Source organism: Acinonyx jubatus, chromosome B3, assembly GCF_027475565.1.
Source record: "Acinonyx jubatus isolate Ajub_Pintada_27869175 chromosome B3, VMU_Ajub_asm_v1.0, whole genome shotgun sequence".
NCBI lineage: Eukaryota > Metazoa > Chordata > Mammalia > Carnivora > Felidae > Acinonyx > Acinonyx jubatus.
Window position 1 is genome coordinate 105039076 of NC_069386.1, and position 72089 is coordinate 105111164.

Sequence of the window (72089 nt, forward strand, 5' to 3'; positions counted from 1 at the left end):
ATAAAGAAATTGTGGTTTATATACACAATGGAGTACTATGTGGCAATGAGAAAGAATGAAATATGGCCCTTTGTAGCAACGTGGATGGAACTGGAGAGTATGATGCTAAGTGAAATAAGCCATACAGAGAAAGACAGATACCATATGGTTTCACTCTTATGTGGATCCTGAGAAACTTAACAGAAACCCATGGGGGAGGGGAAGGAAAAAAAAAAAAGAGGTTAGAGTGGGAGAGAGCCAAAGCATAAGAGACTCTTAAAAACTGAGAACAAACTGAGGGTTGATGGGGGGTGGGAGGGAGGGGAGGGTGGGTGATGGGTATTGAGGAGGGCACCTTTTGGGATGAGCACTGGGTGTTGTATGGAAACCAATTTGACAATAAATTTCATATATTGAAAAAAAAGAAAAAATATAAATAAATATCAAAACCTTTAAAAAAATAAATGTACCACTGACCTATTATCATACTTTAAACAAATAAATAAATAAATAAAATTTAAAAACACACAGTCCAAAGTTTTCTTAAATTCTTTCTGTCATTAGCTAAATCATTTCTCTGACTTCTAAAAGTCTTTGGGAAAGCTTAATTTCATACAATTGTCATGTGTTGTGGACACCCTCAAGAAACAAGAAAGACTCTCACTCCAAATATGCTTTGTATATTGAGACTGATGATATCACACACACCCCAGTAGGGTATGAAAAGGTTTATTACTCACATAATGACGTTTTCTGGAGAAAGCAGGCCAGGCCTATCTAGTTCTCTGAAAATGGCTTCAGAGATCAGAGACATCAGAGAGATCAGACACTGACTGTGGGTTTTTAAGGTGGTGTGGGATGGGGCCAAAACAAGAGTTCCTATACATGGTTTGAACTTCCCACTAGTGCCAAAGGTGGGAACCTGGGCTTTCTTACCAGATTGATCAGATATGGGGCAGAAGGGGAAGAAAGTGCGGTGAAGCTTAAAGCTTGTGAGCATTCACACACCAAAATATGGAGTCAGACTTTTTATTACTCAATAACTCTATATAACTAATTTACAAAATACAAAGACATTGAACGTTATGCTTATATAATTTCATCAAATTTTAAATATCTTCATTTATCTATATAATTGACAAGCAAATACTGCATATAAAACATAAAGGTGAGTTTTTTTGTTAGAGACAGAAAACAAAATTTTAAATGTTTTTCAAAAAAGTTTAAGCAAAAAATATAACAGTATCATCATTAATACAACAATCTAATTCTCAGAAATTACTCTAGCCCTTCACATTAATTTCTTTCCATTGAAGATATTAGAATAACTGATAAAATTAGAATTTTATTATTTGTTGTATTCAAAAAAATAACAGATTTAATTCACTATCAATAAAATAAATTATGTGAGATTATCACTGATGTACCACACTTTTTTTTGAAGTACCACCACTCTTTATAGTGAAGCACAGTAATTTTAAGAGCATTTTTTAGTAGCTAAGGTACAAAGTATACCTCAGCATTAATTCTGCATAGTTACTGCCATCTTCTGATGGCCTGAAGTTTTCATTCCTATCAAAGCACCTAAATTACTACAAGAATGAAACTTAGGTTCTGGGGAGAAGCAGGTTTAATATTTATAGTAAATATTAATGGAAAAGTATCAAATTCTATTAATTCTGCCTAAATATGGCTTGCAAAATCAAAACTAAAATAATGATAGCAAATGCTGCAAATAAAATAAAATTAGATGACATAGGCTTAATTTCCATCAATATTTAAATATATAATCAAATAATGTAACTATGCTAACCTATTATTGCTTTAACCAACAAAATAAAGTAGTCTTCATTTTTAAAGTAATAATGTAAATTTATGCCCTAGATGGTTACAGAGCAGTTAAATAATTCAAGAAATTAGTAATTAGTTCAAAAAAAGGTAAATTGCGTTGTATTTTGTGAGGAAGATGAAAAACCTTTTACAGAAGAAGGTGTTGAGTTTTGATCCTGTTCAAATGAAAATGGAAAACTAAAATCATCTTTTCCAGTTCCAAATGTATGAGTTGAAGAGTCTGATGAAAAAGAAAATGTAAAGGCATCTTCTCCTTCTGGTTTCCCAAATAAGTTTCCTGAGGAAGGTAAATATTATAATATCATGCTATTCATGCTACATAATTTGCATAACCTACTAAGTTACAGTATGCTGCAAACAATGCGTAGGGTAACATCTTATTGCTTATTAAGCAGATACTTAACTACATTCCTCCTATGGGCAAAGAATTGTCCTTTGTACTATGAAAAAACAAATAGATTCAAACTTAAACCCCATTTTCGAGTAATTGGAACACAAGTATAAAAAGGGCCAGTATATATGGTAGAAAAAAGGGTAAAGCACCTCAAATGGAGAGAATACCACAGAGGCACAGAAACAGGCATGCATAAGAAGTATAAGGATAACAGAAATCAATTCAGCTCATCAGGAGAACTAAGAAATAATAGTCATTAAAAGGGTATTAATGAAGATGAGCTTGGAAAGACTGCTGAATGTCCAACTACAGAATCTGGACTTCATTTGATATGTAAGAGGAAGCCATTAAAAGTTTTCAAGTGGAGCTATGACAGGATTTGAACTGCTTTATAAGGATTACTAAGGAAAGAATGTGTAGAAAGGTTGAAATAGTAGAGCATTTAGAAGTCAGAATAACAGGAAAGGGATGACGAAAGCTTGGTCTTACAGTCATAGCAAAGGGAATGGAGAAAGAAATGCTGGGTCTGAGAGATAACTGCAGAAGTCAAATTTACTCAACTATTATTGATGAGTTACTACAATGTATTGTTTGTAGTACCGAAGGAAATGGACAGAACAGTGAAATGGACAGAACAGTGAAAAAGCTTCTATAGTTTCAAAAGGAATTTTTGTATATGTGCTGCCGAAGCAAGCACTTCAAAAGGAATTTTTGAAATCAACTTTACATAAATAATTTTAACGACTCTAAGAATTGCCCCTAAGGAAAAATATTGTTTCTCATTCATTATATTATGTAAGACTATAAAAATAAAAATATTTTAAATATCTTAATTAGAATTCTTAATTATTACTAAACAACATAAAATGCACAGTAATCTAAAACCTTATTTGAAGCAAGTCTTTTAAAGCACCTGTATTTCTTCCATAGAGAAACAATTCAATTAGTACATTAAGCAAAATAATTTATTTTGTGGCACTTTGAAGTTTCATATATCTTTAAACATCTCAATTATTTCATTCTAAATAAAGGTGAATCAACCAGAAGTAGAAGAGATAGATGGAGGGATGGTTAGATAGACAGATGGACTGACTGATTACCATATACTTGAGTTCTTCCTCTCTCCATTTTTCCACTGACTTCAGTGTACATCCATAATACTAAAATAAAGGAAAGTAGCTCTAATATAGCTATAGATTCAGAAAGAACTAAAAGCTTAAATCTGCCTTTGAATAAATGAATTTGATGTTTACATTTAATTTCAGAAGAAAAGAAGTTCATATGAAGTCTTCATAAAACTTCCATGTTCATTATAAATAAAATAGTAGATTACTGTGCAAGGTGCTGTGGACAATTCAAAGGTGAGTAAAACAGAACCCCTGTCCTCAAAGACCTGTGATTAGGAGAGATTTTATATATATTCATAAATAATAACAGAGAGTAGAATATTCAAAAAGTAAATAAAAAAGAAACATTCAGAAAAGTGAAGGAGACATTTTTTTGGAATGAAAGGCTGAAGACAAAAGGATTTATGGAACTTGGTTTTTAACAGTTAGAAAGAATTAGAAATTGAGGATTTCAGGAAGAAAAAAATGGGTAAGAAAGTACAGGCATATTTGGGATGCAGTGAATTCTTTAGTTTGGCCAAAAGCATACATTATTCTTATAAGAGAAAAGGCTTAAAAGGTATGTTGGAGCAAGGTTAGAAAAACAGGAGCATAATTTGATACTCCACGGGGAGCCACTAAAGATATTAACTAGGGAAAATAATGTGATTTTATATGTAGAAAATCCTAGAGACTCTACCAAAAAAACTGTTAGATCTAATCAATGAATTCAGCAAAGTTGCAGGATACAAAATTAATACACAAAAATCAGTAACATTTCTATACGCTAACAATAATCTGAAAAAGAAATTTTAAAAAATAATCCTCTTTACAATAGAGTAATATTGCAAATATTGTACAGAATAAAATATTTAGGAATAAACTTAACCAAGAATGGTGAAAGATCTCTACTCTGAAAACTACAAGACACTGATGAAAGAAATTATAGAAGATACAAATATACGGAAAAGTACCCTGTGTTCATAGATTGGAAGAATTAATATTGTTAAAATATCAATATGAAAGCCACTGAAAGCCATCTATAGATTCAATGCAATCCCTACCAAGATTCCAATGGCATTTTTTATAGAATTAGAAAAAACCCTCCCCAAATTTATACACAACCACAAAAAACTCCCAAAAGCCAAACAATCCTGCAAAAGAAGAACAAAATGGGAGGCATTATACTTCCTGGTTTCAATTAAACTACAAAGCTAATATTAATCAAAACAATATGGCACTGGCACAAAAACAAGCAGATCAACAGAACAGGGCTTGCATATACAGTCAACTAATATTTGACAAGGGAGTTAAGGACAGAGAAAAGACAGTCTCTTCAATAAATAGTGCTGAGAAAATTGGGATACTAACATGTAAAAAGGATGAAACTAGATCCCTATACCACTCACAAAAATTAACGTGAAATGGATTAAAGACTTAAATGTAAGACCTAAAACCATGAATGTCCTAAAAGAAAACATAGGAACAAAGCTCCTTGCCACTGTCTTGACTTTTTGGGTATGATATCTACAGCATAACCAATAAAATAAAAAACAGACAAGTGTAACTACATCAAATTAAAAAGCTTCTGCACAGCAAAAGAAACAACAAAGTGAAAGTTAAAAGACAACCTATGGAATAGGAAAAATATTTGCAAATCATGTATGTGATAAGGGGGATTAATATCCAAAATACATAATGATCCCATACAAATCAGTAGCAAAAAAACAAAAAATCCAATTAAAAATAGGCAAATGACCTGGATAGACATTTTTCCAAAAGGCCAACAGGTATTATGGTGGCCAACAGGCATATGAAAGGATGCTCAACATCACTAGTCATTAGTGAAATGCAAATCAAAACCACAATGAGAATTCATCTCATACCTGTTAGAATGCTCATCATCAAAAAGACAAGAGATAACAAATGCTGGCAAGGATGTACAGAAAAGGGAACACTTGTACACCATTGGTAGGATTGTAAACTGATATAGCCACTACGGAAAACAGTATGGAGGATTCTTAAAAAGTTAAAAATAGAACAACCATATGACCCAGCAATTCTACTCTGGGAATATATCCAAAGGAAATGAAAACATTGACTCAGAAAGGTTAGTGTACCTCCATGTTCATAGTAGCATAATTTATAATAGCTAAGACATAGAAACAACTTAAGTGTCCATCAGCTAATGAATGGATAAAACAGTTGTGAGGTGTATATCTATCTATGTATAGATAGATAGATAGATAGATAGACAGATACACACACACACACACACACACACACACACACACACACACAATGGAATATTAAGCCATAAAAAAACAAGGACATCTTGCCATTTAAAACAACACTGATGGACCTTAAGGGCATTATACTAATTGAAGTAAGTCAGACAGAGAAAGACAAATGATGTATGATTTCACTTACATGTGGAACTGAAGGAAAGGGAAGGGAAACCCATAGAAAAAAAATTCAGATTTGTGATTACCAGAGGTGGGAGGAGGGGGAGGGGAATTTGGAGGAAGGTGGTCAAAAGATACAAACTTCCAGTTCTAAGATAAATAAGTACTATGGAAGTAACTAAAACATGATGACTATAGTTAACACTGCTGTATGATATATAGGAAAGATATTAAGAGAGTAAATCTTAAGAGTTCTCATCACAAAGAAAAAATTTTTTTGCTTTTTCTTTTTATTATATCTATATGGGATGCTGGATACTCACTAAACTTATTACAGTAATAATTTTAAAATGTCTGTAAGTCAAACCATTATGCAGTACATCTTAAATTTGTACAGTGATGTATGTCAATTATATTAACAAACTGGGGGAAAAAAAGACTAAAAACATAAGGTCCTAAAGTTTAGGAGAAGTCAGGGAGGGAACATAGGAATTTGGTCATCACCTGTATTATAATATTTGAAAGTGCTGAAGTGAATGAGTGTCAAATGAATAAGAATGTCAAAGGAGAGAATATTAACATTCTAATTTTATTAAATAAGGTTTAATTAAAAGAATGTCTACAATTGGTATATTCATTCTGGTCTCATAGCATTAAATGTCATTTATGACAATTTCAAAATTTATGTCTTCACCTTGCTGAATTCCAAATTCATATATACAATTTCTTACTTTACTTTTACTTAGCTATCTAACAGAGGCTTTTCAGTTGATAACACTTCCAAAACTAAACTCCCAGCTCCTGTTGGTCTCTAACATATGGCCTTCCATATTTCAATAAGTGGCAGTTCCATTCTTGATGTCATCAAAATCTTCTTTGTATCATCCTTATTTCTATCTCTTAATCCTTACGTCCTGTCCATTAGCAAATCCTTACAACTCTACCTTCAGAAAGCTTAATGACCAAATCCAACCTCTTCTCACCACTTCCACTACCACTATCCTTGCCACCATTAATTTTCACCTGTAGTATTTTAATTACTTCCTAATAAATCTCCCTGGTTTCACCCTTGTTTCCATATAGTCCATTCTCCATACAGTAGCCAAATAATGCTCTTAAAACCTATTAAATCATTTCAGTCCTTTGCTCAAAACTTTCCAATAAACTGCTCATCTCATTAGGAAAAAAACCCAAAGTCCTTAATTGTCTTAGGGCCCCATATGGTTTGCTCTCCCTCCAACCTCTCTAATTTCCTACCAGTTTCTCACGCCTTATTTGATTCCAATCATACCAATTTACCCACTATTCAACACACATGCTGAGTATGCTCTCATCTCAAGACCTTTGCACCCTCTGCCTAGAACACTTAACCACATAGCTTGTACCTGGCACCTCCTTCAGGTTTTTGCTCAATGGCTGCCTTTTAGTGATGCCTTCCCTGACTCCCTTGTAACAGAGTAACCAACCGCCCAATCCAAATACTCCCTATTTCCCTTATTCCGTTTACTTTTCTTCATAATGCTGATCATCCACAGTAAGTAAAAAGCAAACATCAAGCCTGCATTGATCCAAGCCCACCTGGAAGAATGACCTTGAAGTTGGAATTCTCATAGGTCTATTTTCTTAAAAAATATGGAATTAAAGTAAATGCTGTGTCTTCCTTGTTTAGTGTGAGACTGCACCTGAATTAGGTGAGCTGTGAGTTAGGATGCAGTCCTTGGACCTTATGATTAGAATGATATTAAAAGACTGGTGGGAAACTGAGGTTGCAGATTTTCTGTTATGCACCATGCCTTTTGTCCATAGTAGCTTTACATGTCTTGTGTGAGTGATGTGGCAAATGAAACCTTATTATTTGGGTAGCTGGTGGGCCTCTCAATGAGATAAAGACACTGTACATGCTGTTATTTCCTATCTTGTATCTTTCTATAAAGCTAAGTAAATCTAAGATTAAAAGTTGTAACGTGTGAGTCTACCAATATCTACTGTTGTTTAGTGCACTACCTGACATATAATCGTTTGTCAACTTTCAGTTTCTCCCACTAGAACAAAAACCCTATGAGAACTTTGCATTCTTGTCCACTATCCTATCATCAGAGCCAAAGCAGTACTGCATATGAAATATACTATATGTATACACATATATGTTTATATTTATATGTTGAATGAATCCATTAATCATAGGATAAAAGAAGAAAGAAGATCCAATAAAAAGTAAGCACCAGAGAGAGAGGATGAAACCCAAAAACTTCAGAAGGATGAGGAGAGTCAACTATATCACATGCTGCAAAGATACTGAGTATGATAATAAATACAAAATACCCATAATGTTTGATAATTGTTAACTCACCAGTAATATTAGAGAATTTGGTAGAGTAGTGACAGAAGATGCTAAATTACTACAAAAAATGATTAGTGAGTGATGCAGAAGTAATAGAATTTTAAAAGAATAAGCTGAGAAAAATCAGAGACAAACTAAATACAAAGTGGAGAAAGTAACATGTTTTTATATGTAGCAAACTTCAAATCACTTACCAATTTCTTGTTGTGATGAAAGAGGATTTAAATTTCCCGCAGAATAATGTTCATTAAACTGAAAAATAATTTCCATTCAATATTACTCATGAAGTCAGTAGAACAGCAAATATGACATTTGTATTTGAATATAAACCCCAATTTTTCTAATAAGCATAATTAGAGTAGACAAAAATGGCAACATTCTTTTTTTTTAATGGCAACATTCTATATAGCGTACTACTGTACTTTATTTTTTTTGTTTTTTTTTTAATTTTTTTAACGTTTATTTATTTTTGAGACAGAGACAGAGCATGAACGGGGGAGGGGCAGATAGAGAGGGAGACACAGAATCGGAAGCAGGCTCCAGGCTCTGAGACATCAGCCCAGAGCCCGACGCGGGGCTCGAACTCACGGACCGGAGATCATGACCTGAGCTGAAGTCGGACGCTTAACCGACTGAGCCACCCAGGTGCCCCGATACTACTGTACTTTAAAAAAGAAATCTATCTTTAAAACCTATCATTTAGCCTAAAAGAAGGCTTATTAATTTCATTCTGGCAATGGATAAAATCTTAAAAGGTGTATATATTGTGCTAAAAATAGTTCCTACTTTGGAATTTTAATATAACCTAAAATTTTTTTAATGTTTATTTTTTTTTTTTTGAGAGAGAGAGACAGAGTGTGAGTGGGGGAGGGACAGAGAGAGGGAGACACAGAATCTGAAGCAGGCTCCAGGCTCTGAGCTGTCAGCACAGAGCCCAATGTGGGGGGTCAAACCCATGAACTGTGAGATCATGACCTCAGCTGAAGTCAGATGTTTAACCAACTGAGCCACCCAGGCGCCCTTATATAACCTAAAATTCTAATTAATTTTTGCTTTACTCTGAAGGCCTTTTACAAATCAGGTTCTTGGTATTGTTTTCTTGCCTATAAAAGTAATAGGACATATGAGGAAATAGGAAATAGGAAATATGAGGATAATAGGAAATATCAAGTTTTGCTGCCAAAAGAGTCTGTTTTCTCTGTGAAAGTTTTTTTTTTTAATGGGATCATGACATAGATATGACAACATAGTTTTCTGACCCATTTTTTTCTCTTAATGTTGCATTATGAGCATTTTCCCATGTCATTCTTCTTCCAAAACCAGATTCTTTTCATGGCATTTTAATATTCTTCTATATGGACATACCATACAGTTTTTTTTAAGTTTTTACTTAAATTCTAGTTAGTTAACATACAGTATAATATAAATTTCAGGTGTACAATTTAGTGATTCAACACTTACATACAACACCTGGTGCTCATCACCCTGCATAATCCCCATCACCTATTTGACTCATCCCCCCATCCATCTCTCCTGTGGTAACTAACAGTTTGTTCTCTATAGTTAAGCGACTGTTTCTTGGTTTGCAATCATTCTTTCAATTTAGACATTAAGGTTACCTCTGTTTTTTTTTTCTAATACAAATTACACTTGAATAAATACTGTTATGCATAGATTTATATTTTTTGACAATAAGGAAAACTGTTTTTCCTGGAGATTTTATAAGTCACTTGAATTATTTTTCCATGATTTATTCACCTAAAGAACTTGTATATATCTTATTAATCTCTATAAGCTCTTCATATATTAAAGATATTAATCTCTTCTACTATTATTGCAAATATTGCATATCACATTATCATTTTGCCTTAAAAATTTTTTTTTAACAGGGGCACATGGGTGGCTCAGTTGGTTGAGTATCCGACTCCTGATTTCAACTCAGCTCATGATCCCAGGATTGGGGGATCAAGCCCCACATTGGGCTCAGCACTGAGTGTGGAGCCTCCTTAAGCTTCTCTCTCTCTCTCTCTCTCTCTCCGTCCCTCGCCCCCATGCTTCCTCTCTCTTAAAAATAAAAATAAATTAAAATATAACAATTTTATATGGAACCAAACCCTTCTATTTTATTTTGGCTCATCTTCCACTGTTTTAATGCTCAGAGAATCCTTCCTCTTCTTAAGATCTGATGAATATTTAAAGTTCCAAGACTTTTAGCCCATACCACTGATCAATTTATCAATCCTTGTACCATTACCACACTTTGCTTGCTCTAGGTTTCCCTTCACCAGACTTATTTTCCACAATATTATCTTATTATTAATGTCTGTAAATCTATAATACTATTTCATTCACAAAATGTATAAATTGTCTTATCTTTTTATCAGTCTAATGATGACTTTATAAACTCTCAATTTTTTTTCAAGGAACCAACCAATTGGCTTTGTCAATTTTCTCTATTGCTTGTTTTCTATTTCATTAATGTCTCTTATCCCCCTTATTTTGCCATTCTATTTACTTTGGGCTTATTTTGTTCTTCCTTTTCTAGATTTTCAAGGTGAAAACTTACATCACTGATTTTAGACCTTTCTTCTTTTCCATTAATTGAATTATTTAAATATAAACTAAATTAGTTAAAGCTATGGTTTTGTTCTGGTTTGGGCAACATCCTACAATTTTGATACACTGAATTTTTCATAATCATTTCAAAATCTTTTCTAATTTCTCTCATGATTTCTTCTTTGGCCTACGACCTAATTATTCAGGTTTTTCCTTCTACCTTATTATTGATTTCTAATTTAATTATATTGTGAGCAGACAATGTACTCTGTATGATTTCAATCCTTTTAAATTATTAAGACTCATTTTATGGTTCAGAACATGGTCTTGGTGAATGTACCATTAGCACTTGAAAAGAATATAGAGGCACACCTCAGAAATATTATGAGTTTAGTTCCAGACCATCACAAAAATGTATCACAATAAAGCAAGCTGAAAGAATTTTTTGGTTTCCCAATGCATATAAAAGTTGTGTTTACACTATACTGTAATCTAGTAAGTGTGCAATAACATTATGTCTAAAAAATGCACATAAATTTTAAAATACCATACTTTATTGCTCAAAAAATGCTAACCTTCATCTGAGCTTTCAGTGAGTTGTAATTACTGATCATAGACCACCATAACAAATAGTAATGAAAAAGTTTGAAATATTGTCAGAATTACCAAAATGTGACACAGAGAAAAAAGTGAGCAAATGCTGTTGGAAAAATGATGCTAGCAGACCTGCCTGACACAGGGTTACCACAAACCTTTACAGGAAAGCAGTATCTGCAAAGTACAATAAAACAAGGTATGCCTGCATAAGCTGCAGTTGCTGGATGTGTTGTTCTATAAATGTCAGGTCAAGAGGGTTGATGGTGTTGTTCAGATTTTATAGATCTTTATTGATTATGTTGTCTAATTCAATCAATTGCTTAGAGGGGGTTTTTTATTAAAAATCTCCAACTAAGTTTGTGTTTTTTTCTATTTCTCCATTTAATTAAGTCAATTTTGTTTCTTAATATTTTTTATAGTTAATATACAATGTTATATTAGTTTTGGGTGTACAACTTAGTGAATTGACAAGTTTATACATTATGCTATGTTCATCACATGTACAGCTATCATCTGTCCCATGACATTGCTATTACAGTAACATTGACTTCCTTATGCTCTGCTTTTGTTTCTGTATTTTGAAGTTGTCATTAGGCACATACACATTTGTCATTGTTGTATCTTCCTAGAGAACTGGCCCTTTTGTCCTTAAGAAATGCCCTTCATGATCTCTAGCAATATTCTCTGTCTTGAAGATTATCTAAAATGATGTAAGTATAGCCGTTGTGACCTTCTCTCACTTAGTTTTTATGATATATCTTTTTCCATTCATTTACTTTCAGCCAGTTTTTATCTTTATATTTAAAGTATATTTCCATTACCCATTTATCTCTAATTAAGAGTCTATTTTCTGGTTTCCCTCTCTTTTTTTCCTCTATGTTCATCTGTGGTTTTTTTTTTTTAACGTTTATTTGTTTTTGAGAGAGCGTGAGCATGGGAGGACCAGAGAGAGAGAGGAAGACAGAATCCGAAGCAGCCTCCAGGCTCTGAGCTGTCAGCACAGAGCCCGACGCAGGGCTCGAACCCACGGACCAGACTGCAAGATCATGACCTGAACCGAAGTTGGACACCCAACAGACTAAGCCACCCAGGCTCCTCTGTTCATTTGTTTTGTTTCTTAAATTCCACATATGAGTGAAATCATATGGTATTTGTGTTTCTCTGACTGACTTATTTCACTTAGTATGATATGCTCTAGCTCCATTCAGTCATTACAAATGGCAAGATTTTATTCTTTCTGATGACTAATACTCCTGTGTGTGTGTGTGTGTGTGTGTGTGTGTGTGTGTGTACACACACCACATCCTCTTTACCCATTCATCAATCGATGGACATTTGGGGTTCCTTCCATAATTTGGCTATTTTGTTTTATTTTTTTTAGTTTTCAAAAAATGTTTATTTTAAGAGAGAGAGAGAGAGAGAGAGAGAGGGCACACTCACACACAAGCAAGGGAGGTGCACAGAAAGAGGGAGAAAGAATCCCAAGCAGGTTCTACACTGCCAACACAGAGCCCATTGTGGGGCTTTGTCCCACAAACCGATAGATCACAACCTAAGCTGAAATCAAGAGTCAGATGCTTAACCAACTGAGCCACCCAGGCACCCCAATTTGGCTATTGTTGATAATGCTGCTATAACATCAGGGTGCATGTATCCCTTCAAATCAGAATTAAAAGTCATGGAATTTTAAATATTCATTAGATCTTAACAAGAGGAAGGATTCTCTGAGCATTAAAACAGTAGAAGATGAGCCAAAATAAAATAGGAAAATTCCTGGATGTAGGGCAGTTCTATTTTTTAAAAAAGAGAGAGCAAGCAGGGGAGGGAAAGACAGAGGGAGACAGAGGATCCAAAGCAAGCTCCATGCTGACAGCAGACAGCCTGATGCGGGGCTCGAACTCACGAACCGTGAGATCATGACCTAAGCCGAAGTCAGACACTTAACTGACTTAACTACTCAGGCACCCCAGGGCAGTTCTACTTTTAACTTTCTGAGGAAACTTCATACAGTTTTCCACAGTGGAAAATAGTCAACTAGTGTTGCATCAGAGTGTAGTCTTAACCACTACACTGTGCTGTCTCTACTGATCAAATAAAGTACATCTTAATTTTCAGTTTCAATTGCCAAATACAGAAATAAGCACTTTACTATCCTATCACTGAATAGTAGAATCACTATCACTATTAGAAGAAAATTACGTCTTCTAAAAAATTAACTGATGATGTTACTATATGTACACATATGTAGATAAAAATACCAACTAATAACCTGGAGAATTTTTCACACTGAGAATATGTGAAGTTTGGTTAGTAGACACATGAACTATAAAGCCAAATTTATTTTAAAGTGCCTTTAACTGCAATGTAAATCAACCCTATACTGAGATTCTTTTTTTTATAAATAGATATCAACTGAAGGTACCTGAAATTGAAAACAAAAACATAATGGGAAAACTGTGCTATTCTATCAATACTCAGAATCTTCTAAAAAATTGCCTGTGCTTCGTATTCTGCCCCAAGACAGTTTGACAGTAAAGAATTAAAATTACTTGAGGTTATAGTGTACAGTTTTTTATTTTTCTTATTTTCATCTTTTACTGTTTTACTTATTTTTATGAGAGAGAGTGCAAGCAGGGAAGGGCAGAGAGAGAGGGGGACAGAGGATCCGAAGTGGGATCTGTGCTGACAGCAGAGCCTGATGCAGAGCTTAAACTGACGAGCCATGAGATCATAACCTGAGCAAAAGTTGGATGCTTAACCGACTGAGCCACCCCAGTGCAATTTTTCAGAAATAAAACTTTAGCTTCCACCTATTACCTGATCTGATGAGATTTCTGAATCAAATGTAGAATCAAATAGATTCAATCCAGGAGATCTAGAAGTATAATTCATAAGAAAAGAAAATCCAGGGGATTCCTTTTGTGTTTGACCTTCAGGCATTAGATTTCTATTTCTGTTACAGAGAAATAAGAAATAATAAAAATGTTAAAAAATATATTACTAAGTATGCAGACTGGTAAACACCATAAGAAATACCATAGAAGTAAGAATTAGCACAGTAGGGAAAGGGAAGGAATAGTTATTGAGGTGACAAACCTCTTGAGAAAAAGATAGTTTGAAGTGAAAAATGTTAAATAAAGTAGAACAATCAAGTATGGGATGATGATAACAATGAAGTTCAACTGAGAATAAACCCTAAACTGCGTTCAGGGTCTATTCTAGGTATTTCCATTGGCATTAACTTATGTATTCCTCACAGTATCTCTATGAAATAGATATTACCACCTCCATTTTACAGAAGAAAATTTTGAAGCATAGAAAGGTTAAATGACTTTCTCCAAGAAATGTAAATGCCAACTTAAATTCAGCAATCCAGATTCAAAGTCCAAGCTTTTAACTTTGAGGCTATACTGTCCCCAACACATTGAAAGCCAATTACAAGATTTTAGTCTTAATGAGAAGTCAGTCATTACATACTGTTGCATAAGGAAGTTAAACTAGAAAATGATTTGGGAAAAATAATTAGAGAAGACAGTATACAACACAGTGGTCAAATGCATGAATTCTGGAGGCAGAAATGCCTGGGTTTGAATCACAACTCTATCACTAATGAGTTGTATCACCTGTGATTCTGTTTCCTCTTCCTCTAAGTATAATAGTGTATTTACATCTCATAAAGTTTATAAAATGTTTAGACACAGTTAATGCTATTGTTAAATATAATAGATATCTGAAGATACTTCCATAACTGTCTCCATGACCATCAATGAATCATTTAACTTTACAGATTAGTTTTCTCATCCATAAACAGAGGTTTTAGTATATGGCTGCCATTCTTTTTACAGTTCTCAGATTTGATGATGAGTTCTAGTTTGAACATACTGTGAGTCAACAGCATGACTTTCACATATAAAACGTTTATTAACAATTCAAACTACAGAAGTAGAAAATGGGTGAGAGATTCCTGAAGTGAAATTTGTTTGACATATGTTTTTAAAAAATCTTAAGGTAAAAAAAAAAAAAAGAATCTTAAGGTTTGTAGTTTTAAAAGGGATTAAACTACACAAAAAGGTTAAATGCAGCACTATTCTCTTGGCTGCAAGCTACAAATCTGTGGTTTCCAAAGTTAAATAATCATGTTAGAGATATTTCTGCCTACCTAGGTTACTTGACAGATGGCAATTCTTGCTTTAGACAACATAAAGGAAAATTACAGCTGGAACATTATTCAGTGATGTCCACAAGCTATACCGTACGTCACAGTTGCTTTTTAGCTTGACATTTAACATTTTTCCATACAGTTTTTATCCTTTGGAAAAATCTAAAATCTATATACTATTGCACTGGGTAAGTACTCAGAATCTATGCCATCTTCATCTAAGTGTTGTAGGAAAAATGGGGAAGAGGTTCTATGGAACAAGAATGGCAGAATGCTAATAATTATTTGAACAGGATAATAGGTACATGGAGGTTCGTTATGCTAGTCTCTCCTTTATGTATTTGAAATATTCCATATAAAAACCTTTTTAAAGTTATAGGTACTAGACATTTTACTATTCCCATCAATTATTTACATAATATTGGCCCAGTATATAGATTCTTTAATTATAATTATTGATTAAAATCCTACATTTCAAAAGAGGGGGTTTTAGGAAACAATGATTTCTCCAAAGGTTCAGGTGTTTTCACAGCTTCAGGAGTTCTTAAAAATAAAGGAATTTCAGGAGTTCGTGGAAAATTCTCGGTCCTTTCTTCTACTTCATCACTATTATCTTCTATTGGCTTCCCAAAACGTTCTGCGCATATAACCTACAAATTCAAAATAACAGAAAACTATAAAAATGAATGCTATTACATTAACAAACTCACATATATATAAAAGTGTATGAGGTAGAAAACACCATATTAATCTATTATGTTATCATTTCATAGACAAAAGAACTAAAATATTAATTGATGAAAGTGGTATCAAAATATAACTGCAAGATACGGAAAAATAACTATTTTTGATTTTCTAATTTTTATTTTCTTCCCTGATCTACCTCCCCTAACTCTACCTGAAAAAGGAAAAGATAACCAGAACATACTGAAACTGATGAAGAAAAATGGTTAGGAATGACTTTTTTAAATTTCCACATCATGCTCTGACTCAAGAATTGTATATGATAGCTCTTTAAAAGGAAAAAGTAATTTAATTCTAAGCAATCTTACTCTCATCAGTTATGTTCTTTATACTTTTTTGCCCTTATAAATTCATTATACTATTTTCTCTGCAAAGGTTGAGAAATTCAACAGAAATTGACTTTTGTAAGGTAGGAATATGATTTCTCAAATATGTTTGCTATACCAAATATCATTTCAGAAACAATTTGGGTCCCTCTACCAAAAAAATTAAAATGTGCTTTTTATCTGTGTTTCTTTTTTTTTTTATTAAAAAAATTTTTTTTTCAACGTTTATTTATTTTGGGACAGAGAGAGACAGAGCATGAACGGGGGAGGGGCAGAGAGAGAGGGAGACACAGAATCGGAAACAGGCTCCAGGCTCTGAGCCATCAGCCTAGAGCCTGACGCGGGGCTCGAACTCACGGACCACAAGACCGTGACCTGGCTGAAGTTGGACGCTTAACTGACTGCGCCACCCAGGTGCCCCTTTATCTGTGTTTCTTGAGCAGTACTCTACTATGTCATTTGCCTTGTTTTAACCCTTAGTACTTAGTAAAGTCAATATACATTGCCTACATCTATCATTAAAGTTGTCCACTATTAAAATATATTTTGAAGAGATTTTTGTGATAACCACTGGTTTTGATTACCAAATCATTCAATTCTACCAAACAAAATTGTCTTCCTCAGTTGTAATTTAGTTGCAGTGTCAGTATATATATAGTCATGTATTAATGACAACTCTTTTTTGTATATTTTCATGTCATATAAACTTTTTGTGGCTTCGTTTTTTTAATCTAAAGCTCTTCTAAGGGATAGAAGCTTTAACACCACAGCAACTCAATTACTAACCAAATAACATCTAGACATCACATAAATAATCTTCATTAAACATAATCAGAAATTAAAGTGGAAACAATACTTTAAATTGGAATATTTTGCTTAGAAATTAGAAACCAAACATTAGACTTACTTGTGAAGTACATTTTAATTCTCTCAATGGTCTTACCGTCCCTTTATCTTCACACTCAGCATCTATTTGTTATGGGAGAAAAAACTGGGTTTTTTTTACAATTGCAAATAAAACATACAAACAATAAGAAATTTAACTGTTTTTGACCCACAAAAATACCAATTTCATATAGTTCTACCTAACACATAGAAATAAGAGAATAAAACCTACATGAACAGTTTAACAGAGAAAATTATAGAGAATACTCATGTCACCACCACCCAGGTAAAGAAATAGATCATGCATACTCCATAAGGCCCCATATTCCTCATATCCTCCTCCTCACAGATAATCATTCTCCTGCCTTGTGTGATAATTATTTCCTGGATTTGTTTTATATAGTTTTATCACCTGAGTAATATAGTCTATTTTTCCTGTTTTAAAAAGTTATATGATGAAATGGTAATGTATGTGTTGTCTTGCTTTTTTTGTTCCAGCATATGCTTGTGAAATTCATCTGTATTGCTTCTTATAGACATAACTTGCTTACTTGTATTGATGTAAAGGATTTCATTGTATAAGCACAACACAATATATCTACCTATTCTACTAACAAATGGGCATTCAGGGTGTTTCTACTTCAAGACTATTACAAACACCGATGATACATACATTCTTTTGTATATATATACTTGTATGTATGTACTTGTATTTCTCTAAGTATATATGTAGGAGTGGAATTACAAGGTATAGGGTATTTATATCTTCCATTTTACCAAATTTTAAATTTTTCCAAAGTTTAGTTTCCAAACTATTTATCAATATTTTTGTGGCACCTAGCCATCCCAAGTTACCTTAGGAGCCCATTCAGTTTCTAGTTATAATTTAGATATGGTCTCAATACTCATTTATAAATGAGTTTCTCCCAAATAGTTATGAGTTCTTATCATCCTATATTCTCATCAACACTTAGTATTACCAGACTTTCTGAATTTGCTAATCTGTCGGATGTGTAGTATCTCACTGTGGTTTTATTTTTCAGTTTCCTAATTTGCTAAGCATCTTTTCATATGTTTATTTGAGACAAAAGTTTCTCTATTTGAAGTGCCTATTTGCGTATTTCTCACGTATTTCTAATTGGGTTGTCTGTCTTTTTCTTCTTGGTTTGTAGAACTTCTTTACACATTTTTGGAAACCAGTCCTTTGACAGTTTTATGTATTGCAAATATATTCTCTTGTCTTCTTTTTATAACATCTTTTGATGAATGGAAGCTCTTAAGTTTAATATAGCCAAATTTATCAGTCTTTGTTTTATTATTGGGCTTTTTAATTATTTAAGAAATTCTTTCCTACCTCTAATATGTTTTTCTATTTGACCAACTGAAAGCTGTATAGTTTTGCCTTTTGCATTTAACAGTCACAACCATGATTTTCACCACAGATTAATTTCCTCAAAAGACAGGCTGGGAGACTGCTGAAAAGAATCTTTTTTTCCCCTAAGATAACTACGTGCCTTTTCGGGTATGAAGCCTTACCATATACGCTCAGTGGTAGCTAGGAATATGACAGATATGTGCATTTCCCCACATATCTGTATTAGGGGTGCATTGTTCCTAGAGATCAACTATTCCTCCCTGTCTAATGCTCTGTCAGCTTGGTATATATACAGGATTATAAACAGGTGGAACAAATCATATGTGAAGATAAGATAGGATTCTTTCTTCCAGAAGAAAGCAGGAAGAAAATCCATCTGCATGGAATCAGCATATGATGTTGGCTGAACCCTATTTTGAGAGTGGGAGAAACAGATTCACATTATGAGACCATTGTGAATGTGCATATATTTACAGAATTTTTCTACTGCAAAAACGAGCCAGTATTTTTAAGTTTTTATTTGAATTCCAGTTAGTTAACATGCAGTGTAATATTAGTTTAAAGTGTATTTAGTGATTCATCACTTACATACAACACCCGGTGCTCATCACAAGTGCATTCTTTAATCCCCACCTATTTAACCCATCCCTCCACCCCCCTCTCTTCTGGTAACTATCAGTTTGTTATCTACAGTTAAGAGTCTGTTTCTTAGTTTGCCAGTTTGCCTCTTTTTCCCTCTATGATCGTGTGTCAGTTTCTTAAATTCCATATTGGGGTGAAATCATATGGTATTTGTCTTTCTCTGACTTATTTTGCTTAGTAGGATACACTCTAGCTCCATCCACATTGAAAATGGCAAGACTTCATTCTTTTTATGGCTGAGTATATCTATACACCACATCTTCTTTATCCATTCATCAGTTGATGGACACAGGCTGGGCTCTTTCCATAATTTACTTATTGTTGCTAATGTTGCTACAAACATCAAGGGGCATGTATCCCTTTCAGTTAGTATTTTTATATTCTTTGGGTAAATATCTAGTAGTGCAATTGCTGGATTGTAGGGTAGTTCTATTTTTAATTTTATGAGGAAATTCCATACTGTTTTCCAGTGGCTGCACCAGTTTGCATTCCCACTAACAGTGCAGGAGGGTTCCCCTTTTTCCACCTCTTTGCCAACATCTGTTGTTTCCTGTGTTGTTAATTTCAGCCATTCTGACAGGTGTGAGGTGATAGCTCATTGTAGTTTTGATTTGTATTTCCCTGATGATGAGTGATGTTGAGTATCTTTTCATGTTAGACATCTGGATGTCTTCTTTGGAAAAGTGTCTATTCATGCCTTCTGCCCATGGATTATTTGCTTTCTGGGTGTTGAGTTTCTTAGTTCTTTATAGATTTTAGATACTAACACTTTATCAGATATGTCATTTGTAAATATCTTCTCCCATTCCATAGGTTGCCTTTTAGTTTTGTTGTTTCCTTCACTGTGCAGAAGCATTTTATTTTGATGAAGTCTTAACAGTTTATTTTTACTTTTGTCTCCCTTGCCTCAAGTGACATTATCTTGAAAGAAGTTGCTATGACTAATGTCAAAGAGGTTACTGCCTGTGTTCTTCTCTCGGATCTTAATGGCTTCCTGTCTCACATTTAGGTCTTTCATCCATTTTGAATTTACTTTTATGTATGGTGTAAGAAAGTGATCTAGTTTCATTTTTTTGCATGTTGTGTGCAGTTTTCTCGACACCATTTGTTGAAGAGACTTTTTTCCAAATTGGATATTCTTTCCAGCTTTGCCAAAGATTAGGTGACCATATAATTGTGCGTCCATTTCTGGGCTTTCTATTCTGTCTCATTGATCTATGCGTCTGTTTTTGTGCCAATACCATACTGTCTTGACTACTACAGCTTTGTAATATAACTTAAAATCTGGAATTGTGATACTCTGGCTTTGCTTTTCTTTTTCAAGGTTGCTTTGGCTATTCAGGGTCTTTTGTGGTTCCATACAAATTTTAGGATTGTTTGTTCTAGCTCTGTGAAAAATGCTGGTGGTATTTTGATGGGGGTTGCACTTTTATGTGTAGATTGCTTTGGGTAATACAGACATTTTAACAATATTTGTTCAATTCATGAGCATAGAATGTTTTTCCATTTCTTTGTGTCATTGTGTCACCTTTATTTTACTTCATCAGTGTTTTATAGTTTTCAGAGTATAGATCTTTTTACCTCTTTGGTTAGGTTTATTCCTAGGTATCTTACGGTTTTTGGTGCAACTGTAAATGGAACTGATTCCTTGACTTATTTTTCTGTTGCTTCATTTTTGGTGTACAGACATGCAACAGATTTCTGCACACTGATTTTGTATCCTACAACTTTACTGAATTTATGTATCAATTCTAGAATTTTTTTTGGTGGAGTCTTTTGGGTTTTCTATATAGAGTATCATGTCATCTGCATATAATGAGACTGACTTCTTCCTTGCTGATTTGGATGTCTTTTATTTCTTTTTATTGGCTGACTGCTGTGTCTAGGATTTCCAATAATATGCTAAATAACGGTGGTGAGACTGGACATCCCTGTCTTGTTCCTGATCATAGAGGAAAAGCTCTTAGTTTTCCCCCATTAAGAATAATAATAGCTGTGGGGTTTTTGTATATGGACTTCACTATGTTGAGGTATATTCCCTCTAAACCTACTTTGTTGAGAGTTTTTAAATCAAGAATGGATGCTGTACTTTGTCAAATGCTTTTCTGCATCTACTGAAACAATCATATGATTCTTATCCTTTTTTATTAAAGTGGCATATCACATTGATTGATTTGCAAATATTGAACCACCCTTACATCCCAGGATTAAATCCCACTTGATCATGGTGAATGATTCTTTTAATGTATTGTTGGATTCGATTTGCTAGTATCTTGTTGAGAGTTTTTGCATCCATTTCATCAGGGATATTGGCCTGCAGATCTCTTTTTTAGTGGAGTCTTTGGTTTTGGAATCAGGGTAATGCTGGCCTCATAAAATGAGTTTGAAAGTTTTCCTTCCATTTCTATATTTGGGAATAGTTGAAAGAAGAATAGGTATTAACTTTTTAAATGTTTGGTAAAATTCAGGGCAACTGGGTGGCTCAGTTAAGCATCCAGCTCTTGATTTCAGCTCAGGTCATGATCTCACAGTGGGATCAAGCCCCGTGTCAGGCTCTGTGCTGATGATGTGCGCGCGCTCTCTCTCTCTCCCCCCCTTACCCCTCCCCTGCTCTTGTGTGTGCACTTGCACTCTCTCTCTCTCTCTCTCAAAAATAAAATAAATAGACATTAAAAATAAATAAATGTTTGGTAAAATTCTCCTGTGAAGCCATGTGGCCCTCTACTTTAGTTCGTTGATTTTTTTTTTTTACTGATTCAACAGAATGAGCCATTTTTAAAACTTCAAAATAAAAGTCAGTAGCCCACATGCTACAGACAAGAAGAAATGAAAACTTTCATACAGCCTAATGAGTGGAATAATTGTTATCCATACTGGATTACCAAAATATGTATATATGTACACATGAGATAAATTATGTTACGCATTATATTATACTTTATTTATTTATTTATTTATTTATTTATTTATTTATGTGATACCCTTGAAAATTTCCAACAGCTAGTTGATTCTAGGATAATAAACTCATATACATACATATATTTATACACACACACACACATATATATGCATATATATATATATATATATATATATATATATATATATATATATCTTGTGACCTTTCTATGATTTTATTTAAAGAAAATAATCCAAGATAGTAAAAGATTTATGTAAAAGAATATAGTAGCATTATTCATAATAGCAAGAAAACCCAAACTGGAAACAAAAAAAAAATTTTGAGAGAGAGAGAAGGGAGAGTGCATGCACACAAGTGCGCACAAGGGAAGGGCAGAGGGAGAGGAGGAGAGAAAATCTTCAGCAGACTTCACGTCCAGCACAAAGCCTGATATATGGCTCAATCTCACAACCATGAGATCATGATCTGAGCAGAAACCAACAGTAGGACACTTAACCAACTGAGTCTGAGTCACCCAAATGCCCCCTAAAATACTTAATATTTTGAGAGAGAATGGCTAAATAATTAAAATAATTAAATATAAAAATAATTCAACATTTTGAGAGAAAAGCTAAATAAATAATAGCATATCCTTACAATGGTATATGATACAGTCATTAAAAATAAAATCTATTTAATGGCATTAAAAAATACCCTCAACAGTATATCAAGTGGAAAGAAAAGGATACAAAATGATATACACAAGCATGTTTCAAATTTGGGGAAAAAAGTAAAAGAAAAAGACACACACATACATAGGAAAAAAAATAAGACAGAAATATATACCAGTATGGATGGTGTCAGTTATATCTGGGTGATGGTATCTTTGTTTCTTTTGTATTTTTCTCTGTTTTCCAACTCTTTTACAATGAAATGATATGTTTTATATTTAGTGAAAAAGTGTTTTTAAAACTAGGCATGCATGGTCAGTTAACCAGAGATGCAAACAATCCAAATATTAAATAGTATAAAAACCAGATATAATGTTATTCCCACTTCTTAGGAAAAATATAAACAGCAAATACCTGTATCCCCTTTTTCAAACCATTGATTGCAATTTGATTGTTCCTGTGGGGCTAACAATCTAAAATAAAATAAATAAAATTTAGGTATTATTTGCTCAGTTGATAAATTATTTTAGAAATTAAAACATTTTCCTATTTTTAAATATTTTGTTTTTTAAAGTTTATCTATTTTGAGAGACAGAGAGGAAGGGACAGAAAGAGAGAAAGAGAGAGAATCCCAAGCAGGCTCTGCACTGACAGTGCAGAGCCCACGGCGGGGCTCAATCCCATTACCCCAGGATAATGACCTGAGCCAAGATCAAGAGACAGATGCTTAACCAACTGAGTCACCCAGGCGCCCAGCATTTTCCTATTTTTAAAAGTTACCTGAAATGCATCGTATTTTGTGAATTTTTAATAGCCACGGCATTTGAGCATTTTGAATGTTTACTCACAGTAGAGTCATTAAGTACCTGAACAAAAGAAATGAAGCATTAGAATTGGCTACATAAACAACAAAATTTTTTTTCTTGTCATGGCTACTGAAGGCTCTCCAAGAACATTGTCATCCTCTTCCTCATCATCATCAATATGAACAACCACTACAAACATTAAATGAAACCACTATATACAAAATATTAAGTCAAATACTGGGACACAAAGGTTAAAACTCTCAAGGAATTTGATATTTTGGACAAGTATAACAACTATGCTTGGTAGCATTTTGACATTTAAGGTAAACTTAAAATTTTTATCCCATATTTATGATTAATCAAGTCAATCTTACCATTTTCTCAACTGATTTCTGTGTCTATTCTCTGTAACCTCTTAAATTCAACATAAAAAAGCAAAACAGCAGATTAAAGGCTGAAATTTTATTTTTTATATATGTGTGGAAAAGGTAATATTTCATTTTTAACTTTAACTAAATTTAGTATCAATATCTAAGCCACTGCTTTATTTATTTTTGTATTGTCTATTTCAAGTCATTCATTCTCTGTGAGTGACTCATTCTGAAGAGTTTCTGATTTTTATTTGACCCAAAATAAAAATATCTTTAATAGGAAAGTTTATCCCATTTGTTTTTGTTATAACAGCCACTGGTCTTAATTCTGTCATCTTACTGTGCTTTAGATAAGACCTTGCCCTTTAAAGGGCATTTGTCCCTTAAAGAACAAGTGTTGTTACTGCTTTATGTTTTAAACAATATACATGTTTCTATTGGTCTCTTGGTAAAAGTATTTATACAAGTTAAGTAGTTGTTTAGAGTAGATGCTAAGAATTAAAATTGTTGAGTATGTGCATTTTTATGTGTAATAAACACTATGAACCAGTCCTCTGAAGTAATTATACCAAATTACATTCCACTATTGACTTCAGTAGACATTATCAAATGTTGTAGTGTACGCAAATCTGATAGGTGAAACCATATATATCATTGGTTTAATATGCCTTTCCCTTTGCCCCCGAGCTCAAGCACCTCATTATGTCTAGTGACACTTCGTCTTTCTTTTTCTGTAAATTGCTTATCTTTGGCCCATTTAAAAAATTAATTTGTATTAGTATTTCTTTGTATGTTATGCATCCCAATCTCCTGTCCATTCTGTCATTCTCTTCAACTTTGCTGGTGTCTTTTGTCACACATTAAGTTTTTTATTTTCATGTAGTCCATTGACTAGTTTTTCTTATACCACACTGTTGTAATTACCACATTTTGATAATATTTAAAACTGTTCTGGAATGATGAAAATGTTCTGGAATTAAGACAGTGGTGACAGTTACACTACCTTTTGAATACACTAAAAACCACTAAAATGGGCACTTTAAAATGGTGAATTTTATGATAAACTTTTAAGCATCTAATAGTATGAGTCTCCCTTATGTTGTTTAAAAAGATCTTATATTTTAAATCTTTATTTGAACTCATTTATTAATATGTTAATGTAGTGAATCACATTGATAGACTTTTCCAATGCTATTATTGCATTCCTTGGGAAAACCATGTTTTAATCATAATATATTATTCTTTTAATGTTACACTGCCAAATTAGGTTTGCTGATCATTTATTTGGATTTCTACATGTATGTTCATTCTTGAGACTAATGTACAAATTTTTTTCATTCACTATCTCTGTCCTTGCTCCCTAATAAATTAACTATGTATAATTTGTTGCATAGCTTCCAACTTCTATGCTCTGGAATTGCTTAAATAAAAAGATTGCCCTCAACTGGCAATTTTGCCTCTCAGGGAATATCTAACAATGTCTGGAGGTATTTTAAGTTTATTTATTTATTTTGAGAGAGCGAGAGCAGGGGAGGGGCAGAAAGAGAGAGGGAGAGAGAATCCCAAGCAGGCTCTGCACCATCCACGCAGAGTCCCATGTGGGGCTCAATCTCATGAACCATGAGGTCACGACCTGAGCAGAGATCAAGAGTCAGAAGCTTAACCAACCAAGCCATGGAGGCGCCCCTGAAGATATTCTTCACTGTCTTTTCTTAGGGATGAGGTGCTATTGGCCTCTAGATCACAAGGTGACCCTACAACAAAGAATTATCTGGCCCAAAATGTCTATACTGTCATGGTTTAGAAACTCAATTTATTCCTAAAGGTTTGGTAAAATTTACCTGAAAAACTCATTCCCACGTGTTTTGAAAGGTGTGTGTGTGTGTGTGTGTGTGTGTGTGTGTGTGTGTGGCAGAGGGAGAAGGGAGGCACATAAAGAAGAAAAGAAAAAACAGAGAACTGCTTACATTTCAGTTTCACCTACATTTCCATTTCTAGTTAATTGATCTATTCATGCTTTTCTTTTTCAGGCTATTTAATAACTTATATTGTCCTATAAAATTGTCCCCCTCACCTACATTTTCAAATTTACTGATATAAAGTCTTACATAGTATTCTCTTAAGACTTTGAAAAGATTTCTTCCATATATTCAATGATACGTACTCTTCCCTCTCTATTTTATTAAATATAATAAAATTTATTTTATTGATATTTAAAAGTTATTAATTTTTGGCTATACTGATTAACCCAACCTTTTAATTTCATTAATTTCTCTTTTTCTCTTTATTAATTCCTACTTTCTTTGCATTAATTGTTATTTTCCTATTTTGAGTTGAACTTTTCATGCTTGGAATTAAACTTTTCCTACTTAAAGTTCAGCTACTTTTAATCTTTATTTTCTATATTTGTTTTCAAATATAAATTTCTCTCTGAGAAGCAGTTTGGCTATATTCCACAGGTTTTGGTTTATAGTATTCTTTTAAATAATTTTTAAGTTTTCTTTTTATTTCTTCTATAACCCCCAAATAATTTGAAAGTGTAAATTTCCTTTCCCTCTAAGTACTTTTTTTTTTGAGAGGAGGGCTATATTTTTGTTTAACTTATATTTTTTATAGGTAGTGGTAAGTGAAGAGAACAACTTTTTAGAATTGATTGAGGTATTCTTTTGGTTCTAGTAAACAGTTAATTTTGGTGAATACTGCAAATATCAGGAAAAGAAAGTATAAAGGGAGCCTGAGAAATGACACTGTAGAAATGGTCCTATCATCCCTGATTATTGAACCTGAGTCACCTACTTTAGAATTTCACTGCAGGTAAGAGAAAAATGTTTATCTTGTTTAAGATGCTGTTATTTCATTTCATTGGTTTTGTATTGTTAAATGTGTAACCAAACTCAACCCTAAACTCAAGATACTACTTTTTTTGAGAAAGCTATCCTTTTTAAAATTATGGATTAAATACTTTCTTGGAATTCCATTAATTTTTATTTTATTTATTTTGAAAATGTATAATTTGGTTTATCGTGGTTCTTATGACTTGGTGAGTTATTCTTTTTAAAAACATGAAATATATTTTTCCCTATTAATGCTTTTTGTCTTGAACTCTGTTTTTTAATTTTTAAATTTTAGTTAACATACACTCCAATACTGGCTTCAGGAGTAGAATTCAGTGATTCATCACTTACATACAATACCCAGTGCTCATCACAAGTGCCCTCTTTAACATCCATCACCCATCTAGCCCATCCCTCACCCACCTCCCTCCATCAACCTTTAGTTTGTTTTCTATCATTAAGAGTCTTTTGTGGTTTGTTTCCCTATTTTATATGGCACTGTAATAACAATGTTTTTGTCCCATTGTTCTACCTTTACCCTTCATTTGTCAAGTTTTTTCAGCTCTTCTATTTTAAAAGTATGTATATGGCTGTACCACTCTAGAAAACAGTATGGAGTTTCCTTAACAAGTTAAAAATAGAACCAGCCTACAATCCAACAACTGCACTACTGGGTATTTACCCAAAGGATATAAAAATACCAATTCAAAGGGATACATGCACCCTGATGTTAGAGCAGCATTATCAACAATAGCCAAATTATGGAAAGAGCCCAAAAGTCCATCGACTGATGAATGTGTAAAGAAAATGTGATATATATGTATATGTATATTATATACATGTGTGTGTATTATATATATATATGTATATATGTGTGTGTATTATATACACATATATAATGGAATATTACTCAGCCATCAAAAAGATTGAAATCTTGCCATTTGCAATGATGTGGATGGAGCTAGTGAGTATTATTCTAAACAAAATAAATCAGCCAGAGAAAGACAAATCCCATACGATTTCACTCCTAGGTGGAATTTAAGAAAACAGATGAACATAGGGGCAGGAGAGAGGCAAACAAACCATAAAACAGACTCTTAACTACAGAGAACTAACTGAGGGTTGCTGGAAGGGAGGTGGGCAGTGTATGGGCTAGATGGATGATGGGGACTAAGGAGTGCATTTGTCTGATAAGCACTGGGTGTTGTATGGGAGTGAAGAATCACTAAATCCTACACCTGAAACTAATATTACACTGTATGTTAACCATCTGGAATTTAAATAAAACTTGGAAAAAAATAGAAGTATATGTCTGTATTTTGTTTATATATCCCATAGAAGCATCTCTGTCACATTTCTGAATACTGATTTGTTCAGAACTATTTATGGCATCTTATTTTCTATTTATAATGTATTCTAGTTATTTTATCTACTCTTCCATCCCTGCCTTTTGTTGGACTGATTAAGTTGTTCCATCATTTTTCTTCTACTGTTTTAAAACTAGTGCATGTCATTTCTCTTATTTTGGTTACTCTTACATGTTCAACATACACGCATAAATTCACATTTTCCCAACAATATATAAGTGAATCAGTATTTGTATCTTCTCTCTACTTCCATTCCCGCCCCCAAGAAAAGAACTTGGGTAAACTTTTGTTTCCCTTATTTATCTTCCTACCTTCATCCCATATTGATCTCATCTGAAATTTTAGTACCAGATTTAAACATTTTTGTAATTAATACATATTTACGATAAGTTTCACTAATTAATTTGGTTACCACTACACCTCTATCTGTATGTATTAATTACAAATTAATGAAAGGCAATTATATTTTCCATTGAGAATTCCCCCCTGGACTATTTTCAGGAAGAATGGGGGAAGACAGAGATGTGCCACACCAGAAGCTAGCTTTCAGGGTGGTATGCTCCTTATTTTTCTTAAGCATCAAGAACCCCCTAGAAGGGCGACTGGGTGACTAAGTTTGTTAAGCATCTGACTCTTGACTTTGTCTCAGGTCATGATCTCATGGTTTCTGAATTCAAATCTGTGTTGGGCTCCGTGTTGATGGTGCAGAGCCTGCTTGGAATTCTCTCCCTCCCTCTCTCTCTCTCTCCACCCCTCCTCTGCATGTGCTCTCTCTCAAAATAAACAAATAAACTTAAGAAAAGAAGAACTCCCTAGAGTTACCATCTATCTCTCTAACCGAAGCTCCTATACTTACTGCTTCCACCTACAGACAGTGATCCATTGCTGATGCCTAGCCAAAGGCAGAGTAGATATGAGTTGAACAGGTGTTAATTAATTAACTCCCACTGAAGTAACCCAACCAATTACCCTATTCATTGTCCCCAGACCTATACCTTCTATAATAGTGTTCTATGCAAGTCCTGGGTCACAATTTCCCCCTTCAATCTAATCCTGTTTTCTTCCTTCAGAAATATCTGGGTTTGACTAGGTACAGGGCTTGGCATTTTTAAATATCTTTTCTATGTTTTAAGAGTAAGTGAGAAGGCTACAGTATATGTTCAGGCTGCCATATTGAAATTCTTTTAAGATTTTTAGACACTGAGGTTGTAGTAATGGCTGATTTAATATATTTATAACACACACACACACACACACACACACACACACACACCCATGTTCTAAATGCAATACATTCATTATCTCATTTAATGCAAGCAAATATTTAATTTATACTATTAAAAAGGAAATACCTACCTGCATGTTGTTTCCTTTCTGCCTAAAGTCAATATTGGCAAGCTTTGACTGTTTCACAGAACTTTCTTCTTTTTTATCTAGGTTATTAAATTGTACAACTTCAAATGAATTTCAGAGATAGAATCAAATATTATGCCCAAAATTCAACATAAACTTGTAATTAAAAAAATCAAGTTACATGAAGATTTAATTTAAATTATAGAAGTGTGTGGAATTCCTGCAAACCTTTTAATTCCTCACTATATAAACTATCATAACAAGCATGAGTGTAAAATGAAAACCAGCTTACAAAACTACATCTTTATAATGAGGAACCAAATAAGACTGAGGGAAAAAGAACAGCTAGTGCAGTTAATCTAATACAATGTAGTTAATCTAATCTGCAGATCCACTGAATGAAACACGATTCAAATATCTCAGTGACTAGGTCACAAATATCATTAATACAAGTCAGCTACCCACTTTAATTACATACACTAATAACACAACTCCTCAAATGAAAAATTATTATTCATCCTCCTCTGGCAGCTGTGTGACCCAACCAGAACACTTGTTTTAATATTATGCGGATGATTTCTCTCTCAAAGAGAAAAAAGTTAGGGATAGAAGGCATATTGTTCACTCTCAGAAAGAATCAAAGTGATACTTTCTGGGTCTATTGGTCTCTAGTATTGTTTGTTCTTGCTTATACCAAATGATAACAAAATTTGCTTCTGCCTTTTCTTCTATGTGTTTACAAAGAAAACTAAGTTTTTAAATAATTAACAGATACTGTACCTACAACTCTTGCCTCTGAAGAATGCATTTTCATTGGTCTGACTTTCTCAGATTCATATGGAAGAAATAATCGACTGTTTTGAGGGGCTTTATTCAATATAAGTACATGTTGTTCATCTTTTTCAAAAATTCTGAAGGGTAAATTACATTAAATATTTAGTAAGTAAAAAATTAACATATTTTAAATCTAGAAGAGACTTATATACTATATAAATTCATTTTGCAGATAGTAAAACTGAGTTTCAGAACATTTAAAATATCTGCCCAATAAAATTATTTACTGGTGTCACAGCTAAAACACACTTTTCCAGATTAAGTCCAGTGCTCTTCTCAGTATACCACACTCTCATTTTAAAACATAATCAATTTACTCAAGGGATACAGGAGTGCTGATGCATAGGGGCACTTGTACCCCAATGTTTATAGCAGCACTTTCAACAATAGCCAAATTATGGAAAGAGCCTAAATGTCCATCAACTGATGAATGGATAAAGAAATTGTAGTTTATATACACAATGGAATACTACTTGGCAATGAGAAAGAATGAAATATGGCCTTTTGTAGCAACGTGGATGGAACTGGAGAGTGTTATGCTAAGTGAAATAAGTCATACAGACAAAGACAGATACCATATGTTTTCACTCTTATGTGGATCATGAGAAACTTAACAGAAGACCATGGGGGAGGAGAAGGAAAAAAAAAAAAGTTAGAGGGAGAGAGCCAAACCATAAGAGACTCTTAAAAACTGAGAATAAACTGAGGGTTGATGGGGGGTGGGAGGGAGGGGAAAGTGGGTGATGGGTATTGAGGAGGGCACCTTTTGGGATGAGCACTGGGTGTTGTATGGAAACCAATTTGACAATAAATTTCATATTAAAAAAATAAAATATAATAATTTTAGGAGAATTTCTAAACATGTTAAAAAATTTCTAAACAAAACTTTATCCACAAATAACATGCTACAGATTTCAGAGTACTTCAAACTTTAAAAATAATTATTCAGAAACAATTCAGCTACATGAATCCAGAAACCACTAAAGCAATAACACAAATCATAAATGGGTCTTTTTAGTTTTTTTACTTAAAATTTTACTTAAGTTTTTTACTCATTGAATTTTTCCTAAAGAAATAATTTTAATTAGTTTTAGTTAAATAATTTAAATGATGTTATTTATAATAACTATGAAATAGATATTGAGTAAAAATGACTAAACAGTTACATAAATTCCTCTCAATATAGAGGATTTTTACAGTACTAAAAAGTCATGAAGTGAAATTCTATACAGGTACTTATTTCCTACTCAATTTCTTTGGAGAATTAAAGACAACATTATTATGTTTGTAAGAAGTGGGAGGGGGGAATCAAGAAAATTAACAGATCCAAAGAAGTGGGATCAGAGAAATTAACTTTGGAGAGGAAATGTGTTGAAACATCAGGACAAGAGTAATGGAGCCTACTAAGGAGATGAATTTAAAAAGAATAAAAAAGCATTTGGGCAAAAAGAGAAAAGGTAGAAATTTTATCAGACACAGCAACAGTAATACATCTATTTTTCTGTCACACAGTAACAGGTAAAATCTAACTCTTTTTTTTAATGCCTCCATCACTGATGTCTGCTTTATCACCATAAGGATGAAAAGCAAGGAAACATGATGCCACAGATTCAGTAGCATTTTGATTCATCTTCACTCTCTGTGGCAAAAGAACGGTCAAGCTGGTGACAGAGTGAAAAAAAGGTAAATACAGGGGTGCCTGGGTGGCTCAGTTGGTTGGGCATCCAGCTCTTGTTTTCAGCTCAGGTCATGATCTCATGGTTCTAGGGACAGAGTCCCATGTTGGGCTCTGCACTGATAACACACAGCCTGCTTGGGATTCTCTCTGTCCTCTCGCCGCCCCTCCCCCACTGGCTCACGCATCCTCAGTTCTCTCTCAGAATAATAAATAAATAACCATTTTTTATGGTTAATAAATAAAAAGTTTTAAATTGTTGTTATGGGGGGGGAGAGGGAGGGAGAGAGAGAGAGAGCACACAAAAAGAGAGAGGCAGAGAGAGAGGGGGAGACCCAGAATCCAAAGCAGGCTCTAGGCTCTGAGTTGTCAGCACAGAGCCCCACATGGGGCTCGAACTCACACGAACTGGGAGATCATAACCTGAGCTAAAGTCAGACGCTTAACTGAATGAGCCACCAGGCTCCCCTGTAAATAAATAAACATTTTTTCAAAAGTTAAATATAATGCTGCTCCCACTATTATTCCTTTGTTTTACTCCTACTGGTGACCCATCATGGAAAACTGGATGAAAGGTAGCTTATAAAACAGCAAATGTGCTGCTGCTACCTTATTTCTCTCTATACATTATCCTTGGCCTTACTAAATAACAAGCATATTTTAATGTTAGTCTACAATATTTAAGGGTATAAATTAATATTTTTCATAATAAATAAGCAGAAAATAGCCTGCACAAAAATGTATATAGATACTGTGTGAATATTAGTGGCTTGGGATAGAATATGGAATCAAATGTTTAGATGCAGAATAACCATTCACATAAAATCCCATTTTAAGGATTACCTATACCTTTCTTTCAATTCCTTTCTCTTTTCCTTATTTTTATTTTTTTCTTCCAGAGTTTCTGCAAGATTCTTAGTTTCATGAAGTCTTGCAATCTGCTAAAAAGAAAAATGACAAAGCAGAACAAAGTAAGTACCAAGGAACACATGCTTTATCTTAATAAATATGATTTTTTCTATATAATTACAGGATTTATGTTTTTGTAGTATTAGCTATATTTAGTAAAAGTTGCTAAAACCAGGTCAAAATTAACAATAAATCATACTCCTTTAATTTTTCCTTACAATTTCATTAGCCAACCTAGATTCAATGAACTTCCATCTTCTTTTTTAAAGACTATGATCAGAAGCAAAGCAGACATCAATTCCCCGTAAATAGACCTAGTTATCATACATTTTAAAGGAAGTAGCATCTACTTTGTTCTTACTACTAAAATGACTTTACTGTTATTTGGAACCTAATACCTATGAATGGTAAATGTATCTTCTTTAACACAATTTTCAAAAAATTCAGAAAATTAGCTATTCTATTTTTTTCTCAGAATCTGGAAGTAACTTTGATGGGTTCTCAGTCGATGAAAGCCATTTCAATAGATGACATTAAAAATGTATTCAAGAAATTATGCACCATCAATCTTTAAGTCTAAACTAGTTCTAGCCTAGCTCTATAAAGATTATAGTCATAAATTTTCAAGATTAAGTTCTTAAAACCATTTATTGTCTTGTTTTCTTTGTTGACAACACTGTTGTAGTGAGTGCCTTTAAATTCCTGTTATTAAGCTACATCTTGCTCTTTACTCATCTTTTTTCAGCTGCCAAAGAAAATTAAACCATTCCCTAAAACTTAAAATTAAATATACTTACTACCTAAAACATATTTTTGGATCCAAAGATAATCTGAGGCAAATAAATTATCATAAGCCATTCTCCATATTTAGGCTTTTTGGAAATAGCTCTTCTAAGACTAAATATACCATTATACATATACCTTAAATATATTAGAAATGTATTACAAAATATATACCTGGTTTAAATAATTAATTTCTATTTCCACTTCATCTACTTCTTTCTTCAATTCAGATGAACTTTTGGAAAAACTTCTGGCATGTTGAAGAATATTTTGTGTTTTACATCTCACATTAACCCTTTTATATTAAGGAATGATGTTATGCAAGTAAAATTGACATTTATAACATATGTACCATATCAGAAATAGTTAACATTATGTCACATTATTTATAAAATGTTCCATATAAGCAGTAAGCAATATTAATAACAGTGCCTGAAAACAGGTAATGCTAACATGAACATTTGGCAAACTGACAAAGATAACTTGTTGCTTACCTATATTATATAATGAACTTAAAAACATTTCACCTAAAATATGTTAGAATTTTTTTTCACTTAAATATTTCACATGGGGTTTTTTTGCTTTTGTTTTTTTACCTAAGTTCATCAAGTTATTTGGTATAACTAAAAATATGTAATCAATTCAGGTCCAAATTTAACTTCTTTTGTTTCCATTATTTATTTGTTCCAAAATCAATATTTTAAAATCTACCCAATCAATTTCCCTTTTCTTGTTCTGTAAGGTTCATCAGTGCAGCCTGCAGGACTCAGAAAACAGCAAGATCTTCCATCTGGACTTTCTGCTTGAACTGAAGTTACACCAATTTCAAGTAGAGAATTTCTCAGCTGTTAACAGACATCCTGCACAGTTATTAATCACTACAACTTCCTAAGTTACTCTATAATCCATTTAGGGGAATTTAAAAATAAAATAGTGATAGTGAACAAGAACTCCAGAGAAAATCTATTTAAGATGGAATATCTCCTACTCTGCCCTAAAATATATAATTTATATGCTGGAATATAAAATTTCACATGAATATTATTTATGCTATACTGTTATAAAAAGTATCAATTAAATTTTAAATATAGACATTTAAATCCTAATCTTCAATTCTCCCTACCTTCATCACCTGTTCTTGTTTCTCATATAATCTTGTAACTCATCCCTTCCTACATCCAACCCCCTAATCCCCGCTATACCTCATGCATCAATGAACCTCTGCCTCTTCCAGTTGAGAAGTTACAATACAGGCAGCAAATGAACAACTATGCTGTTTACAGTTGTTTATAAGCTAAAACCTAAACATGAAGACAGCAAGCAGCAAAGGAGTTAAAAGATGATTTAGGATGAAGCAGAATGAAGCAAGGTAGAATGCAGGGATAAAGAAGACTTAGTACAAACAGTGGAGTTATAATCTAATAGGAAAGCATATGAAGGATTGCAGAGGTTGGAAGAGGATTAAAGTTCTAAGTTCATCATCAGGGAAGATCACCTTGACAAACAGATGAGACTTAGACCAATTAAGAATTACTTAATCATCTAATACAATGCCACTGTATTAGAATTATTTGTTTACATGTCTGTCTCCCTTACTAAACTGTGAGCTCCCTGCAAGAAAGCTCTGTATCTTCTTGAGGATTGCCTAGCACAAGGTAGTCCCCAATGAATTTCTATAGATGAGTAAATAATTGTGATTACCACCTTCCATTCTAACAAGTAATAACCAATTGATTTAATTGGAATTCTTTCTTTGGTAAGACAGAGCAAGAAGACTTCTTCATTGGTTTGGTTGCTAAGATACACCACTTAAAGCAGTCATCACTTTATTCTCATTAAAACTGCTTGCTTCTGATCACATGTATATAAATATGAAAACTAACCCCAGCTGACCTGTAAAGTAACTTCTCTATTTTTTTAATTAAACAAGCAAAAAACTCCAAATCCATGTGATACTTACCAAGGAATCACAATGACAAAATACAGAAAAAAACACTTATCTACAAAAATTCTAGGTAGAAGTACTTTTGTGGATACATATGTAATGTCCATTTAGTAAGTGATGGAAAAGGAGCAGGTACTGAAAAACAAAATCATATTTTAGTATAATTCATTATTCATTACAAAGATACAATTATTAAACAATATATTAAAAATGTTAATACCTAGAAGTTCCATAAAGATAGCTTCATTCATTTTTAGTTGTTCAGTACATGCCAACACTCTATTTTGAATTTCTTCATGTTCTTTTTTCTTCTCATAATATACATGTGAAAGAGGTGTTTCTGAGTATTTTAGTTGATATTGCTTCAAAACATCTTTATACTGACATACATAATCATGATACATTTTTCTGTTAAAATTTTAAAAAATGATGTCAATATAAAAACAGTATATCTAGAAACTTTCTAAGTATCACTTGTTAAAGTCTACTAAACTAAGTATAAATGGCAAGTCAAATACCTACTTATCCGTTTCCCTCAATACTGTCTGCCCTTCAAACTTTCCTTAACTCCATCACACTTTTCAAGTCTTTACTTTCCCACTACCTGAGTTATTCATTCCTTAATCCTCTTCCATTTAACTTTTACTCTCACCATTCCAAAGAAACTACCCTTCACGAGGTCACCAATGATCTAACTGTCCAACTCAGTGATCTCTTTTTTTTCTCATCCTAAGACAGTGCAGAACCTTTTTTTTTTTTTTTAGTTTTTATTTAAATTCTAGTTAACATACAGTCTAATATTAGTTTCAGGTGTACAATTTAGTGATTCAACACTTACATACAACACCTGGTGCTCATCACAAGTGCACTCCTTAATCTCCATCACCTATTTAACCCATCCCCCACCCACCTCTCCTCTGGTAAACATTAGTTTGTTCTCTACAGTTAAGAGTCTGTTTCTTATTTGCCTCTTTTTTCTCCCTATGGTCATTTGTTTTGTTTCTTAAATTCCACATAGGAGTGAAATCATATGGCATTTGCTTTTCTCTGACTTACTTTGCTTAGCATGATACTCTCTAGTTTCATCCATGTCATTGCAAATGGCAAGATTTCATTCATTTTTATGCCTAATGTTCCACTGTGTGTGTGTGTGTGTGTGTGTGTATACCACATCTTCTTTATCCATTCATCAGTCAGTGAACACTTGGGCTGTTTCCATAATTTGGCTATTGTAGGTAATGTTTGCTATAAACATTGGGGTGCATGTATCCCTTCAAATTAGTGTTTTTGTATTCTCTTGGTAAATACCTAGTAGTACAACTGCTGGCTCATAAGACAGTTCTATTTTTAACTTTATGAGGAACCTCCATACCATTTTCCAGAGTAGCTGCACCAGTTTGCATTTCCACCAACCAGTGCAGGAGCGTTTCCCTTTCTCCACATCCTTGCCAATACCTGTTGTTTCTTGTGTTGTTGGTATTTGGGATTTCATCAAAAGATATTTGAGACTTCATCAAAGTTAAAATTTTTTTTTAATGTTTATTTATTCTTGAGACAGAGACAGAGCGTGAACAGGGGAGGGGCAGAGAGAGAGGGAAACACAGAATCTGAAACAGGCTCCAGGCTCTGAGCTGTCAGCACAGAGCCCGACATGGGGCTCAAACCCACAAACTGTGAGATCATGACCTGAGACGAAGTCGGACGCCCAACCGACTGAGCCACCCAGATGCCCCAAGACTTCATCAAAATTAAAACCTTCTTCAGTGAAGGAAACAATCAATAAAACTAAAAGGCAATTTATAGAATGGCAGAAGATATTTACAAATGACATATCTGATAAAGGGTTAGTATCTAAAATATATAAAGAACTTATAAAACTGAACACCCCAAAATGAATGATCCAATCAAAAATTGGCAGAAGACATGAATAAACATTTTTCCAAAGAAGATAAACAGATGGCCAACAGACACAGGAAAAAGTGCTCAACAACACTCATCATCAGGGAAATGCAAATCAAAACTACAATGAGAACCTGGTTCTTCTGATGACTTCCTGATCTCTATCCTCCCTGAGTTTTCAGTTGTTATTGTCCCCAGTCCATCTACCTCTAAAACTATGTGTTCTAAATCCTCAACTCTCTAATCTAACATTATAAAGGAAGTCATGTTTTATGTGTTAGAACTCTAGGTTCACAATCATTCTTATATACTCCATATCTGTTTTACGAAGGAAATTTCAGCACTGTTTGGAGGATCTCCTCCAGTCTAAATCACGTAGAGGTGGATCGGTCATCTATGTAGACACAAGTCTTAAGTGGGACAGTTAATTCTTGCAAAAGGATATTAACTCTTCCTTCTCATTTGACTTTTGCTTGATCTACAATAGGGGTCAGTTACTATGACCTATGGGCCAAATCTAACCTGTCACTTGTTTTTGTATGGCCTGTGAGCTAAGAATAACTTCTGAATTTTAAAATTACTGAAAAACAAAATAATAGTATTTCATGACACATTAAAATTATATGAAATTCAAGCTGTAATGTCCATAAATAACGTTTTATGAGAACACAGCCATTCATTTTGTATTGTCTAAAGTTGTTCTTGCATCACAACAGTAAGGTTGAGTATCAACAGAGACTTAGTATAACCCACAAAGCCTAAAATATTTACTATCTGGCTCTTTATAAAAAAAAAAAGTTTGCTGGGGCGCCTGGGTGGCTCGGTCGGTTGAGCGTCCGACTTCAGCTCAGGTCACGATCTCGCAGTCCGTGAGTTCGAGCCCTGCATTGGGCTCTGGGCTGATGGCTCGGAACCTGGAGCCTGCTTCCGATTCTGTGTCTCCCTCTCTCTCTGACCCTTCCCCGTTCATGCTCTGTCTCTCTCTGTCTCAAAAATAAACTTAAAAAAAAAATTTAAAAAAAAAGTTTGCTAATCCTAATCTACAACAATGAAAATGTTCAATCCAGGTTTATCATAGGAAATATATTCTTTAGATTCTTTCTACCCAATTCTTAAGTTTCAAGAAAGAACATGCATTGAAAATTTTCTAAAAATATATAGTCCTTATGTTCCTCAAAATTTTGTAAATTTTCTAAATCAAAACATTCTATATGGGGGAAATTTATTTAAAGATATTATGATTATCTCATCTTAACAGATGAGAAAAGAACAGTATTCGTAAATGCTTGTATACTGAGAAAAAAAGTAAGGATAACAGCATTGTACTGATCAGCAGATCTGAATCTCCTCATGTTTTAATTTTTTAATATACTAAATAAACTCTGGGGGCACCTGGGTAACTCAGTCGGTTAAGCATCTGACTTTGGCTCTGGTCATGATCTCACAGTTTGTGAGTTTGAGCACCATGTCAGGCCTCTGCTGTCAGCACGGAGCCCACTTCAGATCCTCTGTCCCCCTCTCTTTCTACCCCTCCCCCACTTGTTCTCTATCTATCAAAATAAATTAAATTAAAAAAAAAATATATATATATATATACATACACTAAACTCTGTCCCCTTTAGCAAGATAAAGCAGTTGAGCCCCAAAACTCCTATTCCTCTAAATGCCTATTTACTAATTAATCCCTCACTTCTTTTTAAAAAATTTTGTTTTTGAGAGACAGAGATAGAGTGCGAGTGGAGGAGGGGCAGAGAGAGAAGGAGACACAGAATCCGAAGCAGGCTCCAGGCTCTGAGCTGTCAGCACAGAGCCCAATGCGGGGCTCGAACTCACAAACTGCAAGATCATGACCTGAGCTGAAGGTCACCTAGGCTGAGCCACCTAGGCACCCCAATCCCTCACTTCTTGGGAAAATGGCCCAGGGAAGAGGGAAATACCTATAGAAAACTGAATTGGAGTGGCCAGTTTCAGATGAAATTAGCATTCCACCTTTACCCTATTAATGTTGTATATTCATGCCCACTGTTCTTATATACTCCATACAGGGACTTTAGCAGAGACCAGCATAGCAAAATCATGATTCAAGAAGAGCCCGGACTATCTCATCTGCTGACAATACTAGTCTTAATGAATGTCTAGAATGGAAGATTAGGAGAAACAAGAAGCTGGTTCCTCTATTTCCTTCAGCATCCATGATACCAACAAATGGAGTCATTTCCTTTTATAAGCATCTGGTATTGAGTCATCAATTCAATCAACCTGTGTGGTTGGTTTAAGAAAGAAATACTTGTTTCCACTATTAAAGTGACTACTCTGGCTACCTAAGAGAAGTCATCCACAACAAACACTATCAGCTAGGCACACTTTTGAACTGCTTTGTTCTAGCCTCTCAAAGAAGCATTTTAAATAATGTTTTATAGCCATGACTTGCATTGAGAGATGTTCTAAGAAGTAATATATATTTTGTTTATTTTGGGGAGGTCACTGAAGATACTACCACACTATATAATTATCCTTTAATGAGAACTCAGGCGAGAAATTTCTCTCAAATCTCATTACCAGGAAAAACTTCTGCTTATCCTTAACAATTGAACTGTTTTTTAAATGAATACTCTGGGGGCGCCTGGGTGGCGCAGTCGGTTAAGCGTCCGACTTCAGCCAGGTCACGATCTCGCAGTCCGGGAGTTCGAGCCCCGCGTCAGGCTCTGGGCTGATGGCTCAGAGCCTGGAGCCTGTTTCCGATTCTGTGTCTCCCTCTCTCTCTGCCCTTCGCCCGTTCATTCTGTCTCTCTCTGTCCCAAAAATAAATAAACGTTGAAAAAAAATTAAAAAAAAAATAAATGAATACTCTGAATCCCAAAATGATCACATTTCCACAATGCCTGACTACTAGGAATTCCAGAACCTAATCTGTATCTATATTTAACAAATGTACAAGGCCATGTAATATGAATTTCTATTCTAATCAAATGCTTCATCTTCTTACATTATCCTTATATTCCTATAGCCTTAATTTTTATATTTAGTTTTCTTTTAACACTATGGCATTATACAAATTATCTCAAATCCTTTTTAGATTGAAGCAGGGTCTAAAAATGACAAAGTAACAGTCTCTTTCACTAATTTCACCCTTTACCTATTCCTTGGATGACTGTATACTCTAGCTTTCTTTCCTTTTTGCTCTATTCATTTCCATGGACAATCTTACCTACTTCCATGATTTCAAATGCCAACAAAGTCCAAATCTATTACTTTAGTTGTTATCTTAAGACCTATCTTTGAATATAAAGGGCATTGCAGTCTATATTTAGTATGTTTTTAATTAAGATATAAAAATTGGAGTGATGTCAGCAAGAGGACAGAATAAAACATCCCTCATGTGTATTGCCCCCTCAAAAATAATAATTACCATATATCCATGGACAAAAGTGCATTTGTGAGAGCTTTGTGATCCAGGTAGGAGACTGCGAAACCCTGGTGTAGTCCAAGACTAAGAAGAGCTATTTTGAGAAGGCAGGCTCACATCCTGGTGGTTAACTCACTCTGGTCCTGACTACAGACCCAGAAATAGTTCTGTACTCCTGAGACCTCAGCTACAGCCCATTTGGCCTTGGGTCTGTTACCAGCACTATACACCAAAGGACTCAGGAGTCATGCCCACCCCTGTGTCAGGAAATAAGCATACATCCCCTGGTCCCAGCTGTGGACCCTGCAGTGGCCCATGAACCAGCTCTAGTCCCTATAGTCGCAGTCTGGGAGCCCCTGGAGGCAAGCTTGCCACACTCATTCAGACTATAGATTCTGGAAGGGCCCCATTAACTGGGCTCGAGCCCATCCCAGCCACAGTCATCAAAGAGTCCTGCTGGCACAGGGATCCAGCAGGAGACACTCCTGTCTGTGCCCCTAAAGATCCTGATACTTGATGGGCCTTATGCTTGGTTCCAACCCCCTCACAGCTACAGTTTATCAGCAGTACTAAGGGTCTAGTTCCCAGTGGGAGACACTCCTGTCTGCACCCAAGGAGATCCTCAAGAGCCATATACTTAGTTCTAGGTCTCTCACAGCCAAAGACCACCAGCAGACCTGCTAGCCCTGGAGCCCCCCAAATAGGTACTCCTATATGTATCCCTAGAAATTCTAAAAGGGCCCTATACTTGGCTCCAGCCCCTCCTGCTACAGTCAGGGAGTGGTCCAGCTCACCCAGGGACCTGGTGGAAGACAAGCCCTTCTGTCCCTTCATAGCCAGGACTACAGACCTCAATCTTGATTGTGGAAACTGAAACCTCACTAAGGCTCAGTTCCAGTCCCTTCTGGCTACTAAAGTTTAGGGCCAGTCATGACTACCCACAGATCTATCCAGTGACTAGCCAGGAGGCCTCCCAGGGACCTAATGGGAGTCATACCAGTCCACACACTTGGCAATAGAAAACAGAAATACCATATGATCCAGTAATTCCACTACTGGGTATTTAGCCCCCAAAAACAAAAATACTAATTCAAAATTATATATGAACCCCTATGTTTATAGCTGAATTATTTACAATAACCAAATATGCAAGCAACCCAAGTGTCCATCTACAGATGAATGGATAAAGAAGTAATATATACGTATGTATGTATGTGTGTGTGTGTGTGTGTGCGTGCGCGCACGTGTGTGTGTGTGTGTGTATATATATATATATATATATATATATATATATATATATATACATTCAATGGAAAAAATTCAGCCCTGGAGCCCCATGTTGAGCAGAGAGTTTAAAAATAAAAATTAAAAATCCCAACCCTTTAAAAAAATTTTTTAAATGTGGTATATATATGCAATGGAATTTTTTATTCAGTCATAATAAATAACTGCTGCCATTTATGACACCGTGGAAGGACCTTGAGAGTATTATGCCGAGTGATTAAGAGAAAAACAAATATGATATGATCTTAATTATATGAAAAATCTAAAAAAAGCCAGATCATCAAAACAGAATAGAATGATGGCTGCCAGGGGCCAGGAGATGTTGCCCAAAGGATACAAACTTCCAGTTGTAAGGTAAATAAGTTCTGGGGATTTAACACACAGCATGGTAAATATAACAATACTGTATTATATCCTTAAAAATTGCTAAGAGAGTAAATCTTAAATGTTCTTACTACAAAAAACCCCAGTAGTTATATGAGGTGACAGATGTGCTACCTACCTAGCCTTACTGTGGCAGACACTTTAAAATACATACATGTATCAAGCCATCATGTTTGTACACCTCAAACTTAAACAATGTTATATGTCAATTATATATCAATAAATCCAGAAGAAAAGTAAAAAAAACAACAAAATAAAGTATAAAAGAGGACATAAAATATAAAAAATGATGAAAATATTTATGAAATATTTCAATATTTATGAAAAAAATATTTCTGACAATATTTCAATTTTTTTAATTAAGTGAAATTAGGGTGCCTGGATGGCTCAGAGTATCTGACTTCAGCTTAGGTCATGATCTCATGATTCCTGAGTTCAAGCCCTGCATCAGGGTCACTGCTGTCAGGGCAAAGCCTGCTTTGGATACTCTGTTCCCTCTCTTTGCCCCTCCCCCACTCATGCTCTGTCTCAAAAATAAACATTTTATAAAAATTAAGTGACACACTGTAGGTTAGCCAATTTGACAATAAATTATATTTAAAAATAAAAATAAGTAAGTAAATAAATAAATAAATAAATAGCACTGGATTAAAAATCAAGGAAGGTTACATGAAGAAGTGGAATTGTGAAGGCCAAAATATTCCATCAATTTGAATATTTTAAACTTGGTCTTTGATGAAGAATTAGATTGATGGAGGGCAGGGGGGAGGGGAAAATAGGTGACCAGCATTGAGGAAGGCACTTGGGATGAGTACTGGGTGTTGTATATAAATGATGAATCATGGGAATCTACTCCCAAAGCCAAGAGCAATCTGTATATTATGTATGTTAGCTAACTTGACAAAAAATTATATTTAAAAAAAATTGACCTTTGAAAAAAAATTAAGTGAAATTATAATGCTATATAATATATTCAAAGTCTTTCAACTTGTTTTATTATATTCACTAATTACATTTAGTACTCAAGACCAGGTTATTTTATACATAATAAAATAAACCCATACAAATATTGGGGTTTCTCCATCAGAATATAATACCCCACTACATTAGCTTTCTGAAAAAGAGAAGTCTCATATCAAATCCCCTTCAAGGTATGCAGGTGCCCTCTGTGCCTATTCAGTAGTTCCCTACTGAAGACTGGAGTGCTTAGCCTGCCACTGAAGACTGATCTGCAGCTCCCACTGCTCAGGCCACTGAATGGATAGGGACAACCACTGAGTGGTCTTAAGCTGCTCTTTTACAGAGGCAAACAAAATGGAAATAAGGTTGATGGAAAACAGTTTCTAAAAAATAAAAATAAATAAAATCCCCTTCAAAAGTCATACTCCAAAATTTTCATAAGCTAATTCTATAGCTAACTATTCCCCCAGATGTTTACCTGTAACAATTCAGTTATAAAGACCACTAATTGAAGCACTCTGCTATAACAATTGCTACTGACAAATTGTTTCTACCTAAGGATTCAGTAGAGCTTTATAACGAATAGGTAGACCTCCAATGGTACCGAAAGAGTACAAAGCACTGGATTTACTTAAAAAAAAAAAAAACAAAAAAAAACCTCTCAACGTACAAAGTTTCTGCATTTTTCAAGTAACGTCTTTGCTACACATATCCTATTAATAAATTATAGAATTGATAAGCTTAAATTAATATATGTACTTGTCTTTTTCACTAGTTTCTTGATAAACAGTAAATTGGTCCTGCATATAATCTTCATGTTTATGAAAAACATCACATGTTGGCTTCCAGCTATAGAAAAAAAAATTGTAATTAGCATCTCAGAATGACAAATTGTAAGAGATAATAAAAATGAATTTAACCATTTAAAGATAATGAATATCTTCCTGGAGAAAACAAGTTTAAAACAAGAAAATATTCCCACCTCTCATCACCACCACTACCACCACTCAGACAATCATACATACACTCAAATATCAACATTGATCAATTTTTATGTAAAACCCATTGTGAAACCATAACTAAGGTAGAAGCAAATGTTACGTGGTTGGACTGTGTATTGCTATGGCATTTCTAGAATATACTCTGCAACACTCCAACATCAGGCTTTCCTTCTATTTCTCATATCTTGGCTAAGAAATTCTTTGGGAATAAGGATTCAAAGAATTATAAGGGCTAAAGAGAGGCTTTTTCTCCCTTGAAACTTAGAAACTCAGATTGTTATACCCTCCTGAACTAGAAAGAAAGAAACTAGGCCAAAATGAATTATAAAATCAGATAGTAAGAATAAAATGAATAGCTATCTTACACATTTTTTGTTTTAAGACTTGAAAAATGTTATCAATGTGACAAATCTAAAATTTGCATATACCATGACAGCTTCCATTCTAAGTGTTGTTCAACTATTTCCTCCAGCTCTTTTTTCTAATCTTTTAATATTTTTTCAGAGTCAAAAAGTTCACACTGGAAGCACAGAGAAGTATATAAGGAAATAGCTATCATCCATATTCTCAAATACAGAATAATATCTACTACTACTGTTTTAATAAACTATTTCCAGATTTTGTAAGTACATAATTTAACATCTTTGAGATTATATTCATATATATGGGTATCCTCCTTTATCACCTTTTAAATTATACACATTTTCCTTGTCACTTAGAATTCATTGTAAAGGTTTTAATAAATACATCATATTCCATAACTTTATCTAACCATTCTCATATTGTTGGCCATTTTTGCTTAATCTAAGTTTTTCCATTGTAAACAGAATTTTTACTTAAATATTTGTCTGAATTTCTAACAATTTCCTTAGAAAACATTCCCAAAAATGGAATTATAAGGTCAAAGGTTATACATACACATATTCTGAGTGTTTTAAAAATTCTGTAAGAAATACATGTTCACTGAAAAGATATTCTCTGTAAGCATGTACATATTGATGTACATATTCCCAGTTTATTTCTAATGATATATATATATACAATTACTAAGCTGGGTTCATACTATGAATGTTGTTTTATTGCTTCATTCAGTTTGCAATATACATCTTTTCGTGTCAATAGAAAGTTAACCTCTTTCCATGTCAATAAATATACATTCATAATTTTATTGGCTGCCTACTGTTCATATGCACATACCAAAATCCATTTAACCCATCACCTAATATTGCACACTAGAGTTGCTTCCAATGTTTTCCTATCATTAAAAAAGGTTGAAATAAAACACCTTGTTATACATTACATCTTTGAGAGAATGCCTAATTATTTCCTTACGAAAAATTCTCAGAAATGGACACTTTTAATCAAAAGTCGTGTTTATTTATTTTTTAATTCTTTAAGCTTATTTATTTATTTTGAGAGAGTTGAGGAGGGACATAGACAGAGGGGGTGAGACTGAATCCCAATCAGGCTCTGCACGGTCAATGCAGAGCCTGATGCAGGGCTTAAACTCACAAATCAAGAGAACATGACCTGAGCCGAAGTTGGACACTTAACCCACTGAGCCACCCAGGTACAACAAAAGTCATGTTTATTTTTAAAGCTTTTTAAAAAAATACTGACATATCATCCAAAAGGTTTATACCAGCATACATTAGTATAGTGTACAAGGTAAGTGATTTTCTTACTCCCTGGCCAACACAGGATATTATCTTTCTTTAAATTTCTGTAAAACTTAAAGGCAAAAAGTAGCATTTTATTATTGCTTGAATTTGGATGTCTTAGATTACTAGTAAGATTGGGCATTTATTCACATGTTTCTTAAACATACATTTCTTCATTTTGGTATTTACCTATTCCTATTTATTTTCTTTGCCCATTTTTCTAACAGGGCTTTTGCTTATTAGTTTCCACAAGTACTTTACATTTTTAAAAATAACCATTACTTGACACTTTTCCAACCTTATTCTTTTGCCTTTTATACCATTTGGGGGCATTTTTCATTTTAATTTGTGTGTAGTCACATTTATCCATTGTCTCCTCTGTAGTTTCTACTTTTGGTGACACACTTAGAAAGGTCTTCTACTCTCAAAGATTATACAGTCACTTACATTTCTTCTAGTACTTTCATGAATTCATATTCCACATTTCAATCTCTTAACCAGTATGGTGAAATCATGAATTAGAGATATATCATGATATTAAGATCTCTACTAACTGTCCTTGGAACCCAGCGAGAGATTAAGCTTGTCTGAAGTACAGTACATCTTGTACTGGTTCTACAACTGGTTCTTAGAACAGCAGATTCTAACGGGAAACTACTTTTCCAGCACCCACTGCATCTAGTTGAAGGAAACCACTGGTAAAACTTCCTACAATAAAACTTAAATCAAAATAAAAGAAAAAGTTCAATAATATATGGTTTTTTGTTGTTGATCAGATTGCCAAAAAATTTAAACAAAAATTTAAGCATAATTTCGGTGTTGGCAAGGGTATGAGGAAGCAAGAACTCTCATACACTGTTGGTGGAAGTATGAATTCATATCATCTTTTTGGAGAGCAGTTCAGCATTATCTATCAAACAGTTAAATGTGCATACTCTTTGATCTAACAACTGCATGCATGTCTAGAAGCTCATTCTATAGCAACAGGTCCATTAATATGGAAGGATACCAGTACATGTTGCTCATATTAGGGAAAAACTGGAAACCTAAATGTCTATTAATAGGGGAATGGTTAAATGATATAAGATACATCAATACTATAAAATCCTATGGAGCTGTTAAAGAATTAAATCTATACATAATCATTACATGTATAGCACAATTTACATAACATACTGTTAAATTTAAAAACTATAAGTACAGTATGATCCCATATTATAAAAAGAAAAAGTAGACATACATATATATATATATATGTCTATGTAATAATGATATTGAATTTTTATTGAAAAATGCCTGAAAAGATTCTCAGAATGATTAAAAATGATTTCCTTTAAGGAAGAGGACAGGGTTGAGGTGGGAACTACAGACAGAGTAACTTTTTATTCCACACATTTGTGTACTTTTTGAATTTCTATACTAGGTATGTGCTACTTTTATAAAGGGGAAAAATAAAAAAGATTTATTAAAATTCTGAATAACGGGTGGCTCAGTTGATTAAGCACCTGACTCCTTATTTCAGCCAGGTCATGATCTCATGATCATGGAATCAAGCCCCACATTGGGCTCTGCATTGGGTGTGGAGCCTGCTTACAATTCTCTCTGTCCTTCTCCCTCTGCCCTTCCCCTGCCCTCAAAAGAAATAATAAAATAAAATATTTAAAATTTTATCAATAACTATATTTTTAAACAAATAGGATTCTGAAATATAGTAGTTAATACAAAGACAATGGTCTATATTAAGTACAGAAAATTGACACATTTTATTTATTTATAAAAAATTTTTTAACGTTTATTTATTATTGAGAGACCGAGAGAGACACAGCATAAGCATGGGAGGGACAGAGAGAGGAGGAAACACTGAATCTGAAGCAGGCTCCAGGCTCTGAGCCATCAGCAGAGAGCCCAACACGGGGCCTGAATTCATGAACTGCGAGATCATAACTTGAGCTGAAGTCGGATGCTTAACCGACTGAGCCACCCAGACACCCTGACACATTTTATTTTTGTAATATATAATAAAGTTCTATTAGTAAGCCTTTGCTTCAAAATGTTTATGTCTTATAGTAAATTTAACCATTAGGATCCAGAACCTGAAGCCATGTTGAAAGAATTCTTAACATAGTAAGTACTTTCACTTTGAAAATCAACTTATTTTAGGCTAGATTCTCCTACATAAAAATAAATCTTAAAAATTCAAATACGGAAATTGTTTCAACTTTATCCAATAGGAATTTTATATACTGAGCCTATATTATTCAAAATTCTGCAAACTATTTGGATCTGAATTAGATCTTACAGTGCTTCTATTTTTCTTTTGATCCTCCTATGAGCCCTTTTTACAGAAGCATGTAGCAAAGCAATTTAAGACCTGATTCATTATTTTGCTAATACAAAATACTACTTTAAAGCAACAGTGTCTCCAAGTATAAAAACTATAAATTATAAATAACAGAAACCTTAAATAAAGAATCCAGTGACAATTACTCAAAGTTCATTTCTTTCAAATACTCACTTACTACAGTTGTCTTTGATCTCCTCACTATGTTTACAGTAATGACCAATTTCCTCATCTGTCATATTTATAGTTTCATGTATCTTACAAATAGCTGCCTTGTTTTCTTTAATATCTTCAAAGCATTCTGAAAAGGAGAAATGTTTATTTTCTTAAGGTAGAAGTCATAAATTCAAAATTAACAAACAGAGGAAAAAGGGGTATGGCAACTTAGCTAAAAGGAGAGGAGTTAGAGAATGGAGAAGAGAGGTTTGAGATGGGAAGGGCCCTATACTAAAAAGCACAGAACCAGAACCAGGCTTGCTCATAGATCCAGAAGCAAAGGATTTGTGTTTGGACTGAAGAGAAGTACACTTGAAACTAATATGACACTGTATGTTTACTAACTGGAATTTAAATTAAAACTTTAAATTAAAACAAAAAGACCCTGTTCCTCATCTTTAACATAAGAAGGCTAGATCAAGTGATATCTAGAATCAGTGGCGTCTTATGATTGTATGCGTTCATGTAAACATTTAGTCATATGTGATACTAACTTGTTTCGGTTTGGACAAATGTAAAATTTCCCTTCACTGATTCCGTGTCAATTAATTATTAAATACACCTTCAACTCACTTCTTTGTTAGTAGTGAAAAAATACAAGATAAAAATAGAATTTCTTAAACATTAAAATAAATTATTAGCACTCATACTCCGTATTCTTTTTTGTCACAGAAAGGTAACCAAATTCTACCTTTTCAGAAATCAAGAAATTAATGGTTCTATTTTATAATAGCTTTTATGTTGGATCTTAAAATACTGTATGTATGTAATTTGCTTTGCCATTTCACTCATAATATCATTTTTCAGAATTATTCCTGAAAATGTGGCATGCATCAATCCTGACCCCTGACTTCTGGTCATGTCTAAAAAGATTTTTAAAAATTCACTCTTGGGGCGCCTGGGTGGCGCAGTCGGTTAAGCGTCCGACTTCAGCCAGGTCACGATCTCACGGTCCAGGAGTTCGAGCCCCGCGTCAGGCTCTGGGCTGATGGCTCAGAGCCTGGAGCCTGTTTCCACTTCTGTGTCTCCCTCTCTCTCTGCCCCTCCCCCGTTCATGCTCTGTCTCTCTCTGTCCCAAAAATAAATAAACGTTGAAAAAAAAATTAAAAAAAAAATTCACTCAAAGGATCCAAAATGTATAAAGAACTTAGAACACTCAATACCCAAAAAACAAATAATCCAGTTAAAAAGTGGACAGAAGACATGAAGAGACATTTTTCCAAAGAAGACATACAGATGGCTAATAGACACATGAAAAGATGCTCAACATCACTCATCATCAGGGAAATACAAATCAAAACTACAATGAGCTATCACCTCACACCTGTCAGAATGGCTGAAATTAACAACACAGGAAACAACAGATGTTGGCAAAGAGGTGGAAAAAGGGGAACCCTTCTGCACTGTTGGTGGGAATGCAAACTGGTACAGCCACTCTGGAAAACAGTATGGAGGTTCCTCAAAAAGTTAAAAATGGAACTACCCTACAATCCAGCAATTGCACTACTAGGTATTTACCCAAAGGATTCAAAAATATTGATTCAAAGGGGCTCATGCACATCGATGTTTATAGTAGCACTATCAACAATAGTCAAATTCTGGAAAGACCCCAAATGTCCAACAACTGATGAATGGATAAAGAATATGTGGCATATATATATAACAGAATATTCAGCCACAAAAAAGAATGAAATCTTGCCATTTGCAATGACATGGATGGAGCTAGCAGTATTATGCTGAACAAAATAAGTGAGTCAGAGAAAGACAAATACCATGGGATTTCACTCATAAGTAGAATTTAAGACACAAAACGAACACAGGGAAAATAGAGTGGGGGGAAAAACCGTAAGACGGATTCTTAACTATAGAGAATAAACTGAGAGTGGCTGGAGGGGAGGAGGCAGGGGGATGGGTTAAATGAGTGATGGGTATTAAGGACTGCACTTGTGATGAGCACTGGGTGTTGTATCTAAGTGATGAATCACTAAATCCTACACCTAAAACTAATACTACACTGTATGTTAACTAACTGGAATTTAAATAAAAACCTGAGGGGTACCTGAGTGGCTCAGTAGGTTATGCATCCAACTCTGGACTTCTGCTCAGCTCATGAGCCCAAGGTGGGGAAGAAGCCTGGCATCAGGCTCTCCATGCTTAAAATTCTCTCTCTCCCTCTGCTGCTCTCCCCCACTTGCACTCACACTCTCTCTCTCAAATAAAATAGATTAAAAATAAATACAAACTTGAAACTACAAAAAAGAACATAAATTTAAAAATAAAACCAACAATTTTTCAATAAAATGTTTGAAGTAACGTGTTGTCTGAGAAAAAAAAACATATTTTTAACTGCACTGAATTAAGGGGTTATTTCTTAATTTTTATTTTTGAGAGAGAAAGAGTGTTGAGTGGGGGAGGGACAGAGAGAGAGGGAGACACAGAATTCCCCAGGCTCTGAGCTGTCAGCACAGAGGCCCAAGCAGGGCTCACACTCATGAAGTGCAAGATCATGACCTGGGCCAAAGGGGTTATTTCTGCTTAAAGCAAAATTCTTCAACACAGAATAATTAAATGCTGAATACAGAAATTTATTATTGAGAATCTGTAGTTCAGGCAAATAGCATTAGTCACTAGATAGAACTGGCACAAAAGTTATAATGCCAACTGTAAGTTGGCAACTGCATTATTATCTTATATGCCATAAAAAATTTAAAAACTAAATACCTTTATCATGCCAAATGACTTACTGTTAATCCGTTGAATCATATCTTCTTTAGTACTTATATCTTGCTCATACTGGAAAACTAAAATAAATAATTTTGTGACTTCACTTCGTTGTTAAATGTTAAATAATAATACAAATAGTTACCCATTTCTTTATTTTCATTTTATACCTACCAAATTCTAGCAAAAGCCTGTCCAAACTGACAAATAGGCTGTCATTCATCTTGGATGCTACACTAAAAAACACAAAAATATTTATAAGAAGGAATTTCTGAAGTCATATGCAAAACAGCATATATTCATTCGGTAGCAAACTTTCTAATCAGACATTATTACAGAAAAATATGAGGTGGGGGGCAAGCACTGGGAAGGGGAGGAACACCTTCAGTCCAGTACTGGGCACTTAATACTTGCTGAATGTCGCTGCACGACTGAAATACCTGGGGGGGCGAAGAGAGCCTTCATAATTGTTTATATGTGGTATTGCAGTAAGTCATTGAATCTTCTGGAGTCCACAGACACCAAGACTTCCCAAAACGATACGCCTTTGAAAATAACTAGTATCTGAATATGTCCTTTCTTGGCGTGTGTACTACTACGCGTAGCAAGAGTCCTAAACAAAGTCCTTTACCAACAGCAAGGTAAAACCCAGGAAGAGTGCAATTTTACCCTTAGGAATTTACCACAAGGACTCCAAAAAGCGGAGGTTTCCACAGGACTGCCAATTCGCATTACAAAATACGCCTGAGGCGGGGCGTCGCTTCACTCCTAACTCGCAGATTCAAGGACCCACTCTTCCCGCGCGTTTTGAAACGGGAGGTTGGCTCGGACCAACACCCTCACAGCCATCAAGCCTCCCCTCACCCGGGGCCACCCCCAACCCCCCAACCCACGCGGCATCAAACCCCCACGCGACCTCTGGTCGAACTCTGGGGACAGGGCCCGCCAGCCCCCCAAATCCCTCAGAGCCGCTCGCCCACGGAATAACCGCCACATACAGACAGTTCCCTTTCCCGCCCACCTCAAGTTTCCCTCCGGGACCCGAACATCCACGCCCTTCCTTCTCCGGGTCCCACACTTTATTCTGGGTCCGCAGCGCGGGGTACTCGACGCGTACCCGGACACTGAAAAGCCGACAGCAGTCCCGCCTCGGCCCCACCCAGCCCCGCGAGACCCCGCGAAGCCGAGAACGGGAGCCGCAGATCGCGCTGAAGAGCGAGATTAAACTCCCCGCGAGACCAGTGCTGCGGCCATCACCCCTTCCCCTGGGGCGAGGAGAGAACCCAACACCCTAAACCCCCAGGAGTGGTGCTGGAGTTACAAGAGAAGCCCTGAAACAACAGGGAACACGTCAGGAAGGCTATTCATTCCTCTTGTAGCCTAGCAGTTTAAAAAAGTATTTTGCAGAACAGCAGGAACATCGATATTATCGTAACGTAAAAGTAAAAACCGCTAGAATCAATCATCAAAATATATTTTTGCATTCAGCGTTTTCAAAACTTCTTTAAAAGCAAGTATAAGAGTTCGAATGCATTTTCATTCAACAAACATTTTGAATGACTCATTTGTTTAGTTTCAAATAAAATGAACATTAACGTTTTTTGTCCAAATGCTGTGTTTAGGTAATTTATGCTCTTAGACTTTGTCAGCATATCCAAAGTGAAAAAGAGAGTGGAGTAAAACTAATTTAAGCGAATAAGCCCCCAAACTGCTTTAATTATTGGTATATTTCTGGTAAAGATATTTTTAATACCCAATGTTCTAAATAATTGTCTCAATTTACCAAAGCCTAAATTCACAGATTATTAAAATGAAAGAGAAATTTTCAGAGCTTTTTTTCGCTTAAGTGCCTCAGATTATATGCGCATAACTGATTTTATTATACTGTGATGTAATGTTACTCATTAGTATTAATGATAGTAACCCATCAAAACTAATGTAAGTCTGATGATGTAAGAGATTTAGCAGCTTTATTCTTATACTTGCTTATGATCTATTTATTTGCTACCTTTTTAGGAAGGCATAAGAGCATAAATAGGAAGGCTACAGTTATTTAGTCTTGCTTGCTGTGATGGTCAAGAAAATTTGATAGGTCAGAAAAGTTGATTGAATTCAACTTAACAGTAGATTTTCTTATGAAAATTTGTGGAAACCTAGAAACACCACCTTACTGACACCTGAAAATCAATTTATTTGCATTTAAATTCACATCTATATATATCCTAATTACTCTCACGAAAATACAACTGAGTTCTACTAAAATCACTACCACAGATCCCATTCCAAAAAATCCCTTCTGGACAGCAATAAAGATGAAGAAGTTCCAGTTACTGGAGACTTTTAAATAACAAATTTTATTCTTCCTTCTATATCCCCCCAATGAAATACTGAACACCATTTGAAAAATTACAGACAGTTGACTCAGGTAAACATTTATCCTAACAAATCATTTTCTGGGAAAGTACTCCTGTAAAAATCTCTCCCCACCTATTATTAGTGTCTTCCCCTTTGCTCCAAACATGCAAATCAGAATCTGAGGAAATTCTGTATTTAAACTTGGTCCCCATTCTAATTGTACTGTATTCCTTTCCTTCCTTTTACTGCTAAATCTATCCAATAGAAAGCATGTCTCCTATTTACTATTGCTTTCCACTCCTTTCCCTATTGAGTTTTTAAACTCAACAGATATCCCCATCACATTTAACTGCTTCTCAGATAATCAATAAAATGTTTTTATTCCAAATCTAATGGTCTTTTCTCAGTCTTTCCCCTCCACCTATTTTTTGAACTCTGTTTTATATTTAGTCCTATTAAAATTCTCTGCAACCCCAAATTCCAAGATACTACTCTCTTATAGTTCTCTACCTCTCCTTTTCTTTAACTCTACCCTTCTCTATATTCTTTTCTTTGGATCATTCATGCTAATGTCTTTAGTTATCATTTCTATGCTTAAAACTCCCAAACCTATATTTCCAGTCCTATCCTATTATCTGAGAGTTATATAAATATTTATAGTTACATGCTTTTCCATCAGTCTTGGTTCAATCTGATCCAAATCCAGAGTCATCTCTTCCTTTCCCTCTAATATCCCTGTCTCAGTAGCACAGTAAGTCTCCCCAAAATCAAGACATGGAAAGTTGGTATGTTATACCAACTCATTACTCCCTTCATCTCTTATATTCACAGTCTTTGATGTATCCCTCATATATATCCAATCAACTCTATAAATGATTTTTTAATATGAAATTTATTGTCAAATTGGTTTCCATATAACACCCAGTGCTCATCCCAAAAGGTGCCCTCCTCAATGCCCATCACCCACCCTCCCTTCCCTCCTACCCCCCCATCAACCCTCAGTTTATTCTCAGTTTTTAAGAGTCTCTTATGGTTTGGCTCTCTCCCTCTCTAACTTTTTTTTTTCCTTCCCCTCCCCCATGGTCTTCTGTTAAGTTTCTCATGATCCACATAAGAGTGAAAACATATGGTATCTGTCTTTCTCTGTATGACTTATTTCACTTAGCATAACACTCTCCAGTTCCATCCACATTGCTACAAATGGCCATATTTCATTCTTTCTCATTGCCAAGTAGTATTCCATTGTGTATATAAATCACAATTTCTTTATTCATCAGTTGATGGACATTTAGGCTCTTTCCATAATTTGGCTATTGTTGAAAGTGCTGCGATAAACATTGGGGTACAAGTGCCCCCTACACATCAGCACTCCTGTATAAATGATTTTTGTAGGCAGGCAGATATGGACTCAACTTCTGGTTCAATCATACTACTGGCAGGTTTCTAACCCAATATTAGTTTACTCACATGTAGAGTGAAAATCGATAACTTCAACATCTTGGGGTGCATCATTGGCTCAGTCAGTACAGCATGCATCTCTTAATCTCGGAGTCATAAATTTGAGCCCCATGTTGAGTGTAGAGATTATTTTTTTAAGAACTCCAACACCTTGGCTTCTAAGATATAGTATTTACCTGATTTTTCTACTATTTCTAATAATTGATCTCTTCTTCCAGACTCATCCTCTTCTACTTAATCATTAAATGTTATAAATTCCTTGGGTTCACCATGGGGGAGGGGAAGGAAAAAAAAAAAAGAGGTTAGAGTGGGAGAGAGCCAAAGCATAAGAGACTCTTAAAAACTGAGAACAAACTGAGGGTTGATGGGGGGTGGGAGGGAGGGGAGGGTGGGTGATGGGTATTGAGGAGGGCACCTTTTGGGATGAGCACTGGGTGTTGTATGGAAACCAATTTGACAATAAATTTCATATATTAAATAAATAAATAAATAAATAAATAAATAAATAAATAAATAAATAAAATAAATTCCTTGGGTTCAATCCTAGTCCTCCTCATTCTGTACTCTATATTTTAGTAATTCATCCCTGTACACAGCTTCCACCACAACCACTATAGAGATGAATCACAAATGTATATCTCTAGCCCAGACCTCTAGTATCAATCCACATCCTTAGTGGCAAACAACTGAAGGTGATCCTGGCTGATTTAAGTAAAAACAGAATTTGGTCAAATTATAGTGCCTATCACCAAATCCCCAGAATAGGGGATTTAGACTCAGAGGCAACCTAGCAAGGATCAATGCCCAAACCCATCCCATGTAACTGCAGGCAAAGAAAACACAACCACAAACAAGCACTAAGGACAGCAGTTCACACCACTACCACCAGCACCAGATGCTTCTATTACCTCTACTACCACAACTACCCTACAAACTTGATCTTATTTCAACTGCCACCACTGCCAGAGGGAATTCTTCCTAGGGCACACTTCTTTGTGTCACTTAACTCCCAATTTAAAATTTGGGGTGGGTACATTTGACTTGGAGAAGCCTAGGCCACATGTTCCATCTCTTGTTTCCCTCAGACTGAAGGTAAAAATTCACCAAACAAAAGTGGATTTAAATTCTGGGAAGTAAAAAAAAAAAACAAAAAAAAAAAAACCAGAAACTTTCTGTGATACCTATCCTCTGAGTTCCAGATGCAAGTATCTTAATTGCCTACTTTATAAATCCAAACAACTCATGTTTTTCCCTCCACAAATGCTGGGCCTTTTTCATTATCTCTTCATAAATGTGACCAGCATCAATTTGTACATGCCATGAATCTAGGCATCATCCTTGACAGTCTTCCTCTCATATCATCCCCCATATCTAATCTATCACAAGCCCTACCAATTTTACCTCTTAAATATCTTTCGAATCCATACATTTCTCTCCATCTCAATTGCCACCATTTTAGTCCAGGTTACCATCAATCTCTCACCTGGATTATTATAATAGCTTCTGGACTAGTTTTGCTGCATATCTACCCTGGCCCTCTAGCCCATTCTTCATCTATCCTTTGATGGAGTGATTCTTAAATGCAAATATATTACTCTCTCTTTCTCTGTGTCTGTCGGTCTCTCTCTCTCTGTCTCTGTCTCTGTCTCTCTCTCTCTCTCTCTCTCTCTCTCTCTCACACACACACACACACACACACACACACACACACACACACACCTTAAAACACTTCCATGGCAATGACTACCTACTGTTCTAAGGGCAAAATTTTTATCATGGTTTATAAGATCCTTTATGGTCTTGTCCCTATTTATCTCTGCTTCATATTATACCACCCCTATTCTCTTCCCTGCAAACCAGGCTTACAGGCCTTCTTTCAGTTCTTAACATGTTTCTTTCCAGACATTGCACTTGCTGGCTGCTCAGCCTGGAATGCTCTATCCTCCATTTAATAAACTCTTAATCCTTCAAATCTCAACTCAAGTATCATAGCCTCAATAATGTTCCTTATAAACCCTCAGAGTTCATGTATTTATCTTTCATAGTCTTTAACATGGTTATAATTCTACATTATTTGTGCAATTATTGTGTAAATATCTATCTCATCCTTTATACTGTAAGCTTCATGAGAACAGGCCCAACCTTATCTGCCCCACAACCCCCAACACACACACCTTGACAGTCACAATGAATAATTCCAATTCAATTGACACACAATTATAAAGTAATAAATGCCACCTCATTCTAAGAACAATCTTTACAGGGAAAACACTCATAGAAGAGGAAGTGAAGCAATGTGAATCTGCTAACACAAATTTATTTACATGAATGGCAATTAGATTAATGAAAAAACCAACAAGTTTAAAAGATGGTTTTCAAATATGCATGATGAAATTTACATATTAATATTAAATTTACATATTAATATCAATTAAAACAAACCCCTTTCCTTTGTTTCCTCATTTGATCCCCTGGCCACATTAGATTTGTACTTTCATCACTTCCTTGAATTACCAAGTCAAAAAAATATGAGTAGTTATTTGACAACTCTGCTCTATTTTCTTGACAATAATCCTAATGCTAGTAGGTTTCCTTCTAAGTGTGTGCAAACCATATTAGGCAAATGCAAACAAACACACAAATAGCCTTTTTTGTTCTTGTAGATCTTATAGGCATCATTTAATGTTAATTTGACCCATTCATTGTTTTATTGTTCACGTATCTTTGATTCTGTTTTTGGTGCAATCCTGTTTCCTTCAAGTATACCTACTTCTAAAGTCCTATTAAGCGGGGTCTTAAATTTTAATTTACTTTCCCTATTTTATCGTTTGTCACATAACGCTTTAATTTTATTCCTTTTTTTACTCACCGTTGTATGCCCAATAGCTAGCCAGTGCCAGACAAAAGATAGACACTGAACAGATACTTAATAAATGAAAGAATGGGAAGTGGTCAAAAATGGTTATAATATTTCACATCTGGATTACTGTAACAGACTGGGGACAACCTGTTCCTTTGATCTATCCTATATTCTTTCTATTCTATCCTACAACAATACTGACTTTTCTTACATCTGTGTCATTATGGTACCTGCCTAATTTGAAAGAAATTAATGATTAAATTTTACTCTGCTTTAAATTGGAATGTCTGCACTATTTTAGGACTGTCTATAATTTGATCTCAACTTTATTTCTCAACAAAATCTCTCTATTTTTAGCAGCCCAATTCCCTCACTGATCCATGAAGATACTATAATTGTTTAAGCCTCCATGGATTTGTGTTCATTGTTCTGTCAGCTGGAAAATATCTTCTTCTTGACTCAATCTAGATCTATCCATTCTTCAGAGTTCAGGTCCCAACCTCCTCATAAAGCCTGACCTGACTATTATAAATATCCTTTTCTCTGAAGTCTATGGCTATTTCTCTAAAGTCTATGGCATTTTATGTAGTACTTAATTATGCAGTATGCTAAATACTGGGATTATAAAGCTGAAAAAGTTATTGCTCTTAAAAGCCTCACAACTGACAGTGGAGACCGATACTAATGGCTATGAATACTATAATAGAGATATACATATGTGATTGGTATGACAGTGACCTCAGTAACTTTTGTTAAAGTAGTGACCTCAGTAACTTTTAGTTCAGTCAGTCAGCAACTCTATATCAGTCACCATCCCCATAGGAAATAAAATCACCCCAGGGGCACCTGGATGGCTCAGTCAGTGACCGACTCTTGATTTTGGCTCAGGTCATAATCTCGTGGTTCATAAGATTGAGCCCCACATGGGGCTCTGTGCTGACAAGATGGAACCTGCTTGGGATTCTCTCTTCCTCTTTCTCTGTCCCTCCCTGGCACTGGCACACATCCACACACAGGCATAAACATGCACTCACCCTCTCTCTCTCAAAAATAAATTATTAAACAAGCAAACATTTAAAAAATAACCCCAGATTGGGGCGCCTGCATGACTCAGTCAGTTAAGTGTCTGAATCTTGATTTCAGTTCAGGTCATGATCTCATGGTTCATGGGATCAAGTCCCCATCAGATTCTGTGCTGACAGTGTGGAGCTTGCTTGGGATTTTCCCTCTCCCTCTCTCTCTGCCCTTCCTCTCCCACCCTCTCTCTCTGCCCTTCTTCCCCTCCCCAAAATAAGTAAACAAACTTTAAAAGATCATCTCAGATGACTTAAGAGATAAGACTTTAATGAAGACACTACTTATACAGGTATGGGCAGAGGACAAAGTGTATGGTGTTTCATTCCTGGCCCTGAAGGTAAATGATGTCTGGAAGCCTAAATTCCAGCAATACGTGCCTGTGCAACACTCCAAAAGGTTATAAGGGGACCAATCCACAGCAAAGACCACAAAAGATCCAAAGAATATCAAATGTATCCCAAAGCTCCCATTTATCTCACCATAAAATCACATTTGCCCCATCCCCCACAGATGAAAAAATGCCATTTTAGAGAGACAGAGGAAATCTAAAAGATTTAGTATTTATCTGAAAAAGACTGAGTTATCAGACACTTGGGTGGCTGAATCAGTTAAGCATCTGACTTTGGCTCAAGTCACCATCTCACTGTTCGTGAGTTGGAGCCTGCATCATGCTGTCTGCTGTCAGCAGAGACCCCGTTTCAGAAGTCACCATCTCCCTCTCTTTGCCCCTCCCCTGCTTGCCTGCATGCTTTCTCTTTCTCTCAAAAATAAGTAAAAAAATTTTTTAAAAGAAAAAGACTGAGTTATCTAAAAGAAACTTTTAAACTAGCCACAACTAAGATATTTCTTAGAAGTTTAAAGTTGTCCCCTGCATGCCAACCCCGCCCCCGCCCCGCTTCTGGTTTCCAATAGGGTACAAGATCACAAAACAGATTACATCAGTTTTAGAGAAACAGTCTCAGGATATTCAGGAGTCCTTCTTAGACAACAGAGCTCCTCTTTCTTAATAGAAACCAATAACACTATGTATCTAGCTCCCACTAGCTCCTAGTCATCTCAGGGATGGACTTGTGACCAGGCCAAGAATGGCCTGGCCAATCACAGCACTCCATCTCTGGGGACAGTCTTTCTTTAAATATATGCAGATTGGTAGAAGGAAAATGTATGTCAAAGCTGATGGACTCCAAAAATCGTCTAAGGCTCGAGCTGCTGATAATCATCTTTCTCACCATATGGAAAAAACCTGCCCTATAATGAAGGCAACACAGACAAAAGCAGAAGCAAGATAGAGAGACGTCAACTACTTCTGGACTTTCAGTTGTATAAGTCAAGAGATTCCCTTTTTGTTCTTTTAAATGCAGAAAAGTGGAGATGATAACATTTCATGTCACCAAACATGTCATTTGAAAATTGATTGCATTGGGGTGCCTGGGTGGCTCAGTCAGTTAAGCGGCTGACTTCGGCTCTGGTCATGATCTCGCGGTCCATGGGTTTGAGCCCCGCATCGGGCTCTGTGCTGACAGCTCAGAGCCTGGAGCCTGTTTCAGATTCTGTGTCTCCCTCTCTCTGACCCTCCCTTGTTCATGCTCTGTCTCTCCCTGTCTCAAAAATAAATAAAACGTTAAAAAAATTCTAAAAAAAAAAGAAAATTGATCGCATCAAATTTCCAAGCATCAAAGTTAATCAAATTTTCTTTGTTTAGTCTCCATCAATTAATTATAATCACGCCATGTTTTAGTTTGTTTCATATTTGATCGATGATTTCTTATACATATTTTGTTTTTCCTGGAGTTTCTAATTGCACTTTCCCCCCACACCTCCATACCCCTGTCCCCATATAGAAAAGCATCATATGTCTTCCTCATTTTATCATTAAATCTCTCAAGCTCCTTACTAATTGTCAAATGCACTAGCATAATTTCTAAGCTCAGAGTAAGCACAAACACTCTACTTTGAGAGACCTATACCTTCCCAGGCTAATCAATCAATTTCATTACAGACTATTTCTTAGGCTTTGGTCTGAGTTCATTCACAGGAGTAGGAGGCGACAGGACAGGTCAATTACCATGGCCTTGCTCTCGATAATTTTTCAAGCCATAACCTCATTTTCTGCTCCTCTTCCCCCTTCTAGTTATCTATATCTACCAACTCAGTGAGACTCAATGGAAAAACTTCCTCATTCATTTTAAACAATAGTAAATGTTAATTATTGTACAGTGCTGGAATACAATGATGCCTTCAAAACCTACGGGATTGTATAGGACTTAAAACCTTTGCAATAATAACCTCAAACCATGATACTTTTTCAGTTCTCATGATCTGCTTTTCCTATATGAGGAATCTATAAAATCTTATTGAATGACATAAAAGAATATTTGAAAAAATGACAGCCATTCCATGTACCTGAATGGGAATATTCAACGTCGTAAGGATGTGCTTTATCCCAAATTAATCTATTTACATAATGCAATTTGCTGGAGGAGGTCATTAAGAGGACATGACCATTGGTTGACCTGTGAGCTAGACCCAGGCACTCAAAGGCTCCTCAGCCCCACCCTATCCTTGGGATGCCTACCATTCCCACAATGGGAGTCATTTTCAAGGACATAGCCTTGAGAGAGTAAGGTGTTTTTGAGACAACCTGGACTTAACCTGACTGAAACCAGTTAAGACCTCTATAAACTTTTAAGGTTTGACATGTGGGTGCAGAGATCTACTCATCTTGTGCCACCTAGATGAGTCTTGTAAGTTCCCTTGTTTATTAACCTGCCACCTACCAGTCTGAAGTGGTCTGCCTCTTTGTTTGGTCTCTCCTTGCCCTCTTGAACTAACAGTTGGTGAGCCAGCCAAAAAACCAAAGAAATGAGCCTTGGGAAAGAGGCATCTGCAGGGGAAATTCCAAGTAGGCCATTGACTTCTAAGTGGGGAGGGGTGGCCCATATGTCAGATGCTTGTGGATCCCCACATAAGTACATAGACACCTCAAAAACACAAGCTGATTTCATGCATTTGAGAAATTCTGCACAGCAAACTGCAGGAAACAAGGGAAATAAACAGCTGCCACAGTGAACTGGTTTCTGTTGTGGGTAGTTCAGCTGGCCACTGATGCCTACGGAAAGACTGTAAACTCAAGTTAGAAAGTTGGAAGAAAAACTGAAGTTAGAGACGGACGTGCAGTTGTCTTTACTCTGCTAGCTTTGGAGCTGGACCAGGTGGGAGAGCAGGATAATAAATTGGAGACTTTAGCATGCCATTTTGCAAAGCAAGGAGAGCACAAACTGCCACAGATTAAGATCCAAGTGCTCTTGACAGAGCCTGATTAGGGCGCCAAAAGGTAGAATTACTGGGAAAGTGAGGAAAGCAAAGGGGAGGATGTTGTGGTTATTGACAATGATACAGACAGAGTGCCCTATGCTGTCTGACCCCTAATAAAAAAATTTAATAGTAATTACCCTAGAATTTTGAAAATAGAAAAATATGCCCCAAAACTCCTAGGAGAAAACTTGCTTTCCTTCTTTGTCCCTTGAGATTGTAAATTTATCATATTTGAAATATAAACAGCCCAACAGATAACTAAAATGCTGCCCAAAATTGACTGAGAGTGAGGAAGAAAAAGGGGGGAAAGAAGTTCTTGAAAATACAGAGTGCTGTAGAAGCACCCTTGCCCTGAATCTAGTCCACCAAAAGATTACTGGTAAAGGGCAGATACAAACTTTCTCCACAAATATTAATAAAAAGCTTTAGCCATGTGAATGGGTAACCTTAACTTACTCTGTCAGTCAGAGACACATTTGGGTTCAACTGTTCTATAAACTAGTGAGTTTTATATTGTTGTACCAACTCATGGATAAAGTTTTGGAATGAAAGCTATAGGGTCTCTGTTTGAATTTGTCCATATGTTTATGTATGTCTGTGGATATATGTTATGTATATGTGATGATTTTCTGCCTCCAGAGGGTATTGCCAAAATTAACCTGTAAAAGAGCTGTATTTAATTGGTTTAAAGAAAAATAAGCTTTAACATTAATTTTGTACTTACATAAAACTGAAACTTAATCTTCTTTCATATGCTAAAAGGACAATGTTTTCTTGGACTATTGATCTATTCTTGATGGAATTGTGAAATGTTTTTATCCTTTAAATAATCTGCTTAGAAAACAAAGATTCTGTGTTTTATCAAAATAATTTCCTATACTTCATGTCGTCTGTATTAGGTCTTTGATTACTGAGAAAACTTAGTCTTCTCTACTAAAAGAGCTAAGTTAGGGGCGCCTGGGTGGCTCAGTCGGTTAAGCGGCCGACTTCGGCTCAGGTCACGATCTCACAGTCCGTGAGTTCGAGCCCCGCGTCGGGCTCTGTGCTGACCGCTCAGAGCCTGGAGCCTGTTTCAGATTCTGTGTCTCCCTCTCTCTCTGACCCTCCCCCGTTCATGCTCTGTCTCTCTCTGTCTCAAAAATAAATAAACGTTAAAAAAATTAAAAAAAAATAAAAAAAAATAATAAGAGCTACGTTATTTTTCCACCTATATAACTTTCTGCATTTGTCATTGAAGTCTCTTTTATTTATTGAAGTAAAGCTGACACACAATATTAGCTTCAGCTCTACAACACAGTGATTTAAGTCTATATATTATTCTCTCTACCACCTGTCATCATACAATGCTATCAACATACCATTCACGATATTCTCTATGCTCTGTCCCTGGGATTTATTCATTCCATAACTAGAAGCCTGTATCTCCCACTCCCTTTTGCCCATTTTGCCCATCTCTCACCCTACTCCCCTCTGGCAACTAGTTTGTTCTCTGTATTTATCAGTCTGTTTCTTCTTTTGTTTGTTTTTTTAGATTCTACATGTAAATGAAATCATATGATATTTGCCTTTCTTTGCCTGAGTTATTACACTTACATAAGCACCCTACAGGTCTATCCATGTTGTTACAAATAGCAAGATCTTCTTTTTTATGGCTGAGTAATATTCCATTGTGTGTGTGTATGTATATGTGTGTGTGTGTGTGTGTGTGTGTGTGGAGAGAGAGAGAGAGAGAGAGAGAGAGAGAGAGAGAGAGAAAGCAATCTTCACTTCTTCCATACATTAGAAACATATATATATATATATATATATATATATATATATATATATATATATCTTCTTTATCCATTCATCTATTGATGGACACTTGAGTTTCTACCATATCTTGGCTATTGTAAATAATGCTGTTATAAATAGGATGCATGTATCTTTTAAATTAGTGTTTTCATTTAATTTGGGTAAATACCCAGTAGTGGAATTACTGAATCATATGGCATTTCTATTTTTAATTTTGAGGTATCTCTACATTGTTTTCCACAGTTGTTACACCAATTTACATTCCCACCAACAGTGAGTGCACAAGGGTTCATTTTTCTCCACATCCTTACCAACATTTATTATGTTTTGTCTTTTTGATACTAACCATTCTGACAGGTATAAGGTGATACCTCATTATGGTTCTGGTTTGCATTTCCCTGGTGATTAGGGATGCTGAGCATCCTTTCACATCTGTTGACCATCTGTATGGCTTTTGTATGTATGTATGTATGTATGTATGTATGTATGTATGTATGTATGTATTAAGAGAGAGAGACAGATAAAGAGCATGAGCAATTGGAGGAGGGGCAGAGGGAGAGGGAGAGGGAGAGAGAGAATCCAGTGTGGGGCTTTATCTCATGACTTGAGCCAAAATCAAGAGTCAGATGCTTAACTGTCTGAGCCACCCAGGTGCCCCCCTCCATCTGTATGTCTTCTTTAGAAAAATGTCTATTCAGTTGTTCTACCCATTTTTTAATCAGGTGGGTTTTGGGCTTTTTTTAATCTTCAGTTGTATAAGCTCTCCATATATTTTAGATAATAACCCCTTACCAGATATGCCATTTACAAATATCTTTTCCCATTCAGTAGGTTGCCTTTTCATTTTGTTGATGCCTTCCTTCATTGTACATAAGCTTTTTATTTTTATGTAGTCCCAACAGTTTATTTTTGCTTTTGCTTCCCTTGCCAGATGAGACATATCTAGAAAAAAATGGTGCCATGGACATGTCAAAGAAATTACTACCTATGTTTTCTTTTATGACTTTTATGGTTTCATGGCTTGCATTTACATCTTTAATTCATTTTGAGTTTATTTTTGTGTGTGTGTATGAAAGTGTCCCAATTCCATTCTTTTGCATGTAGTTGTCCAGTTTTCCCAACACCATTTATTGAAGAGACTTTTTATCCATTGTATACTTTTGTCTCCTTTGTCACAGATTATTTCTTTATCCTGTTCCATTGATCTATGTGTCTATTTTTGTGCCAGTACCACACTGTTTTGATTACTATGGCTTTGTAGTATATCTTGAAATCTGGGGTTGTGATACCTCCAGCTTTGTTCTTCTTTCTCAAGATTGCTTTGACTATCTATGGTCTTTTGTAGTTCCATACAAATTTTAGAACTATTTTTTCTAGTTTTGTAAAAAATTCTGTTGGTATTTTGATAGGGAATGTATTGTACCTGTAGATTGTTTTGGGTAGCATGGAAATTTTACCAATATTAATTCTTCTAATTCATGAGCATGGAATAAATTTCAATTTGTTTGCGTTGTCTTTTATTTGTTTCTCTATAGTTTTCAGAGTGTAGGTCTTTCACCTCCTTGGTTAAGTTTATTCCTAAGTATTTGCCTTTGAAGTCTTTAATTGTCACTTTGGTTAAATGGATAACTAAGTATTATATCACAGTGACCTATGATCCTATTTAATCAAGAATTTTTAACTTTTTGATGGGGCACCTGGTGGCTCAGTTGGTTGAGTGTCCGACTCTTGGTTTTGGCTCAGGTCATGATCTCACAGATTTGTGAGTTCAAGCCCCCATGGGGCTCTGCACTAGCAGTATGGAGCCTGCTTGGGATTCTCTTTTTCCCCTCTCTCTCTGCCCCTCCCCCACTTGTGCTGTCTCTGTTTCTCTCAAAATAAATAAATAAGCTTAAAGAAAAAGAATTTTAAACTTTTTCATAGTTTGACAAACTTCCCCCAAATCAAATTTTAAATAAAGTTTTATTGACCTTGAGCTAACTTTGGGATTTTGCAAAGGGGCCCTAGAATATCTCAAAAGATGTGTTCTCTCTCCTTATAAAAAAGAGATATTAGACTAATCAGGATTATTTGTTATGTTAAATTACATGGAAAGCATTGTAAAAAAAAAAAAGAAGTGATGCTATTGCAACTACGTGGATAGAACTAGAAGGCATTATGCTAAGCGAAATTAGTCAGAGAAAGACAACTATCATATGACTTCACTCATATGAGGACTTTAAGACACAGAACAGATGAACACAAGGGAAGGGAAGCAAAAATAATATAAAAACAGAGAGGGGGACAAAACATAAGAGACTCTTAAATATGGAGAATAAACAGAGGGTTACTGGAGGGGTTGTGGGAGGGGGGATGGGCTAAATGGGTAAGGGGCATTAAGGAATCTTACTCCTGAAACCATTGTTGCACTATATGCTAACTAATTTGGATGTAAATTTTAAAAATAAATTAAATAAATAAATAAAAAGAAGTGATGCTAAACTTTAAGTTATTCCATATAAATACATATTATTAATAGAAGTGTCCATGCAAAAGTGTTTCATCATCAAAGAGATTTACAGGAGACTCTGACAAGTACAGGTTTCTGATAACTAAGATCAATTTACTTTCATGTGGGAAGGGTAATAATAGACCTTTCAAGTACCTTCCCAGAGCTACATGCACAGCCCCACATTATGTTATGAGATGATAGCCTGAGACCCAGCCTTTTTCTTCTTCCTCATATCACTGAAGTGGGCTCATTATATTGAAAATACAATGTTAACATGTATTAAAGCCTTGCTTCTGCTGTAGGATACTCTTCAGACTTTGCTGGAACATCTGTGAGGGAGAGGATGGGCAGTGAACGCACAGAAAATTCCAGGACCAGACACTGCTGTAAAGTTTCTGTGAGTTGTTTGGTCAGGTAAGATGCATGTTATCCCAGAAGCTGTGACTGATGAGGTGCAAACCTATCCAACCCCTAAGAATATGAAAGAGGTGCAAGCTTTTATAGGGATTTTGGGGTTTGAAGGACTTTTATTCCCCACTTGGTACAGAATCTCTGTGTCTTATACCATCTGGTGAAAAAAGGGAACATGTAGGACTGGGTATCAGAACAACAAGCCAGCTTTAAAAAGGCAAAAATACTAGTGAAGCAGATTAAAGTTCTGGGCACCTCCCACATAAACGTACCATTTGAGTGAGATGTGTCTATGACTCCAGAAGGTATAGGTTGGACACTGTGGCAGAGAAAATAGAAGAGAATACCTTTAGGATTTTGGTCCCAGCTCTGGAAGTGGGCAGAAACCCAATATACCCCCCAAAGAACAATAGCTCCTGGCAGTATACACACTACTCTTCCTGGTAGAGTCTCTGACAAAGGAACAGCATAACATAGTAAGAACTTCCCTTCCTATCAAGCAGTGGATGGAGAATATGGTCAACTGACCCACCTCTCCCATACCTCAAACTCCTACTGTGACTAAGTGGCATGCCTATTTGCTGCAGAAGAGTACCCTGTTTTCCAGCACACTGTCTATAAATGCAGGTATTCCCAACTCCTGTAAAGTATGTAGATCTGCCAAATGCTCCTGCTCCTATTTTTGTGATGACACCTGCAACCTGTAGAGAGAGTAAGGGAAATTCCCACTGGTATATAGATGCCTGGGAAAAGGAACCAACCAAACCAGCCAATGGGCTGAACTCAGAGAAGTTTGATGTTCAATGTGTGATGTTCGCTGGGCTACGGTCAGAGTCATAAGCTTGACTTGTGAATCCTGGCCATTAACCCTCTGCAATGATAGCTAGAAATTAACCCTATGGTTTGGACAATGGCAAGCTGAGGGGTAGATGATCCTTAATAAGTCTTTGTGAGATGAAGATATGTAGAAAGATATTTGGGTTCACCTGCAAGAGCCTGAGGCAGTCCTCACTGTCTTCCATGTTCCAGCTCATAAAGTACTGACACCTGCTGGCAATCAGGAATCAGGCTTGGGTATGGGCCCTAGCAACTGACCCTTCAGTAGTTATGCAGACTTGGTGCATAGAGTGGCCACCATAGCACCCAGCTGGGAGGGCATATTGATAAGGATGCTGGATTGCCCTTGAAATACAGTGACTTGATTAATGCTGTAACAACATGTCCTGTATGTTCTGAATGCCTGAAGCAATTGCCAAAGTTGTATGGGGCCATCCACCAGAGCTCTCAACCTATGAGGAATTGGCAGATTGATTATATTGACCCCATCCCTCAGAATGAGAGTTCTAAATATGCCTTGGTTTAAATTTTTTTTTAACGTTTATTTATTTTTGAGACAGAGAGAGACAGAGCATGAATGGGGGAGGGTCAGAGAGGGAGACACAGAATCTGAAACAGGCTCCAGGCTCTGAGCGGTCAGCACAGAGCCCGATGCGGGGCTCGAACTCATGGACCACGAGATCATGACCTGAGCCGAAGTCGGACGCTTAACCGACTGAGCCACCCAGGCGCCCCTAAATATGCCTTGGTTTATATTGTTACTGCATGTGGCCTAACCCAAGCTATCCCCTATTGCTGCACAAACCAGGCTGCATTACGGCATTAGAGAAGCCAAGTACCATGTACAGATATCCTTATTGAATAGACAGTGATTGGGGGTCACATTTGGTAAGTCATAAAATGCAAAACTGAGCAAAGAACATCACACTGAATGGAAGTTCCATCTCCCCTACAATCCACAAGCAGCAGAATTTATAGAAAGGAGAAATACAATATTAAAGCAGCAGATTAAATTACTAACAGGTAAAATCACGTGGGCCAGATGGACTAAAGTACTGTCCCAGACTTTAATACTTTTGAATAATCAACCAGTAAGGCCTATTGACCCATATGCGAGACTGGGGACCCCTGCTGAGACACTCAATACCATAAATGGGAATCGTGGCAAATAGCCATTGCCCCCACTCTCACTGTGGATCAACATGCTACGCTACTAAGAACACCAAAGCCCTATCACACCTGGAAAGGCATCATCTACTGGAACTTACAATGGGATGTCCCACCAGAATGGCCAGATAGCCACCAAATGACCCATCTCTATGCTAGTGAAATCCCTTATTGACTGCTCAGGGCATAATGTGGAAGAGGGATGAAGTATTAGAGAAGGCCATTAAGAGGACATGCCTGCTCATTGACCTGAGAGCTGGACCCAGTCAACTGGAGCCTCCTCACCCCATTCCCTGTCCTTGGAATGTAAGTTCTGTCTACCATTTCCACAGTGGGAGCCATTTTCAAGGACATAGTCTTGAGAGGTTAAGATATGGTTGAGACCCTCTAGACTGAATACATGATTTAACCTGATTAAGATATCTATATAAACTTCTTTTTTTTACTTTTTAAAGAAGTTTTTATTTATTTTTGAGAGAGAGAGAGACAGAGACAGAGTTGGGTAGGGTCAGAGAGAGAGGGAGACACTGAATCCGAAGCAAGCTCCAGACTCCCAGCTGTAAGCACAGAGCTCAATGTAGGGCTCGAACTTGTGAACCACAAGATCATGACCTGAGCTGAAGTCGGACACTCAACCGACTGAGCCACCCAGGCGCCCCAAGATCTCTAAGTTGTAGTGAACAGGGACAGAGATCTACTGGTCTTGTGGCTGCCCAAGGCAACCCTTGTAAGTAAGTTCCCTTGCTTATTAAATCTGCCACCTACCAATCTGGAGTAGTTTGCCTCTTTCATTGGTCTCTTCCTGCCTTCTATGCATGGGGCCAGTTTGCAAATAAACACAATTCCACAAAAACTCTCATTGGACTCTCTAGGGGTATGAAAAAGATGAAAATGACCTTCCATCTGGAAGAAAATATTCATTGAACAGCCAAAGAATTTTCTTTAAAAAATGCTGAAGAATAATTTGTCTTTTCAAATATTAAAGAAAACTTAAAAATGTCTTAATGTAGGCAGAATAGAATATACAAATTATTTCTATAACTCGAAAGGGAGGCTATACTAAGCATGGCATCCAAAATTGAACCAGATTTAATATATCTATGTAAAAATTATAAACTTACAAGGAGAACAACACCATAAAGCTAAAAGGCAAGTGAAAAAGGAAAATATTTACAACATACAATAAGTAAAAACAGATCTTTAATATTTGGAGAAATATTACAAATGAATAAAGGTTTAAAATATCCCAATCAACAAATATAATTGAGAAGTTTTCAAAGGAAAAATACAAATATAATCTTACTAATAACCAAAGAAATGCCTATGTTTAAAAATGAGAAACTATTTTTTTCACCTATCAAGCTGACAAAGATTTTAAAGAATAATAATAGCCAGGGCATGGGGGGAGAATGCCCTGAGTAGAAGTAAATGAGTAGAAGTAAAAATCGTTTAGGATGGCAATTTGGCAATATGTATCAATTTTCCAAATGTGTAAACCCTTTAACCTGTTCATTTCACTTCTGGAATTTGAAGGAAAACAACCTACTGAATGGAAGAAGATATTTGAAAATTACATATCAGATAAAGGGTTTGTATCAAAATATATACAACTGATACAACTCAATACTCAAAAGACAAATAATCCAATTAAAAAATGGGCAGAAGACATGAACAGACATTTCTCCAAAGGAGACATACAGATGGCTAACAGACACATGAAAAGATGCTCAACGTCACTGATCATCAAGGAAATGCAAATCAAAACTGCAATGAGATATCATCTCACACCTGTCAGAATGGCTAAAATCAAAAACACAAGAAACAGCCAGTGTTGGCAAGGATGTGGAGAAAGGGGAACCCTCTTATACTGGTGGTGGGAATGCAAATTGGTGTACCATTGTGGAAAACTATATGGAGGTTCCTCAAAAAATTAAAAATAGACTACCCTACAATTCAGGATCACACTAGTGGGTATTTACCCAAAAAATACAAAAACACTAATTCAAAGGGGTGCATGCACCACTATGTTTATTGCAGCATTATTTACAACAGCCAAACTATGGAAGCAGCCCAAGTGTCCATTGATAGATGAATGGATAAAGATGTGGTATGTATATACAATGGAATATTATTCAGCCATAAAAAAGAATTAAATCTTTTCAATTATTTGGATGGAGCTAATTTTTAATTATTTATTTAATCAATCAATTAATTAATCCATTAATTAATCCATTAATTTATTATTAAGTCAGAGAAAGACAAATACCACTGACATATGACATTTAAGAAACAAAACCAATGAGCAAAGAAAAGACAGAGACAAATCAAGAAACAAACTCTTAACTATAGAGAACAAACTAGTAGTTACTAGAGGAGAGGCATGGGGGATGGGGATTAAAGAGTACATTTATCATGATGAAAAAATTAAAATTATTTTTTAAATTTTTAAAAAGAACTGCTTTTGCTGCAAGGGAAAAAAAGAATTTGAAGGGAAAAAATTGGACAATGCATAAATATGCTCATTGCTTCATTATTTATAATTGTGAGAAACTGGAACCAATTTAAACAAACATCAGTAGGGACTGGTTCAATAAGTTATGGTATCTATGTTGCAGAATTCAGTGCAGCCATTCAAAGGGATAAC

The 72089-nt window shown here is 35.3% G+C and overlaps 1 protein-coding gene across 9 annotated transcripts; it reads right to left on the minus strand.

Moving 5' to 3' along the window:
• Positions 1-1010: 1010 nt before the first annotated feature.
• On the minus strand, positions 1011-52853 carry CB3H14orf39 (chromosome B3 C14orf39 homolog). 9 transcript variants are annotated; one of them, XM_053224516.1, is made up of 19 exons: positions 52702-52853; positions 51855-51916; positions 51704-51781; positions 48918-49044; positions 44500-44589; positions 36028-36215; positions 35900-35942; positions 34037-34157; positions 33020-33108; positions 30442-30572; positions 29665-29741; positions 23711-23796; positions 23345-23403; positions 17366-17427; positions 15860-16038; positions 14047-14182; positions 8271-8328; positions 3325-3384; positions 1011-2107 (listed from the first exon to the last, which is right to left on the minus strand). In XM_053224516.1, exons 2-19 carry the CDS (start codon positions 51901-51903, stop codon positions 1908-1910), a joined length of 1833 nt encoding a protein of 610 aa, XP_053080491.1. In that variant the 5' UTR covers positions 51904-51916; positions 52702-52853; the 3' UTR covers positions 1011-1907. The 9 variants fall into 9 exon arrangements, with proteins under 9 accessions (XP_053080491.1, XP_053080490.1, XP_053080489.1 ...); XM_053224515.1 differs by having other exon boundaries at positions 1012-2107; positions 33020-33111; positions 51855-51911; XM_053224514.1 differs by having other exon boundaries at positions 1013-2107; positions 33020-33111.
• Positions 52854-72089: the final 19236 nt, after the last annotated feature.

Coding starts and splice junctions, on each gene's coding strand:
- CB3H14orf39 (XM_053224515.1), bottom strand. CDS start 51,903: ATGAATGACAGCCTATTTGTCAGTTTGGACAGGCTTTTGCTAGAATTT. Junction 51,782..51,854: donor CAGGCTTTTGCTAGAATTTG/GTAGGTATAAAA, acceptor AACGAAGTGAAG/TCACAAAATTATTTATTTTA. Junction 30,573..33,019: donor AGAAAGGAATTGAAAGAAAG/GTATAGGTAATC, acceptor TTTACCCTTCAG/AATTTTTGAAAAAGATGAAC.